At 41.0% G+C, this 72,089-nt stretch overlaps 3 protein-coding genes and 3 long non-coding RNA genes across 6 annotated transcripts in view; all 6 read left to right on the top strand.

Moving 5' to 3' along the window:
- LOC117482007 overlaps nucleotides 1-1,818 on the top strand; it is a 5,738-nt gene extending 3,920 nt beyond the window's left edge. Inside the window, exons 5-8 of the mRNA XM_034129952.1 lie at nucleotides 59-231; nucleotides 586-646; nucleotides 1,335-1,510; nucleotides 1,619-1,818. Of these exons, the coding sequence (XP_033985843.1) occupies nucleotides 59-231; nucleotides 586-646; nucleotides 1,335-1,510; nucleotides 1,619-1,685 (477 nt within the window). The 3' untranslated portion in view covers nucleotides 1,686-1,818. The remainder of the gene's footprint in view (nucleotides 1-58; nucleotides 232-585; nucleotides 647-1,334; nucleotides 1,511-1,618) is intronic.
- Nucleotides 1,819-25,881: 24,063 nt separating this feature from the next.
- Nucleotides 25,882-26,392, top strand: LOC117482116. The gene is made up of 3 exons (XR_004555828.1): nucleotides 25,882-26,018; nucleotides 26,193-26,280; nucleotides 26,379-26,392. It is a non-coding gene; the product is annotated as an uncharacterized LOC117482116 (long non-coding RNA).
- Nucleotides 26,393-36,075: 9,683 nt separating this feature from the next.
- Nucleotides 36,076-37,269, top strand: LOC117482112. Its single transcript, XR_004555824.1, has 3 exons — nucleotides 36,076-36,160; nucleotides 36,238-36,317; nucleotides 37,244-37,269. It is a non-coding gene; the product is annotated as an uncharacterized LOC117482112 (long non-coding RNA).
- A 2,494-nt stretch (nucleotides 37,270-39,763) lies between these two features.
- LOC117482008 lies at nucleotides 39,764-41,442 on the top strand. The gene is made up of 4 exons (XM_034129953.1): nucleotides 39,764-39,785; nucleotides 40,268-40,787; nucleotides 40,886-40,940; nucleotides 41,181-41,442. Exons 1-4 carry the CDS (start codon nucleotides 39,764-39,766, stop codon nucleotides 41,262-41,264), a joined length of 681 nt encoding a protein of 226 aa, XP_033985844.1. The 3' UTR covers nucleotides 41,265-41,442.
- A 22,474-nt stretch (nucleotides 41,443-63,916) lies between these two features.
- On the top strand, nucleotides 63,917-64,799 carry LOC117482113. Its single transcript, XR_004555825.1, has 4 exons — nucleotides 63,917-64,048; nucleotides 64,224-64,311; nucleotides 64,410-64,464; nucleotides 64,705-64,799. It is a non-coding gene; the product is annotated as an uncharacterized LOC117482113 (long non-coding RNA).
- A 5,590-nt stretch (nucleotides 64,800-70,389) lies between these two features.
- Nucleotides 70,390-72,089, top strand: part of LOC117482071 (B-cell receptor CD22-like) — a 1,109,798-nt gene continuing 1,108,098 nt past the window's right edge. Inside the window, exon 1 of the mRNA XM_034130069.1 lies at nucleotides 70,390-70,547. The gene's annotated coding sequence lies outside the window, so the exon portion shown is untranslated. The remainder of the gene's footprint in view (nucleotides 70,548-72,089) is intronic.

A 72,089-nucleotide genomic window follows, 5' to 3' on the forward strand; every position in this document is an offset into this window, starting at 1 on the left:
TAAAAACTATAGGCATTATACAGTATATATTCGGAAAAATCCCATGTGCCCTCCGCAGTACTCCACAGTACCCCTAGGAGTACTGATAGACCCATTTGAGAATCACTGCTGTATTACCTGTCTGTTCTCTGTTGATCACTGTTTCTCAGGATCATGGAAGCTACCAGCTGCTGTATCAATCTCCGTTGTTCTCCTGGCTGTCATTTCTCTCTCTGTCTTCCTGTGGATCAGGTGAGCAGATCTGTTCATCTTAATCATTGTTTGTTAAATCATTAAAAGTCTGTTTGTTTGATCCTATCCAATCCAATCCAACTTTATTCATATAGTGAATTGAAAAACACAGAGTTGACCAAAGTGCTGTACATCAATAAATATATAAAAAGCAGCATAAATACATCAAAACTGATAGGACAAAAAACAAATGTTAAAACACAAGACAATAAAACCATACTTATAGCCATAGACTGAAAAACAATAATACACGACGTAAAAACAATAAAAAACACGTGAAAAAAAGGAAAGAAAAAAAAACATTCAATGTTCAACCAATTGATCTTGTTTTTCTTTATAAACTTTCCTAACCAGAAGAAAGAGGGCTTCTAGAGACTCGTCTGAGCCTGAAGAGAGAGCGGACAACAGGGAAGAGGTGAGAGTCTCATTGTCTTTAAAGGTAGGGTAGGTAAGTTTGAGAAACCGGCTCGAGATACACTTTTTGTTATATTCCATGGAATGCTCTTAACATCCCGATAGCAATGAATATCTTAAGTGCTGTGACAAAAAATCCATAAAGAAATGTCATCTGTGGAAGCCGTGGCGCTGTAAAAAACACGACCAATCATTTTAGTCGGCCCGGCTAAAATAACTGGATGGCCTACCTGCCTGTCAGCCTTCCATCTGTGCACAAACTTATCTCGTGCCCTCATTGGTCATGTGCGCGTTCGTGTGTGTTGGAGGAGGGGCTCTGTAAGGAAGTGGCAGATTTTTTCCGGCTGTGTATTTTCAAATTCTAGCGATCTCGAGCCGGTTTCTCAAACTTACCTACCCCACCTTTAAGTGCTGCTATTTTACATCCTTTACAAAAGTTAATTTCTGTCACAATCTCTTTGATTCTCCTCTTAGACATGAGTACATTTAAAGTACATCCAGAAGTTTTCCTACCTTTTGTCCTTTAATCTTTTCTGTCATACAGCATCAAATTGATGAAGCAGGGATATGTTTCCATCATTACCACAGCTGCTGTTGCTTTGGCCTTTTCTGTCCTGGCTGCCATCTTTTTATATGAAAATACTTATTAATGTAAAAATGTGTAGCTGAAAGTGTTTTCCTCCCTGCAGTGTGTACCTGATCAGCCGGAGCAGCAGGATGACCTTCAGTATGCCACCGTTCACTTCTCCAACAACCGGGCAGACCCTCTTTACTCCAACATGAGAGCAGCTCAGCCCCTCAGACACACAGAGCAACAGGAAGTCCCGGAGTACGCTCCTGTCAAGTTCAGCAGTGCTGCCCCGAGGTGAGCAGATCCTCACACAGGAACATAACCCTCATAACAATGACTTTCAATACATTCATCACTTTAGCATGAATATTATTATTAATAAATACATTATGTATTTCCCAGGCCCAGAGGGCAGGACTCTGGAGAGGATCCAGCTGCATTGTACAGCACGGTCAACAAATCCCGATAAATACAGCAGGCAAATAATTTCCATAGTTTTTTGAGTACATTTCTCTCCATTCTTCATACAAATAGATCTTCACCATGTTCCTCTTCTTGTCCCGACTGAAATAACTCAACACCTACTCGGTTGATTGCTGTAGCATTTTGTCAACCCAGTATCACGGCAAGACGTGAACATGTGACGATCTACCATGCTGGGAGACGTGAATATGTCACGGTTTCGTCCCTTCAAACGTGACAGTTACACGGTATTGTTAACATGGCCCAACCAGTGGAGAAATACCCGGAAGTGCCAAGCAAATGGTCTACCGCGCCTATTGGTCGGTTTTTATTGTCAAAATGAGATGTTTTTAATTTATTTTTTAATCGTCACACTTGATTTCGCCGATTTTCTTGTTGCCCTAGCTGGTCGACACCTCTTTTAGCAGAAACAAAGGCTACATTAATGTATTAAATCGATGTTAATCCATGTGTGTGGATCATAGACTGGTGTGGATGTGGAATTAACGGACGTGACGTTGTGCGATTGCGTTGCCAGGCAACGCAATTTACAAACTCTTCAACTACAACCCTAATTATATTTTAAAACATTTTAGAAGGCCTCACGAAATACTTTAATGTAAATTAAAATGTAAATGTGAAGGGATGTGTGTAATGTGGTGATTGACATTATTCACCCACGGATCTATGGGTTGGGGTTATTGTTCCGCACGGACATTTTAGTGAACCGGACTTACTGTTGATGTGAAATCCGAAAACATTTTTTTAAATAAAATAATACTTTATTCCGAGTTTGCTTACTTTTCTGTTTGGAGGTCATCACATAACGGCATTGTAATACACGGTTCGGCTGCATTAAATATTACATATCTGCCGTAGTTCTGTATTTATAGAGCCCTGATGAGAAGACTTCTGGACAAACAGGAAGCACTGCCGCCAAAACTGAAAACGTGACGTGGATCATAAATATATCAGCAATTAAACAACATCTTACATTTCTTTTCACACAATACGTCTCCTTGCAGTATCAATACTAATTCGGCTGACTTTTATATTTGATCCAATTGGTAGATAGGCTGTATTTACACCATAACGGTGCACAGCTGATAGAAAGGCACATCTAGTGGTTAAAGCACGTTATTGAATTGTATTATTTTATTATTTTTCACAAAAATGAAACCATCAATAGCAGAAACAGTATTAACTGTAAAACACCCAAAAGAAAAGATCATTAGTGGTTTTGTTTTATATATATTTTAAGGATAATAATAGCAATGTAACACTGTCTATGACACTTACTGTATAACACTGATTTGAAAAACATACAGAAAAAACTAATTCACTGCCCTTAATAAAGTATTTAAATATACATTTCAGGTGTGCTGTTTTGTTTAGATCATTGACATCTGGAGCTCTTTTAATGTCCTTTTTGATTATTGTTACACCAGGTCTTGTCAAAACCTTTATTCCATATTCAATATCCATTACTAAACAAAACAGCAATTCTACTCCACTACAATTCAGAGGTTAACCTGGTATTTTTACTCCACTACATTTATTTTAGTTACTTTGCAGATTCTGATTAATGATGTGAAATATAAACAACCCTTAAATCAGGCTTTAGTTACACCTGAGTAAAATTCAGGGAAAGGTGATTGTCAAGTGCCAACAATCAGGAGAGATATTTGATAGTTGCTGCTTGAGAAGACTAAACATTTATCTGCAGATCCCTATAAAGTATATTCATTAGTCGTTATTCTCTACTAATAGTTAATTAAAGACTGTATATAATGGCTATTTTGCATATCCCTTTCAAGATTTCAAGATTTTCTAAGGTTCATTGACATATCATATACACAACTAATTCAATAACGTGCTTTAACCACTAGGCGGTGCACACAAGGTACACACAGCCATAATAACTTTGTATTATTAATGTAGGACACTTGTGTATGTATAACATCTGAAGATGTGTAGTTTTATTCATGTTTTCACATAATTGTACAGGATATTGCTATATTATTTCACATGTTTTACTTATAATATCTGATTTGTAAAACATCACAGACAGAAAGGTATATCCGTCATTTAACAGTAAGCTATTGAAATTCTGAATCCATAGATGTGTCTCCCATCACCCAAATCCCCTGACTATTCTCTCAACTCAGTATTTACATTCTTATATTCAAAGAAAATCAGTAATATCTTTAAAAACGACAAGTCCTTTTATATCAGCTGTGCATCAGTTATGGTGTATAACGTATTTTTTTTTTCGGATTTCACATCAACAGTAAGTCCGGTTAACTAAAATGTCCGTGCAGAACAATACCCCCAACCCATAGATCCGTGGGTGAATAATGTCAATCACCACATTACACACATCCCTTCACATTTACATTTTAATTTACATTAAAGTATTTCGTGAGGCCTTCTAAAATGTTTTAAAATATAATTAGGGTTTAGTTGAAGAGTTTGTAAATTGCGTTGCCTGGCAACGCAATCGCACAACGTCACGTCCGTTAATTCCACATCCACACCAGTCTATGATCCACACACATGGATTAACATCGATTTAATACATTAATATAGCCTTTGTTTCTGCTAAAAGAGGTGTCGACCAGCTAGGGCAACAAGAAAATCGGCGAAATCAAGTGTGACGATTAAAAAATAAATTAAAAACATCTCATTTTGACAATAAAAACCGACCAATAGGCGCGGTAGACCATTTGCTTGGCACTTCCGGGTATTTCTCCACTGGTTGGGCCATGTTAACAATACCGTGTAACTGTCACGTTTGAAGGGACGAAACCGTGACATATTCACGTCTCCCAGCATGGTAGATCGTCACATGTTCACGTCTTGCCGTGATACCGGGTTGCATTTTGTTCATGTACATATAATGTCTTACAATGTCTTTGGAGAATAATTCATTCTTTGCATTTTTGGATCATTTTTAATATTGTTATTATAATATTCTTTAATTAAGTACAACTATACATGTTTGCTATTGAAAAGGACATTGGTATTGCATAGGAACATCTGTTAGCTTATCTAGTTGCAGTTTCATCCTGCTGCCACTAGGTTTCAGTAAAGAGCCGTATTTCACTGATAAAAAACATTTCCAAGAGCCTGTCAGGTGCATTTCCCTTTGTGTGGGTACGGTCATTTCCCCTACGTTCTTTGTCTTTCTTTTGACCAGTTCCATTGTTCACATGTTATCGAGTTACATTTAGTTGTTTTGTAGGTATATAACCATCACAGCTCATTACAATTGTGTATCATGCTTCCTTTTTTATAACTTTTATAATGACCCTTTTCTTGTGTGCTGTCTAACATGTGTTTACATTTTCCGTGTGCTGGTCTGTATTGATTTGCATTAATAAAAAAGATGTCCATACTAGTGCCATTACCTGTGATGTAAAAATAAAACAATCGCATGTGTCTGCTTGAAATAAAAACGCTGGAAACAGTAAAAAGAAAAAAACCTGCAGTGATGAAAGTGTCACACTGAGTGAGGAAAGTGTGTGACCACAGCACAGCCACAGTCTTGCTCTTCACTGCACATTGTGGTGTTGCAGCTACATGCATTAGCGGATCTAGTTGCAGTTTCCCGCTGCTGCCACTAGGTTAAAGTAAAGAGCCATATTTCACTGATAGAAAACTATTTCCAAGAGCCTGTGAGTATGAGTATACGTTGTGTGTAGACCATAGACTGTATTTATAAAGGTGTAGAAACTCCTTCTTCCCACGTGCTTTGTCTGCCATGATTTTCTTTAATTTACCTTTCCATCTTAAAGGTTTTACACCTGTTATTATGACTCTTCTGGATTTCATGTGTTTACATTTGTCTTATTCTGTTCTGTATTATTTTGCTTTAATAAAAAAGGTTAAAGGTGGGGTAGGTAAGTTTGAGAAACCGGCTCGAGATCGCTAGAATTTGAAAATACACAACCGGAGAAAATCTGCCACTTCCTTATAGAGCCCCTCCTCCAACACACACGAACGCGCACATGACCAATGAGGGTGTTATGGCAGAATGTTTAATACAGCGTATTTATGATATTCATTAATGATCACATGGTATTCCATATGATGTGTGTTACTGAGTTGGGTCACACACAGTTAGAGAGACAATGGTCGTTCTGAATTATCAATAGATGTATTCATTTTAAGTGAGCTGACACCGAGGGTATAGGAAGTTCAGAGAAGGCCTCGGGTTATAAAAACAGTTAACCTTTGTTAGTTAACTAATCCTAAAGATGTCATGAGATGATGACGTTTAAACATATACAGGTATAGCTTTCAGAGAGAAAAACATGTGACATTTGTGTGGTTGGCTGCATGATACAATGTGTGTGTTAAACATGTTTGGGGAACATGTTCGTGTGTCATTTAGAAAAGTATATATAGCCCTGTGTTTCTTCTGTTTTGGGGGGCATTTCCACGATTGGCTGCTGTGGCAGCAGGTGATGTACTTCCCATTATTGTTTGTTTGTTGCAACAACTAAATAATAATTACTTATCAGCTATATCTGTGTTTGTGTTTTATTGATTCCTCTCTGTTTCATTCTTTCCTGTTGTGTTATGCTGGATCTCCACAACATTTTGGAGGTTCTACCGAGATTGCCAATGCTGGAGGTTGCTGTGTTCCTTCTCTGGGGGTCTCAACTCACCCTGATCAGGCAGCTACATAGAAAGCTGTGGTAAAATCTCAAGGAATTGAGAAACCAGACTTGAGACTTCCACAGAAGAAATGCCGACTCACAGTAAGCAGAACGTATTTGGAATGAAATTGACTTTTGAAGTTGTATTGGTTATTTTTCCAAATTTAAGAAAAAAAGCAGAGGAGTGGAGTTAAGGCACAGCTATGGCTGAGATATGTTTGTTGATTGTTCTGTCTGCTGGTTGTCATTGTTGTATTCGTAAAGGTCTTGTTTTATGTTGATAAATGTTTATACTGGAGAGATCACTGTATTCTGCTCGTAGTCTGCCTGAGAAGCTAAAGGTTTGACTGAGGGGATATGCTCTTTGCTAGCCGTAAGGACATGTTATGCTGGAGGAATCACTGTATCTGACCTCGTAGTCGTGAATTCTGCCTGAAAAGATCCTAATGATTGTCTTAAGGTTCAGATATTCATTTGGCTGAGGGGATATGATTTGCTTTGCGAGCCAAGTGCACATCCGGTCCGTTCGGTAATTAAGAGATTAATAAGCCCGATCTGAGTTCAGGGAGTTAAAAGTATAAAACTTGCCTGGCGACTCTGTGAATTCACTACATACAAAAGTGGAGTTTTCCATGTTTTGTCAGGCCGTAATATAATGTAGAGCCTGTGATAAAGCGCTAAATGTTTTTGGTATACCATAGTTTGTTGTTAATTGTTCAAAGAAGCCCCCTTCTCCTGAAAAGGCTGAGAGCTCCAGCCGGGGTGTGTCTGTATTTGTCTGTGAAAGTATTTCCCTCTTTCCGATTCTGTAAAAGAGGAGACCCTTTGTTGTATCAGCCGTGAGAGCAGCAGTGTGTCTGTTTGCTCTTTTCTCTGATGCCTGAAAAAGGAGTGAGTTTAAAAAAGGAGTGAAAGATCAATGAGTGATCTGAAGTTGGAGTGAATACATTGAAAATTAATAGATCAATGTGTGATTTGATGTAGTACATATATTGAAATAAATAAGAAACAATAATTTGTTGTTTTTAGCATAGTTTTTGTAGGATACAGTTACGTCACATTGTGGTTTTTATGAGAAGTTTTGAGAACTGATTGTTACCATTGCATTGCATTGTGAATTTCATGGTATTTGTCATTAACTAAGAATTGTACTTAATTATATTTCATACAGTAACATTAAGGGAAAGTAAAAAGAGATTTACTGAGTATATGAAGTAGCTATATTGAAATAAAAAGATTTAGTTTTATTTTCACCTAGAATTAAGATGTTTTGAAAAGTCTAGAGAGAGTAAAAGTTATATAAAGTTAACTACTATTCTGGAAAATGTTCCTATGGTTTACTGTTTTATGAGTAACATAAAATAAAAATAAATATATTTACTAGATATAAGAACAACATGCTTATCTAGGTTAACAGAAAGTTGCTATTAACCAGTTTCAGCTGCAACTATCCTATCTTTGTTCTAAAGAGAACATAAGTTGAATTTACAATTAATATTAAGAAAGTTCACAATGTATACCATTAAAGACCGTTTTGGATTAATAGGGCGTGTCTGTCATAAACATTCGTGCTTAGATGGAATAAAGTGTTGAGATGTTCTCAAAGTGGGAATTTTCACAATGCCTTCTTTGTTTTTATTGAAACAATTAAGTGATAAGGAAAGAAAGCTGTTCCGTGATGATTTCTTTAGGTTTTAGCTTTAGCAATGAAGATTACATTTTGTGAGGAAACTTTTCCACCAAGAATTCCTTTAAGTGTTCCAAAAAATATATTCATTAACTGTAATTAGATTACTTGTTTTTCAAATATAGCGCGGTCTGAATACAGTTAGTTTTGTATTCTGTTACAAACCTAACCATGCTTGTAACACAACTTAGATAAACAATTAGAAAATGAATAGAATAAGCAAGTAGATAAAAGATGAGTCTATAGTGGTTAAGGAGCGTTTCTTTGTTTTGCTCATCTGACTTAGAACTGAAGTAAAGAAGAATAGTGTTTAATGAGAACTGTCATTCTTCATAGGTTTTTAAAGATAAATCATCAGTTTGTATGGACTTTGATGTAGAAATGGATCATGGTGGAGAATGAAGACCTTTTTGGTTTCGAATTTAAGAAGATTTTAAAGATGATGTTTATGTTATTTTCCTGACTAGAATTTAAAAGCAGGACGTCAACTAGAGAAAAGAGATTTTACAATTTAGTTTTACTACTTTTAACGAAGTAAGGAATCTGGGTAAACTACCACCATTGTTAGTTTGTTTTAACATTCACATGTTTCAGCATTCCTGACCATACTCAGCCATTTTGTAACCCGTTGGGGGAGAGATTTAAATTGAGTTTTTCTCTAGTAGCTGATTGGCTGTGATTACAGCAGCACTGGATAGTTGTGCGCCACCTTTGGGTTGTACTCTGAATCAGTGTGTTGGTGAAATGTTGCTCACTACAGAAACAGAAGAAGTGTGCAAAGAACGCATCTCTGAGGAGGTTTTGACATTTTGCTTGTGCCTCGTTGTCAAGGCAACAGTGGTGTGAAGAGGAACTGCAGTTTTTGGGGATTTCTACTGTGCAGAGGACAACGTGTGTCTGCTGATTGTACCACATTGATCCAAGAGTTTCCTTCCCTCCAGATGCCAGAGAGAGTTTCCTTGAGCCCACTGACCAGGGCCGTTTCTAGCTTTTTGGGGGCCCTGCCACTGACTACAGCTGCAGAGGACAACAAATCACTGACTGTTCTCATTATGACAAGATCTTGAGACAGGCTTGTCTCAGACTGGTCAGACTCTGAAGAAATTATGCAATGATTTTATAGCATAACTGTGCAAGAGTTTTCCAGAGGGTGGTGTAGAACATTATGTTTAGTGTTTAAGAAAAGAGGCTGCTTGTTTAACGATGGTCTGGAATACTGAAAAGATTAAAGTTTAATATCCTTGTTTAGCATACAAGACATCTGATTATTTTATCACACAGAATAATCTTGACATATAAACTAGCTATGGGTAAAACGTGTGGTAGTTATACCATTGTTATCATGAACTAAAAATAAATAGGGAAATAGTATCTGGTTAAAGAAGAACGGATTTGATATACTAGAGAGGGTTAGTTATATTGTGAATACTTCACAAAGTATTTACTAATGTATTTTGAAGAACAAATAACAAAAACACAAGTCCAATTTTGTTTTGTTTTTAGATTAAATTGTCCATTACCAAAACTGTTCACCTTAGGTCTAGCTTTAGACTTTGATAGTAAAGGAGTATTTAGGCTTATTTTTATATATCTGACATTTTTTAAACATGTTGGCTATTTCCTAGATGGAGAGATGGCATTACTCTCCATTTATTAAGAACATTTCTGAAGATTTAATATTTGTTCCATTTCTAATATTCCTATTTCAAACGTAATTTTAGAGTAACAAAGGCTGATGCTGAACTTGGAAAACATGTGTTTGCAAGTCGTAAACAAAGAGGCTTTGTTTGTTCAATCACCAGTTAAATCTCATACAGTAATAATGATTGATTTGGCTAAAGCTTAGTTTAACATCCTGGTGAAACATTATGAGATATGTTCACTTCTAAGGGTAAACAAATTGATTAAAATGGATTATTGTTATTATTATTGATTAATTTGGAATATTAATTAAAAAGGCCGTTATCTGCAGGTTCACTTAGGAATGCCTTGCATGAACATTTGTCAGGCTTTGTGTTTCCTAGGGGCAGTACATTAATGAAGTTTATTGATCATTTGTTTATTTAACATCTGAAGAAAATTGTGCTGCGAACACGGGAAAAACTTTGTTGCATTGTTTGACATCAACACAATGATGTCACTGATTAAAAACTCCAGCTGGTAGAATATCAAAGTGCACTATTATAGGACATGAGATCTCGAGACTGACTTAGCCTTTGCAAAGACTGAATGAATGTGAATTGATTTGTGAAATTCCTGACTGTTACAGTAACACTGACCCACCGACAAAAGGTGATTTTATTTTGGGATGCACACAATGCTTTTGGCAATGGTTTTCTGACTATGCCATTGTTGAACCATTGTGAGACATGACGCATGCATTTTGTTTGACTCTGCATGATCCCTGCATGGCTTGATGACTATGTAGCTTGATTTTTAACATTGCTGATTCTTTTTGACAGGAGAAAGTTTTTTTTTTTTTCCTTTGTTTTAGGTGTTCCTGATGATGAGTCATAGGACTTTGAAATAACATTGTATGTGAAGATGGGTACTCTGAAGTGTCTTATTTGGGAAACATGGTCTCTATGGGTTGGAGGACAATGTTTCCAGGAGGGGTATAATGGGTTTATTGTTCAATTTAGTAATTTAATTTTAAGATGTATTTGATAATATTTTGTTTCCATCCCAGTTGAAATCTTTCATTATTTCTTCTGTGACACATTGGTTTCAGATTTCTTTGAATTCTTGTCACGTGAATCTTTTAACCCTCACATGATCCAGAGGGCAAACTTGTCGCCTAAAAAAACTTTTTCCCACATGGTCAAGCTCTCGATTGGGTTCTGCTAAAGACAGGTATGATTAAATGTATTGTTCAAGGTTGGGATCTGATTGGTTTCAGCACCGTGGCTGAACAATGTTGCAGGAGATGTTTGTTGTGTGTTTAGGAAATTGTGGGTAAGTATAAAACACAACACAAACAACATTTCATGGTTTCAAGAAGTTTAAAAATGATAGATAAGACTCTAAGACCTAGTGGTCGACTGTAGGCTGTTAACCCAGAATGCAAGTGCTATTTTCTACCCAGGTCAAAGCTGTTTTTCCCCTTGCAATCTTGAGGCAGACTGGAGTATCAATGAAGGCAGCTGGATGACTTCCAGCTATTCTTCTACTGCTATTGTCTTATGGGTTTGGGTCAACACGAAGAATAAAACCCAAAACCTCTGAGATAATTTACAGCCAAGTATATTATGCCGCGTTTCCACTACACAGCCTCGCTCGGCCCCGCTCGGCCTCCTTTGGCCGCGCCCGGCCTCGTTAGGACCAGCTCACTTTGTGGCGCGTTCCCATTACAGTTTAGGAACCGGGTCAGTATCTATAGTAACACAGTGTAGGCGGAGCGACGCTGCTTAAAACTGCCGTGACGTCATCTTCAATGCGACACAACAATGGAGATGTGAAAGCGATCGTTTGCTTGTTTTTTGCTGTGTGGTTTATTATCACAAGAAATAGACAAGAGTTGTTTCGAAAGAGGCGACGTATAGCAAGACGAGGTATAGAAGAAGCTGACGCGAGAGTTCGGGCAGTCCTCCTACGCCGCAGAGACTACAGGACGACTCGAATCACTACTAACTACAATGCTACTTGGTAAGCTAACGTTCGCTAACTAGCAATGTGTTTAGGCTCACGCTCCCTATACGACCAAAGTATTTCAAGTATTTAATTAATTGTAGCTACCACTTTTACGTATTAAAATATGTATGCTTTTGTTTGTGTATTTCAGAAGTTACCGACCGAGCTACCGAGTGGTGGAATGTGATTGTTCCATCTTTCACACACTCAGTGGGTGGAGAACTTCAGGATGCCTGAGGAAAACCTACGTGTAATACCTAAATATTCATTGTATTGTATTGAACATAAATACATCTTTTCTTTTTCACATACATGTGTTTGTCAAATTATTTAAACCAAAAAAATGTTATCAGAATTGACTATTTAGTAAATATTTGAATTTCAAGCACCAGTACTGCCCCCATAATAATAATCTAATAAATTAAGCAAATATCAAAGCAAACTATAAACATAAATACAAAAGTGTAAAACACAACAGAACTATATTCATAAATGCAAGTGTAAAAAATTGTTAACATGGATGGAGGCTAAAGTATCCACAGCATAAAATAATATGATTATGATGGTTTGTCTGAAAGACACAGCCTCAAGGTTCAAGGTTTTTTATTTTGTCATACGAACATAGCTAGTGTAGTTATGACAATGAACATCTTAGGTCACAGGCTCCTCCAACAGTGCAACACAATAATCCAGATCAACAGAAATATAGTGCAAGTAAATATTAAGCGCTGTGCACCGCTCTCTTTGTATAGGTGTTTTCTTTTGTTCTCTTCTCTTTGAAATATATAAGCAATGTGTTTGAGTCTAGCACAACGAGGGTATTACAATTGAGTAATTTTCCTACATGTATTTATCATGTATTCTTAATACCATTACAAAATATGTAATGTTATGTTTTAGAGGAGGACCTCAAGCTAGCAAACTCAATTTCAAACAGTATGCAGAGTTGTCCTGCTAAAGAGTTAAAATGTATTATTTAACCAAGTATTTATTCTCTTATTTGCTTTAATTGCAACAGATGATAAAGGTTTCACTGTGATAAGTATTCTCTTAAATCCATAAACCCCTGTACAGTGCTTTGTGGACGATGGTGTTTATGATATTTCTGACTGCAGAGGGACGCCTAGATGATGCCATCTTTTTGTGCGATCGCTGGTGGGTGCAATTATTTATCAACAAGCAATAAGATAAGACATGGCATTGATTCTGCTGGGCCAGTTGCCGTTCCTGCAGGGCCAGATCCTCTCCTCCTCGGTTTGTGCTGTTGATGCAGAGGACGTTGTTCGGAACTGTTCCTCCTCGCTAGTCCCAATGTAATCATCTAGAACAGAAACATGACTTGTAAATTCCACAAACTACTGCAGCACAATACTATAAATAGCAACAACAACTATAGAAAAGACAAACTGAACGTAAACAATGGCACATATGGTGTTAGCAAACAATAGCTCTCGCTAATGCTATCTGCCTAGCTAGCCTTCGGGGCTCCATCGGGGTTGTCAAACATAAATGTAAGGATAAAATAGACTTATTTGTTAGAAGTGAGCTTTAAAACAGATAGGGACACAAAGCAGGGACACAAAGCTTTCAAGCAAATAACAGCGTTAGCAAAAACGTACCATGCAGACTCCAGTAACGCCGTTGGAGAGTCCAGTGTCTGTGTAGAGACCTCCTGAAAGACTTTGATATTGCGAGTTGTCCCGTCGAGCACCCGCTGGACCTTATCATCTGCAATATAATGGACGTCGTCACTTCCTCGACCGACCATGGTGTGCTTTTCTTTGCCATTGTTGTAGCTCCTCTGTTAACAAAAATGCTGTTTGTAAAAATGGATTATCTCGCGCGCAGATTGTGACGATTCTCTCCGACCAATCAGCAGCCGAGAGCGTTGACGTCACAAACTCAGCCCGGTTCTCTCGGCCCTGGCCCCACGATTTTATGAGGCCAGAAAAACTGAGAATTAGGACCAGCCGGCCGGTACTAGGCCAAGTGGAAACGCAACCACAAACGGGCCGCTGACGTCACAGCCCTCTTAAACCGGGCTGCGCGCTGTAGTGGAAACGCGGCATTAGTAATCTCAACACTCCAAAGAACATATAGAAGATCCACCGTTAACTGTTCTTTTACTGAAGTCTCAGTTTTTCTGACTACAGTTCCGTCCAATTCAAATGGTAATGATGTTGCTTCAGATGTCATCAAGGGATTTTGCTATGAGATGGGACATTACAGCATGAAGGCTAAGATAGATATTCCATCTAAAGGCTACGCATGGAGATCGGAACGTGCGCACCCTGAAGAAGTGTTTACTGGACAATATAACAGAAGTAGAAAGAGTGGACGCCAGTTACATCTTGCTATAAATGTTTTGGAAGATTTTTCATTATGTATGTAAGTTTGTTAAACTTGAATGGGACAAATAGATGTTTTCCTCTGAAGCATACTGAGGTTTTTAAATGATTTTCCATTTAAGTAGAGTAGGATTAGCGCAATTGTCTTTTCTTCCACTTTTTGTGTTATAATCAAAAAGGTGGTTTTTTGGCTATTGTGAGTAGGTACAGTACAGGTGACCTGTGACTTCTGCCTTGAGTAAAATGATTACCCATTGATAAATATTTTTCAGAAAGTCATTTTGGGCTTTCGAGGGCGGAACTCAGTAGGTTACTTGTAATAATAACCTTTTTTGATTAAGTGATCTTAATTAATAAAAGGAGGGAGTGTTATGGCAGAATGTTTAATACAGCGTATTTATGATATTCATTAATGATCACATGGTATTCCATATGATGTGTGTTACTGAGTTGGGTCACACACAGTTAGAGAGACAATGGTCGTTCTGAATTATCAATAGATGTATTCATTTTAAGTGAGCTGACACCGAGGGTATAGGAGGTTCAGAGAAGGCCTCGGGTTATAAAAACAGTTAACCTTTGTTAGTTAACTAATCCTAAAGATGTCATGAGATGATGACGTTTAAACATATACAGGTATAGCTTTCAGAGAGAAAAACATGTGACATTTGTGTGGTTGGCTGCATGATACAATGTGTGTGTGTTAAACATATTTGGGGAACATGTTCGTGTGTCATTTAGAAAAGTATATATAGCCCTGTGTTTCTTCTGTTCTGGGGGGCATTTCCACGATTGGCTGCTGTGGCAGCAGGTGATGTACTTCCCATTATTGTTTGTTTGTTGCAACAACTAAATAATAATTACTTATCAGCTATATCTGTGTTTGTGTTTTATTGATTCCTCTCTGTTTCATTCTTTCCTGTTGTGTTATGCTGGATCTCCACAACAAGGGCACGAGATAAGTTTGTGCACAGATGGAAGGCTGACAGGCAGGTAGGCCATCCAGTTACTTTAGCCGGGCCGGCTAAAATGATTGGTCGTGCTTTTTACAGTACCACGGCTTCCACAGATGACATTTTTTTATGGATTTTTTGTCAAAGCACTTAAGATATTCATTGCTATCGGGATGTTAAGAACATTCCATGGAATATAACAAAAAGTGTATCTCGAGCCGGTTTCTCAAACTTACCTACCCCACCTTTAAGATTGCCATAACTCATGTACATAGCTTTTCCATAACCTGTGATTTCAAAATAGATCAACACTATCAACACTGAAAACAGTAAATAAATGAAAAGCTGCAGTGATGAAAGTCAGTGTCAGGATACATTAGAAGGGGAACACAGTGAAGGCAGACTGTCCCACTGAGTCTTCACTGACGGAAACACTGATCGCTAAGTTTCAGTTTGTGCTGCAGATTGTACTTTGGTTGGGTTTTACGTATATGGATTTTTTAAACAGTGACTTTATGAAATTAACTTTCTCCTTGAATTTGTATTTAACAGCCCATATCATTATCATTATGGAATGTAAAACTTTAATTATTCCTTAATGATAAAGAGTTTTGATATGCCTTTTTGCAGACAGTATTCATGCATGCATTTTTCGAGTCATGGAGTGAAGGCAGTTTTATTGAAGTGTAAAGTTATGTTCCATTTTCCCTTTGGGATTTTAGTTAATTTGTGCATTGTTGAGATTAAATTAGTTCATGTGTGCATTGTTGAGATTAATTGACAGAACATTGTTGTAGATCTTGAATTGTGGCTGCTGTTTAAAAAAGGAAGAATTGAGAAATAATCTTCTCTTGTTAGTCTGGGCCGGTGGTCTGTTGTTGATGATACACGTTCACCACATAACTGGTGTCTTTCTACAAAACAACAAACTTCTTAAACTAATACTGTGAAGAGGAAGGAAGTGGTGTTTTTACCCACCTGATCTGCATCGCTGTTCTACTTTCGAGCCCAGAGAGGGACATTAAGGTTCAAGATACATTTGATGTAAAGGTGTTTTTTTGTGGAGATCGATCGTCTTCTTTGTTTCTTTGTCATTGACGCCACACGGAGAGGAGAGAAGTAGTTATGAGTTTAAAAGCGAGTGGATTTGTTTTCTTCCTTCTCTCTATGCCAGGTAATGTATATCCACATTTACATTTTAGGACAATCTACCAAACTTATTCAGAGCGGCTTTAAATAAGATTTGGTGAGGGATATGAAAAACACCTGATTCAATGATATTCTCCAGTTAGTCAAGAGTTAGATAGAGGCATGATGAGGAACTTTTTAGACAATGACTTCTGCTATTTGGGGATCTTATAGCTTGTTCTCCAAATTATATTGGTAGTATGATACTTTTCTCATGAAACTGATTCTTTACTTAGTCATTCATTTTGATTGATGTTCTGTGTCACAGTGGTTCAGGGTCAGGATGGCTGGGCAGTGATGTACACTCCTACTGAGATCTGTGCATTTAAAGGATCAACAGTGGAAATCAACTGCACCTACACGTACCCAGCCATATGGAAATACCAGGTTATCACAGTTAAGAAAACATTCTGGTTCACTCATTTGAAGGATGATGTATTTGTGGATCTGAATACAGACCCAGAGTATACAGGTCGTGTAGTGGATCAATGTGAAAACAACATCTGCACTCTGAGAGTCTCAGACCTGAGAGAGAGCGACTCAGCTGAGTACGTGTTCAGGATTTAAACCAACCATCAAACTGCAAGATGGGCTGGTTTACCTGGAGTCCCTCTGTCTGTGCCAGGTAACAATTTAATTCAAGTTATTATTAGTTTGTATAAAGTAAAATCCTGTTATAAATATGTTTATAGGCATTTATCTTGAGAGTTTGGTCCAACACAACATTCCTGTTTCTTCATTTCAAATCCAGATCTTCAGGTGAACGTGCGCAGATCTGATGAGACCTGGTCAGAGCTGAGGTGTCAGAGCAGTTGTCAAATTCCTGGTTATCCTTGCTACATCTGGTACAAGAATGGAGAGAAAATTCAGACAGGAACATTTTCTTTTGCAGTTGACTATGATCCTGCAGACAGCTATTCCTGTACTGTAAACGGACATGAGAATCACCGTTCTCCTCCAGTGTGTAAGTTAACTCTAACTAAAACAAAATGCAACATGTGACAAAGGCATGTTAACATTTAAAACATACGCAACTATCTTATGTTAAACTCATGGGTCTCTTTGAATCTGCAGATGCTCCAAAGCTCCCCTCTGTGTCAGTGAGTCCCTCTGCTGAGATAGAGGAGGGCAGTTCAGTGACTCTGACCTGTAGCAGTGATGCTAACCCAGCAGCTAACTACACCTGGTACAAGAAGGATCCACATGCACATCTTCCTTCTTCAAATGAAGGACCACGTCTTGTCCTCAGCTCCATCCTGTCCTCTGACTCTGGACAGTATAACTGTACAGCTGAGAACACGCTAGGGAAGTCATCTACAAACATCTTTATTGATGTGAAATGTGAGTTAAACATTGTGTTAGAGCTTTAATCTGTCCTCTCTTTGCTGGAGAAGATTTCACCGCTCATACTTTCTTCAGCTCTTCTTGCTTCACATTCAGACTCTGCTGTAATTCTCTGAACAGACTTCAAACAATTTTAGGAGTTTTAAAAAGTGTTAGGACCCATAATCAAAAATCTATTTCAAACATGGGCGTAGGAAGCATCCTGCATGTGGGGGGGACATTTTTATCGGGGGTGTGGGGGCGAAAAAAAATATAGATTTCCTGTATTCTGGTGCATTTTAACAGGTGGTTTGATACTTTTATGTGGCTATACTAGCATGAGGAAAATGATGGGTACATTTTGTAATTTCAGTAGTAAAGAAAGGAAACATATTTGATTATTAATTCAGAGCTGTCTTTGAATTAATAAAAAGCAGTTTAAATGCCCATTTTTTGTACATTTATATACAACAATAAATATTTGTAAGTGCATTGAGAGATATTGTTGTGGAGAGTCATTTATATATAAATCGCAAAATACATTTGTGAATCCTTCTGTGAGCATTTATTAATATTGAGACTGATCTGACTCCATACGGATGTTAAGTTCACCTAGGATTGGTATCATTGACTTAAATGTTCAAATAAATGTTGCTCTTCTGTCTATATTGGTCATATGATGCCCCTTGACTGAAATGTTTCCTGTTCAATATCCCCACTGATTTCCTTAAAATCCTGGGATGAGAGTCCACATCACAATTTACTCTCAACTGTCATTTCCCTTTCATCACTCACCTCAGCAATGGACCTCTCTCCACTGTCCCTGTATTCTGCCTCTGACTCACTCTCAAGTGCCTAGATGTCAAGAGAGGTGGTGAAGTGATAATAAATACTGATAAATACTAGTAACCTGGCATTTCGATGCCTTTTCTCATCTAAACTATTCAGTATTTGTATCTCTCTATCATGACATAAAGACGAAACTCCTCTCCAGAAGTGAGACACCGCCATCACTGTTAACTGATTAACTGCTACCAGCTGATGACTTACTTTCCTCTTCTTTGAAAAAAATGTTCTTATGTCCATGTTGTCTGGGGGAGAAAACGTCGGGTTACGTATTGTAACCCTTGTTATATAAACACAGGCGGAGCCCTCTACTGGACTCTATGGGTACTACCTTATCATGCAAGCATTCACCTACTGAGATTTCCATAGACGTAGCCGGCCCCGGGGCGGGCTTACCTGAATGCGTGCGCATCTCACTTCCGTATAAAAGGAGGCCTCGCCTCCTGACCACTATCCTACACCACTCTTCAGTGAGCGGTATAGGACAGACAGTGCCCCCAAGGTAGAGGGCTCCGCCTGTGTTTATATAACAAGGGTTACAATACGTAACCCGACGTTATATCTCTCACAGGCTCCGCCCTCTACTGGACTCTATGGGTACAGTGGGCGGAGCCCCGATGTATGCACGCACTGTCGTCCAGCACACCGTTCCACCTCACTGTCCCTGACCGGCTTTAGCAGCCACTGCGCCTCACTCACCTCTCCCTCGGTTGTAACCGTGGAGAAGTCCGGGCTGCGGCCGATAGAGCACACCCTGACGCGCTTGCCTCGCAAAAAAGTGTGCTCAAAAATAGTGCTGAGGACTCCCCTACATCTGCCCATAGGCAGACAGGGAAAGTCTGCAGCCCTGTATGGGTTCACTATGCACTCTCCCTCCTGAGTCCCTAAAGAGCACGGGGAGAACGCAAGTGCCCCCTATGTCCCCCCACTCCGCCACTGACCCTGTGCAGAGTGTGTAGGGACAATAATATGGAGGGCTCTCCCCCTCCTGCCCCCAGGCAGGTGAGGGGAGCCCTACAGCCCTGTAAGGGCCCAGAGCGCATTACATCACCCCGCGACCCTCCAGGGGTCCGGAGAAATGTAAGCGCATTTACGTCCGGGGAGGGGGTCAGATGCCCACTGACCCACAGCCCCCCCCCTCCTCACCAGTCCTGTGTTGCCGCAGCAAGTACAGACGATGAGAAAGAGCCAGACATATCCAAGAGATAAAACTTTATGAAGGGGCCTGGCGTTGACCAAGACGCCGCCGTGCATATATCCTCCACACTCACACCGCTGAATAAGGCTGTTGATGCAGCCACAGCTCGTGTGGAGTGCGCATGGACCCCCCTGGGACAGGCTCTCCCTGCCTGCTTGTAGGCGTGTGCAATGGTTTCACAAAGCCAGCCTGCCAGGCGTTTCTTGGACAGAGCTTTTCCAGTCACCCCGCCCCCGAAGCACACAAACAGCTGTTCAGTGCGTCTCAGGGTAGCTGTGCGCTCTACATAATATGCTAATGCGCGCACCGGGCAGAGGAGGTGTAATTTAGCTTCTCTAGCCCCCCCATGGGGTGGAAGACTAAAACCCCCCAACTGAATAGCCCTCGACCTGAACTCACTCCTTAGGCTCTTGGGCACAAAGGAGGGGTTCGGTCTGAGTGTCGCCCCACTCTGGTCACCCCGAATCAATAAACAGCTCGGGGTGCACCGACAGAGCGGTTAACTCGGACACTCTTTTGGCTGACGTTAAGGCAAGTAGCAACGCTGTCTTCCAGGACAGTGCTTTCAGGGAGGAGAGCTCAAGAGGCTCAAATGGCCCCATGACCAAGGCCTCGAGCACCAGCGGCAGGTCCCACTGTGGGGCGGAGGCGTGCACCACCGGGCGCAGCCTCCTGACCCCCTGTAAAAACCGCAACATCAGTGGATTAGAGAAGGCTGACCTGCCGTTGAACCCCTCATGACAGGACGAGATGGCTGCTGCATACACCTTCACTGTGGAATGAGCAAGCCCTCTGTCCACCAGTAACTGTAAGAAGGATAAAATAGAGCCCAACTCACAAGATAGGGGCTCTATTCCCCGCTCCTCACACCAATGCTGGAATCTCAACCACTTCGGCCTGTAACAGGCTGTGGTGGATTCTGCTCTAGCTGCCTGGATAGACTGAATAACGCTGTCAGACAATCCACCCTGTCTCAGCCTGTCCCTCTCAGGAGCCAAGCCTGAAGAGGACGGCCCAGAGTGGGTAACGCCCCGATTGCACCTGCCTCTTGAGACATTGCCCCCCAGAACTGGGGGATCGCCCAGGGGCTGGCCCACCTTCATCTGTGTCATTTCTGAGTACCACGGAGCCCCGACGCGATCCGGTGCCACCAGAATGACTGCCAGACGTTCTCGCCTCACTCTCCCCAGGAGAGGGAGAATGAGACGCAGCGGTGGAAAGGCGTATAGCAGCTTTTTGGCCATGGCTCGTGTGCAAACGCGTCCACCCCCAAAGGCGGGTCGTCGCTCAGGGCCATGGAAAAACCACAGGGCACAGTGGCTGTTGCGCCGGCTGGCGAACAGGTCCACTTCCGCTCTCCCGAACTGGGCCCAGATCTGCTTCACCACCTCCGGGTGAAGCGTCCATTCGCCTGGCAGGGGGCCGCCCCTCGACATGAGGTCGGCCCCCCTGTTCTCCAGTCCCGGGATATGGAGGGCTCTCAGAGATAATACCACCTCTGATGCCCATAACCACAGCCTCTCCGCTGTGGCCAACAAGGCGGCGGAGCGGACTCCGCCCTGCCTGTTGATATAAGCCACTGTGGTGCTGTTGTCGCTCCTGACCAATACATGTCTCCCTTGAATTAGGGGCATGAAATGCTGGAGGACTAACACTACCGCCCGTAGCTCTAGGAGGTTGCTGTGTCGTGTTTCTGTTAGAGACCAGCGCCCACCTATAGCCCTCTTCAGGCAGGTCCCTCCCCATCCTGTTCTGGATGCGTCCGTGAACACTGTGATGTAGGAGGTTACCCGCCCCAGTGGAGACCCCCTCCGGAGGCGCCCGGGAGACCCCCAGAACCGGAGGTTGCCCTCCACTGAGGGGGGGATGGTCACCAGCTGCCGTTTGTGCCTCTTGGGATCCAAACGCAGACTGGAAAACCACCTCTGCAGGCGGCGCATATGCAATAACCCCAACGGGACCACAACGTGAGCAGCCGCCATGAGACCCAGAGTCTGCATGACAGCTAAAGCTGTCACTGTTGCCCCCTGTTGCAGCCTGTGCACCGCCCTGAGAAGGGACGTACGCCTGTTCTCTGACAGGGTGGCACGCAGCGCGCCTGCATCGAGCCCCACTCCCAAATACAACGCCTGTTGGTGAGGTATGGGGGTGCTCTTTCGCCAATTGATTGCAAAGCCTAATTTGGTTAGGTGTGTGATCAATTGTGCTGTGCAACACATTGCCTGTTCCCGGGACCCAGCCATGACTATGAGGTCGTCTATATAAAAGAAAACTCTCATGCCCTGGGCGCGCAGCGGTTGAAGCGCTGTGGCCACACATTTGCTGAATGTGCGTGGGGATAGGGAGTAGCCGAACGGGAGTCTGTTGTACTCGTAGGCTATCCCTTGAAAGGCAAAACGCAGATATTTCCTGTGCTCTGGCACAATCTCCACATGAAAATATGCGTCTTTCAGGTCGATGGTGGTGAACCAATCGCCCGGCTGCACTAGCCCCATTAACTGTTTGATAGTTAACATGCGAAATTTCCTGCGGCAAATGTGAAGATTCAGGCTGCGCAAATCTAGAATAGGTCTGAATTCCCCTGTCTTCTTGGAAACCAGGAAGTACATGGAATAAAAACCCCTTTCTTTTTGCTGAGGATGCACCACAGACACTGCCTGTTTCTGCACCAAAGCCTGAATCTCTGTTGAGAGGAAACCCATCTCCTCTTGGGATGATAAAATTACCTCTCGCATGCCTCTGAATGGAGGTGGGACGCTGCAAAACTGGAGTGAATAACCCCGTTTCAGCGTCCTGTCCATCCACTCTGACAGTACACAGCTGAGTTTCCATTCCCAATAATATTGAGTTAATGGACAAGCCCTTAGCTGTGGGGCCGCAGCTATAAAGCTGTGATACTCTCTGGTGACCCGTTCCGCCGCAAAATCCCCCGTGAAAGGAAGATTTGCCCATGGAGGGTCGACACAGAAAGGGCCGATTTTTTATTGAGGTCCCTGAACACACCGTCGCGCGCTCTTGTGTGAGCGCGCGCTCCACCCTAACGCTGTTCTCATTACCATGGTAACCAGCATTAACCGGAGTTTTTGTTGACGTATTGTGTTCACCTGAGGTCCCTGAACACACCATGGGCTCTTGAGAGAGCGCGAGCTCCGCCATAATGCAGCTCTTACCACTACGGTAAACTGTATTATTAGGAGCCTTTATTCTAGGTGTAGTGTGTTCCCTAACCATAATGCGCCGACTAGCAAGTCCCTGCACCCGCATAGCGCTACTATAGCACTTCCTGCGGTTTATCTCTCTCATCTGCGCATGCCCACTAGCTATCTCCTTTACAGGAGAAATAACCGGGGTAGCGAGTGGGGAATATGTACAGTCAACAATGTGTGTGAGTGCAGGATTGTGAAAACACATGACACTCAGACTTGGATACAGATCACCCTTTTCTTTATTAGTTTTCCTAATACAAGGGACCTGGGCATTGAACAGGGAGGAGGTGGGATTCACCCTAGCGTCCTGGGTGGAGAGACCCGATGAGACGCTTCCTCCCTCCGCCAGTCAGCTGCGTTTTGGCGGAGCTCCCCACCCGGCGGTTCTCTGCTGCTGCTGAGACTGCCGTGGCCGGGCAGCCCGCCCCCGTGAGTGCCGGTACGCTGGCCCCACGGGGCTGGTTGAAGAAGCGGAGGGTGCTACCGGCACGGGACTTTCGTACCGGCGTCTCTCCCTCCGTCTCACCGTTGCACTGCGCTCCGCCGCCCGCGGAGGACGCTGTGACACCTGGGGAGAAGCTAGCGGCAACATGCGGCTAAGCTGCAGCCTCTCTTCCTCCAGACGGCTGAAACGCTGGGTGACCGAGGCTATAGACCCAAAGAGCCCTTCCGTGGAAACGGGGGCTCCAAGGAGATCTGCTCGGTCCTTTTTGGGCAGCGCGGTGAGTCCCAGCCACACATGACGAGACGCCACTGTGGCTAAGGACATCACTCGCCCGGCTGCGGTGGCCACTCCATGGATCAGATTATTCATCTGACCTATGCAGCGGTCCGGATAATCCTCCCCGTCCTGAGACGGGAGAGCGGGGGCGTCTGCTCGAGGAGTAATCAAGGAGACGCCCAACACACCCAGATTATTCGCCGCAGCCGCCATCTGTGAACCGAGCCTGAATATTTTATCCAAATATTCTAAGGCTTCCCGGTCCCGCGGCAGCGGGGGCAGAGGTTTCTTCCCCTCCGCCCAACTAGCTGATCGTGGCAACAGATGGGCCGCCAGGCTCTCGTCGAGGGGGGGCACGCCAGCACACACCGTGTCTGATCGGCCCTGCACCCTGATAATGCCCGACATGGATGCTATGGCGGCCTTCGTCCTCAATGGACGCCGCCATGTCGCCTCCACACACTGCCAGATGTCTGGCAACGGGGGCGAGACGAAAGCCGGCTGCGCCGGAAGCACCGGGCCGTAAAACCCCTGCCTAAGGCGGTTTACAGGCCTCGGTGGCAGCGGTGGGGGGAGCGGTAAGCCTACACGCTCCGCTGCCTGGGTCATCACCGCTGGGAAGTCCAGTCGCGCAGACCTGAGTGCTGGGCCCTCCTGGCTGTCGGACCCGGGGGTGTCGGACAAGGAGATGTCGTCATCCTCCGTGAAGTCGACCATGCAGTCCCTCGGAAGGACGAACTCAAACGGCACGTCCTCCAGGTCGTCCATTTCCACCACCTCGAGGTCCACATCCTCTTCCTCTCCGTGCACCTGCGGGCCGAACTTCCTCGAGAAGTACTCCGCACGATGCCGGCGGTTTAGCATCGGGATCGAGCAGCAGGAAACACAGGCCGGTGTCTGGCCTGCTCCCTGCTCAGCGTGATCCTGTCCCAGGCACTGAAAACATTGGCGATGCGGGTCTGCTCCCGCAATCAGTCCAGGGCACGACGGGCAACTGCGATGCTCCAGGAGTGGCTCCATTTTCAACAATATCTCTCTCTACTTCCTTTCTCCCACTTGTACGTCTCGGACTCAGTGCTAGGTTACCACCTCCGCTCGCTGAAGAGTAAAGGATAGTGGTCAGGAGGCGAGGCCTCCTTTTATACGGAAGTGAGATGCGCACGCATTCAGGTAAGCCCGCCCCGGGGCCGGCTACGTCTATAGAAATCTCAGTAGGTGAATGCTTGCATGATAAGGTAGTACCCATAGAGTCCAGTAGAGGGCGGAGCCTGTGAGAGATATAACATATCAAACCAAGAGATCGTCAGCTTTGATTTTCGCTGTATTAACCATTTCCTGAACATTTGGTGTGTGTGCCTTACCTCCGCTACCGGCATCGCTTCATACAACAGATCTGAGCTGTCCAACTATGACATCACTCCTTGAACATGCGCGCGCTATGTGAGAATCTGCCTTGGTACAAAGTAGCAGTGAAAACATGGAACGGAGTTTCATTGATTTGGGCATTCTCTCAATAAGCAAGTGGAATGGATTTCATTTGATAGTGAAGCACTGACACAGCGCTCGACAAAGTGCAGCGAGTGGATAGACCGATTCACGGACTTTCCGCATAGTAAAAGTGGGGGGGTCTAAACTAATCATTTGAAAAAGTGGGGGGGACTTGTCCCACCCTCATATAATGGCTGCGACGCCCATGATTTCAAAGCAAACCTACAATTATCATTAATACATCTCAGGCCCGGTTCCAGAACAAAATGACTCAGGGTGCATCTGAGATTAGAGAGGGTGCAGTGGTAAAGTGCTATTTTTTTTAGTGGGGAGTGGACCTAACACCCTCTAGGCGGGTCCTCACCTCCTCTAGGGGGGTCCTCACCTCCTCTAAGGGGGTCCGGGGGCATGCACCCCCGGGAAGATTTTTTTTTAAATATTGAAGTTAAAACCATCAATCTGGTGCACTTTGAGAGCAAAATGACGAGATCTATGGAAACATCTCAACATCCATATGAAACAGAACTGTAAACAGATGTACTTTTTCTTTATGGATATTTTACAAATCACTCCCCTTTTAAGACCGAAATGTCTACATGCATAGCAGAAGACGAACGCGCAGCGGCACAGGTCACGCGCACCTGACATAATAACGTTACTTACCGTTTAAATTGACCAAATAAATGCAGCAGACAATGTTATTTAACCACAATTACACATTTTTTATTTCAACTATATTCTTCTTCTTCTTCTTATTATTACTACTATTATTATTATTATTATTATTATTATTATTATTATTATTATTATTATTATTATTATTATTGTTATTATATATGTAATATCTTTCACTTTTTTTTTATAGAAATAGATAGAGGAGGGCAGTTCAGTGAATCTGACCTGTAGCAGTGATGCTAACCCAGCAGCTAACTACACCTGGTACAGGGAGGATGAAGACTCTCCAAAAGCTTCAGGACAGATCTTCAACATCACTGACTTCAGAGCTGAACACAGTGGGAGTTATTCCTGTGGAGCCCAGAACAAGTTAGGACGTAGTAACTCCACCTTTCATCTGAGTGTTGTGGCAGGTAAGTTCTCTACATTAACCAGAATTGATTCGGCCCTGATATGAAACAACCCAAGCATATTCAAAATGTCAGTGTTCAGGGAGGAACCTCCATGGTGTCAGAGGTGGATCACACTGACAATGTGATTTATCAATCTAGCAGTTAGAAGTATTACATATGTGTTCATGTTTCTAGGGAGTTCAACAATGATAGTGAATATCATCAGGACGACTCTGGGGGTCTTGATCCTGATTCCTGTGTTTCTCCTGAGTATCTGGACGAGGTACAACAATAGAAATTCATCAGTTGAAACATCTTTCTTACGTGTTGTAGTTTACTGTAATGAAATAAAATCTGTATTTGTTGTTGCCCTTAATCCAGGAAGAAGAAAGCTCTGCGCTCCACCACTGAAGCACATGAACCTGAAGAGATAGAGGTGAGAGAGAGCGGACCTATTGACAACATTTCCCCTTCGTCAAAGCTATACTGTGGCTCATAAATGCAATGTGAAGAGAACTTGTGTTTAAAAACAACTTCCTGAGTTGAAACCGGCAACAAATTTAGCCAAGAAATAATTAGCATCAACTTTAAAATATGAAAAATGTTTTATAAAATCTTAAAGTATATGCGGGTTTCATGAATGAGGGTCTAATTTTGTCTTCTCTCTCTTCATCAGTTGGACTCTGTTCCTGAGTATGAGAACGACTCACACACTGCAGCACAGACAGAAGACACAGAGGAGCAGGAAGCCATGGTGTGAAGTCCAGTCAGGTTAGAGCCTCCTGCATCAGATCAAACAGGCCCACTCCACATTTATGGCGCGTTTCCACTACAGCGCGGAGCATGGTTTAAGAGGGCTGTGACGTCAGCGGCCCGTCTTTGGTTGCGTTTCCACTTGGCCTAGTACCGGCCGGCGGGTCCTAATTCACAGTTTTTCTGGCCTCATAAAATCGTGGGTCTAGGGCCAGAGACAACGAGGCTGAGTCGGGCTGAGTATGCTAAACTAGAGAGAGAATCGCTGGCAAGGGGGCTACAACTACAACAAGATGGACATATTTGACCGTGATTTAATTTTAATACACATTTCAAAATGATGCCGAAGTAACAACATACTGATACCGGTTAGTAAAAACCATGAATTAATGCTTTGACAAGTCTGCAGACAGACGGCAGGCGAAAAACCTTTTAAAATGCGTGTTTTCTAGATGGAGATTGGCTAAGCTAACGCAGTATATGCTCCGACCGTCCACACTCACAACAACGGCCTATACAGACATAAATAAAGCAGCGACTGTATTCGCCATGACACAGGCAGTCTGTGGTTTGTACTTGTTTCACTTTTGTCTGGTTTCTGAACAGATATGAGGAGCTGTGAGCTCTGAGTGCTAACAGCTAACGGCTGTGTTGTTTTTCTGGGGTTCTCATTGAAGATGACGTCACGGCTCCGCCTACACTGCGTTACTATAGATACTACCCCAGTTCCTAAACTGTAATGGAAATGCGCCATAAAGTGAGCCAGTCCTAACGAGGCCTAGCCATACAGAGCGAGGCCGAGCGAGGCCGTGTAGTGGAAACGCGCCATTAGAGTCACAGTTCCAGCTGTAACTTTACACAAAGTTTCTGTGATTTTCTTTAGACGCTCACCTGATGGAAACAAAGAAGAAGGACGTTGAAATGTCCCTGTGGAGAGCGAGGCTGTGCAGGATGTGTGCGGAGTGGATATATTCACGTTCAACTCTTAAAGCTTGTATTGTCAGTTTTCAGTAGCAGCAGCTTGTAGGTTTAGAAGAATGAGCTGCTGGCAGCTTGAAGTGAATCATGTCGAGGTGTCAAACATGATTTATCGTTAAGACCAGCCGATGGTCAGGTGCTCTATATTACTGCTTCAACTATGTGTACATGCTTATTTGTTATATGCAGTGTTGTTGATATTAAAAAAAGTCTACTGAAATAGTTTTTTTAAATTCCACATAATAAATAACTTTGAAAAATCCTCATCAGTGTCTTGGTTAATAACTATCCTGCTGACAGAGCCAATTAAGTCTATTTAAAACAGAGAGAGCCTAAAAACATCACATTTCACAGTTTAGATTTTCACAAAATGAAACATAAGCTCAATAGTAGAAGACCTTGTTAGATATTACTCTGAAAGATTCAAATCAGAATAAATCGACAGCCAGCTCTACAACAAGTGAAGGACCATCGGACGAGTGTTTGGAAAAGATTACCTTCAAAAATCTCTAGATTTCAGATTTTCTCTTTCACTTTTCAATAATTTGCGGTATATAATGTTTAATTATTAGCTAGCAATACAAAAAGAAAAGTCTAATACATGTTGCTTTTGTATATCTCCCATATTGTCACTATGTGGTGATGTGTTACTATAGGAAGGAAAGGAGCCACAGTTTTCATAATGATCTGGGATGTTTCTGATATGAAAATCCACATACAGAGTTTTCAACTGAGAATCAATTTAAATTATTTGCCTTTGGAGAAAATGAAGCTCAGCGCAAGTTCAACCAGGAAGACTGTCTTTACTGATTCATTTACTATTTCTATGTTACTACTCTCTCTCCGATCAATAAGTGGTCGGGGGCGCAAACCCCAGCTTAACCAATCACTTTGCTCTATTCTCACAAGCCTATCATAGCGCTCTGCTAAACCTTTTAATTCTGCTCTCCCCCCCTCTGACAGCTGTCATTTCAGGTGACTCAACGCAACCCTCCTCCACCCCTTTTCACCTCCTGTCCCTCTGAATCCAAGGTCAAGCTAAGCCACTCTCCTTCAGACCGAACCCAACTATCCATTCACCACCACCAGTGTCTAGACCCCGGGGGGTTTCATCGGATCGGTTCTCCCCTCCCGAATGATACTCCCGCACAACGGGGCCTAATCGCCAAAACTCCATTACATTCATTTGTGTATTCCTGGCAATAAATATGTATTCTTACATCAACACCGTCTTTCCTGATTGAAATGCAGATAGTCATATTTTACAAACCACCCTCCCTTTCCCTTCCCTCACCGACCCTTTACCCCTCAATCCTTCTACCCCATAACCATTCATCCTTTCATCCCTTGACCTTTCATTCGTTAATTCTTCACTCCTCTATTCATACATCACGCAGTTTCTCTTTGTGTCTCCCCTCATCTATTTCAAATGATATGTACTTTCTGGGCGCTACTTTATTCAGACCAGACAGAAAAACGCTTGAAACTAAATTCCCATACACTAATGGGGCAATTCCACCATGGCGCGGAGCGCGGTTTAAGCATGCCGTGTCGTGCTGGGCCCGTTTTTGGTTGCGCTTCCACTAGGCCTAGTTCCGGCCCGGGGCTACTTTTTCACCTCTTTTCTGGCCCGACAAAATCGTGGTTCTATCGGGGCCAACAAACAGGGCTGAGTCGGGCTGAGTTTGCTAAACTAGAGAGAGAATCGCTGGCAAGGGGGCTACAACTACAACAAGATGAACATATTTGACCGTGATTTAATTGTAATACACATTTCAAAATGATGCCGAAGTAACAACATACTGATACCGGTTAGTAAAAACCATGAATTAATGCTTTGACAAGTCTGCAGACAAACGGCAGGCGAAAAACCTTTTAAAATGCGTGTTTTCCAGATGGAGATTGGCTAAGCTAACGCAATATATGCTCCGACCGTCCACACTCACAACAACGGCCTATACAGACATAAATAAAGCAGCGACTGTATTCGCCATGACACAGACAGTCTGTGGTTTGTACTTGTTTAACTTTTGTCTAGTTTCTGAACAGATATGAGGAGCTGTGAGCTTGAGTGCTAACAGCTAACGGCTGTGTTGTTTTTCTGGGGTTCTCATTGAAGATGACGTCACGGCTCCGCCTACACTGCGTTACTATAGTTACTGCCCCAGTTCCTAAACTGTAATGGAAGCGCAGCATGAAGTGAGCCGGCCCTAACAAGGCCCAACGCGGCCTAGCAGTACCGAGCGAGGCCGAGGCCGACCGTGTGGTGGAAATGCGCCATAAGAGACCAAGCACTCTCCTGGCTGGCTCTCCATTTAATGTTGGAGATGTTTAAATCCATGTTTGGTCCATAATATGAACACGGACCTCCTCACCAACATTGTTATCTTTACAGTCTGTACAGGGTCAAAAAAGTGTCCTGGAAACGGAGTTCACAGTTTGATGCATAGAGGTCTGGAAGTGTTGAAGGTCCTGCCACTCCTTTTCATCTACTAAATATGGGCAGTACCCCTGTAACTTGACCACAGGTGCAGTCAAGTTGGAGTCATATGTGTCTCATTGGTAGCCAACAATAAGGTGAGAATATAGTAGAGAATATACAGAGCACTTCTATAAGGAAAGTTCACTACTAAAGCCACCACTCCTATATCCTGCATGGATTACAGTAGGTCCTCCAGACCAGCCTTACCCCTTCCTCTTACATTTCCTCAGTGCTCAATGAACAAAAATACCTGTAATAAAAGTTGAAGTGACATATTGTTGAGGAGTGGTCCATGCTGGAGAAAAGTCCATTTTGAAAAGCTTGTGCAACGCCCTGATTATGAGTCGTTATTCAAGTAAAACATGTTTTATAGAGTTGCTTTCCAATATGTCAAAGATGTTGGTCCTCGGTGTGAAGTGTAAACCTACAGATGTAGTACTCCAGATAGGACTCCAGCTTACAGCTTCCTGCCTAAGACCTGCCTAAAACCAGCATCTGGGAATGTTAAGCCCTCCCACTATTTTCCAAGAGGGGCGTTGCCAGATTTTCAATTTCAGGATTTAACCAGGAGATGGCGCTTCATTCACAAATACAGAAAGACAACTTTTCATGGACTTTCAGTTGTGTTTTGAAGAGCATTTGAACACATCAATATTTTAGATAAAATAAAGTATATCTAATCTTGTAATTCAATAATATATAGTCTTTATATATTAAATAATCATAATAATAATAGAAATGTTTACATTACACTTCTTTATTTGTCATGCTCATAACTTTTACCTTTACAATCGTTTGCTTTAATATGCAATATATTTTTTGTATATTTTTGTGTTTGCTTCCTCCTGCTCCCTTTCGGACACATACTGTATGATTTATTATTATTATTAATATGAAGATATTATTAAGATAAGATAAGATGTTACTTTATTGATTGAACATTTAGTTTAGTTTAGTTTAATTCAGAAGGCTCACAGGTCACATTCCGACCATTATTTAAAACAATAGGTGCTTTCACACCGTCTACAGTTTGATTTGTATAGAGCTGTGGCTGAATGGCCGGCGATTAGGTGTGGCGCATTTATCATTAGGTGATCAGGGGCCTCATTTATAACGCCTTGCGTAGGATTGACGTAGGAAGGTTGCTTACGTAGTACAAAGCACAAAAATAGGTACATACATTTTCCGCCATTTTCCGATTCACAAAACATTGCGTACCGGCGAGAGAAGTGCGTACGGCACTCCCTACGCCTGTTTCCCTTGATAAATCACAATCGACTCGTAACGCCCATATTTGCCTATACATAGTCAAAGAAACGCCCATTCATTCATTCATTCTGACTGACTGCATGAAGAAGATCGCAGGAAATGACGACCGAACAGCTAAAAAAGACTTCTCACACCGTGTCAGATTTTGGTTATTGTGGGGAGGTGGAGATAAATCATATTGTTTGGTGGATGCAGTTTGAACCAGAGTAGCAGCATGGAGGTCGGATCGTCACCAAAATAAATAAATAAGTGGTCCAAAAAAAATTAATGACAAAACAAATACACATAACCTTCCTCAGGCAGTGTGTTTGTCCCGGGGACAGGAGACCCCCCCTTGATGAGAAACTGTAAGAAATGATCGGGGAATCCCTCCGGAGTGGAGTCATGACGACTGGATCTGAATTATCTTTTTGTATTTGGTGGTTTGTGTTCCAGCTTTCGATCAGCAACTATATATCCATAATCCACCAGTTAAAGGAAATACAACTAATGGATTGTGTTATATTAGCTGTACAATTTACCACATATGGTGTTCTTAGTTTCCATACCTCCTGTGTTTTACGAGCCACTTATCAAGTCTTGGCAAACGGCATAAAACACGATTAAACGTGATAGTATATAAAACCATGCTCGTATCTACAACCTATAGAAATGCAAAACGGCGTCAGTTTAGACGTAATTCTGTCCTCCTGCTTACCGCATCATTTATGAGAAAACATTTCATAACATTAACACAACATATTCGAGGTGGTTTTAAATAACATATCCGTATTTATTTATTTCTCCAAGTTATGTGTTTGTGTGCACTGAGGAGTCGCAAACAGGCGTTTGTTTAATCATTTAAAGATTGGCTTTAATCAATGTTTGAAAATGAATTCTTCATATTTGATAAATGAGAGGTAACATTTTATTTATGGTATTATTTCCACATATTTCTCTCCATTCTTCCTTCTGCCAACGGTGTCGCAGTTTCTCGTCTCTCCCGTTGTTGTGCTTAGTGCGTACGCATGGGTTAGAGTTTGAGACAAGAGAGAGTCAAGTTAGTATTTTATAAATCGCAAACATTGCGTAGAAACTGGCGTACGCCATTTTTTGAGCGTATATCCCTTTATAAATGAGGCCCCAGAGCTGCCTGCCTGCCGTCAGATTTCATTTAAAAAACAGGTCTGATTTTAAGACTATTTCTGCGCTCATAAAGAATGATAAGAATAAGAATAATGCGTATTGAACTGGTTTCATTAATTAGTGAGTTTATTTAAGGTAATTAGGTAGAAGCCCTTTTTTATCAGTAACGAATTTAGCAGTTGAACATAAAAGTCAACTAACTGAGTGTCACTTGCAATGACAGTGTTGTGTTTTTATTTTATGAACCTTTTACATTAAAAATGGTTGTTGAATATATAAATATTATTATGAATATGGATAAATACTAGGCTATTTATTATAAACGTTAGTCCTTAACATCTATCACTGTGTATATCACCATTATTTAATTAAATGTTTGATAAGTGCATGCAGATACAGTACAGTAAAACACGTACACACAGATACATTATTTTGTATTTTTATTAAATTTGACAATGTCAATTTCACTTTCCACTATGTCCACCTTTATTTTGTACAACCAATGGCAGAACTTTATTGAGGCCTGTAATTAGTCGACTGCAGGTATCTTGGGTCAGTCTTGTCTTCCAAAAATCAGGAAGTAAAGTCCCCTGGTTTGTGACAAGATGTGAAGTCAACAGATAGTCACTCAGAGGGGGGTACTATTTATTTTCAAATGTATATAGGCTATGCCACCCATTTACATGTAGGCTACACTGCTCTTCCCGTCAATAATTTGAATTTGAATGGGATGGGGAGACGTGTGTGATTAAAAATGGCTTGGCCACGGGAACGCATACGGCAAAACGCATAGGATTAACGCAATCGCAATCGCAAAAAAGCTTCCGTCCACACGCAATATACACCGGATAGTGTCTGTTCACACGAGACAGCTCCGTTTAGCTCCAACCGCTGGAAAAAGCTGCAGTACATATGCCGAGCCTGTACGTGGCGCTGTAACTTCCTCCACAAAAGCAGCGAAGAAGCATGGTCGTCATGGTTGCCCTTCTGTTTATTCTCCATGGTGGGGGCCGAGGGAACCGGGCAGAGTTTTTCGCCGGTCAACGTGTGTTAAAGTTTAAATCTTCCGGACAAAATTATAAAAGTGCCGGTCAAAGGTCTTCTTTGTTATTTATTGAGCTTTAAAACAAATGAATAACGACTATATATAATAATAAAATACACAGAGCCTGGCCTCTCTTTTTCCTCCCTCTCTTCTGACAGCGTCAGTGTCTGTCTCATGCAGCAGCTGATCCAGTAATGAGTGACCCGGCCGACAGTAAAAATAAACATTTATAACTAGTTTAGGTAGTTTGAGAAGTAATTCAAATAGCTAAGGGTGATGATCTGACTTGAAGTGTGTGTTTTGCTCCTCCCGCTGCATCACAGCATATACTGTGTATAAAACAACATTATTTTGTTAAATAACAACATGGTGATGTTTTGTAAATGATTACATGTCTCTTATTTAGCACAGACTATGATCCTATCCGTGACATATGGATCTTAACAAAGATCCGCTATACAGTAGTACCAGACATACTGTACATCCAGCGTAATGTATCAGACTATATTTCACAATAGCTCCAGTGTGGAACCCCACTGCACCCCCTGGTGGATCAATGATCCATTGCAGCTGGCTTCATTATAATTACATTTATTTATCACGGGGCGGTCTCAAGTCAAGCTGGAGGTTTTCCCTTGATCGAGGGCAGACCCCGTGCCGACCACGGCCCTCGCGTTTCAAACTGTCCTAAATTAGGTGCTACATCTGTAATATACAGTAAATTACCTCTAATGTTAAAAGACTAAAATGGCAATAGGTTTCACTCATTTGATCTTTAAAATCAAAATATGCATTTACATTTGCATGTAAATGCGTTGCATCCTGTTTCCCCGGTAGCAGTTCTCTTCCCTCCCTTCAATCTAACCCTTCCCTTCCCCCCATCCTAACCCTAACCACTCCCTACCTTTTTACCTAATCCTAATCTTCCTTCCTCCCTCCCAAACCTAAACCTCTCCTACTGTAAGAAATTAAAATCAATGTTGATATGACATAATTTAAATGAAATACAGGGTTTTAATTTAAAGCAGTTTTATTCTGAAAAAAAACGGAAGTTCACACTAACTATTAAAGGTGGGGTAGGTAAATTTGAGGAACCGGCTCGAGATACACTTTTTGTTATATTCCATGGAATGCTCTTAACATCCCGATAGCAATGAATATCTAAAGTGCTTTGACAAAAAATCCATAAAAAAATATCATCTGTGGAAGCCGTAGTGCTGTAAAAAGTACGACCAATCATTTTAGCCGGCCCGGCTAAAATAACTGGATGGCCTACCTGCCTGTCAGCCTTCCATCTGTGCACAAACTTATCTCGTGCCCTCATTGGTCATGTGCGCGTTCGTGTGTGTTGGAGGAGGGGCTCTGTAAGGAAGTGGCAGATTTTCTCCGGTTGTGTATTTTCAAATTCTAGCGATCTCGAGCCGGTTTCTCAAACTTACATACCCCACCTTTAACTTAACACTTTTATTCTGAAAGGTCTTCATTTCCGGTTAGCATTAGCATGTGGCTAACGTTGTGAAAACTGTGAATTGAAGGTGAAATGACATGTGATGTTGTACACTAAACACACTGGGATTAACACTCATTTATTGACGCTGAAATAACGTTTATCAGGGAATGTTTAAATAATCACAGACATCAGAATTATATATATATATTAATAATATAAGATATAATATGTTACTTTTGTGACTGGGTAAGTACACAACACGGGAGTTGGGACGTGACGTGCCTCAAAGGTTGAGCTGCCGCCCACATTGAGCTCATTGAGGCATTGCGCACTGCATTGAGGGGTACTTCCCCTCCACCGTCTGCTTTAAGTCAGTTCACCCAAACTAAAACACTTATTTCCCCCTTTGTGACGGTCTGTCTGTTTTCCTGTTTTATCTTCAAAAGTGTTCACCCCATGTCTTATGTCTGTGTCTGCTTCCTGTCTCTGTGTTTTCCCTCCTTTTTGATTTTTGATTCTGTTCACCGGGTACCATTGTGTTTTTCCTGCTCTGCCTAGCTCTGTCTTGTCCTTTGATTTGTTATGCATGTATTCAAGTTCTGTTTGTTTTGTGGGTTCTTTGAGATTACAAAGGAGTGAGTTCTGGTTGGTACGCTGTATATCAAGACAGCCTTCAAAAAAGGTAATTTTCTGTGTCGAGACCTTCTCTGCCTCTGCCTTACCCTCGGGTCATCCACCTCCCTGAGTCAGTAGTATATAAGCAGTTAGTAGTATATAAGCAGTCAGTAGTATATAAGCAGTCAGTGGTATATAAGCAGCAGTCAGTAGTATATAATCAGCAAAACGGGTCTTTAACCATAGTTTATTTTATTTCAGAAAAGTTTATATTTTGTTAAAAAACATTACTTTATTGTGTAATGGCTGTTACTGGCATTTGGCTCATCATGCATATTAATAATCTAAAGAGGAAGTAAATCTAGTCTCTTAACAGCCTGATATCCGTCTTCTGCTCATTGACGACAGAGGAAAGGCATCTCTCAACACATGGTTCCTCCTTCACTGTGAGTAGAAACAGTTTATTGATGTAATGATTCTGTATACCTCCTGTGAACATTATTTAATCTGACATGTTTTATAGTCTCACAGAGATGAGAGGAGCAGCTATGAGTTTAACTGCAGCAGCGAGTGGATTAGTTGTCTTCCTGCTCTCTGTGTCAGGTACTGTACATCTACACTTACATTCATCACATGAACAGAGGGCATTCTGGGAAAATGTGGGACTTGTAAAACCAGGTCACATGTGGGAATAAGTGGGATGGATTTGTGTAAAAGGCAAACCTAGCAGAAACATTTTAAATGTATTTGTGTAGAATTGTAGAAACTCAAAGACGTTACTAGTTTTTTTGATGGATTTTCTGAAGATCTTGTCGTGCGTTGCCACTGTCCTTTGCTCCAATCATCTGCATACAATATCTGTTTGATTATCACTTTTACAAGCGTTAAAATGAGAATATAGTGTATGCATAACTGTTCCATCCTCTCTCTCTGAAAACATTTTGCTTTGTTTTTTTGCTTAAGACGACTTCAAGAATCGCCAGCTCCGTTTTTATTAAGTTTAAGATATTCTTATTCTAAGTCATAACATATTCTGGCCTCACTACACTGGCTTCCAGTTCGGTTCAGAATTGATTTTAAAATCCTTTTATTTGTTTTTTGGCTCGACCAAAAATCGCTTTTAAATGTGCTTTATAAATAAAACCTGATTTGATTTGATTTGATTGACTCAACTCTTATCGATCATACCTCTGCACCAAACCCTTCTAGTTTCTTCTCTCCTCTCTGACCTCAGTGTTATATTCCCACGCTCTGAGTTAAAAGCATTTTCCAATCTCGTGTCAAACTGACCATACCCTTTTTGCGTAGACTTCTGTTCTACCTGGTTTGATTAAGAAACAACAAAGTCAAAGAGTATCATTGGTTTTAAAGTGCCTAAGAAGGAATTCACATGTGTTTTTCTGCTCTATCCCAGTAAAGTTTGTAAAATGTTTATTTTTACATTCTTTGTTGAAAGTATTGATCAGGAAATTTCTCAACAATTTATAGATTACCTTTGATTATAGTTTCCGATGTGCTCTGTGTTTCAGTGGTTCAGGGTCAGGATGGCCGCGGAGTGACTTCTTCAGTGTGTGAGTTTACTCAAAGTCTTCCACTAACATAATAACAGAAACATACAGTATAACATATATCATCATTTGTTACGTTCCCTCCTAAACTAGGGGTACAAAGGGAAGTAACAAAACACAAAAACAACCGGGGGAGAGAAAGAGGAGAGGAAACTGACTGCTGAAGCCACAAAGTGAGGTTTTAATCAATAAAAAAGTAAAGAGGCTCACCAGCCAATTTGCAAAAACAAACTTAAATAACTAAGAACAACTTCCTTCTAAAAGAAAGTGACTAAATTAAACAATACACAAAAAGGGCCACTGCAGCCTTCCTCAGGTCCTTTAAGGAGGCCCTGATTGGGGATTGGGAGCACCTGAGGGAGAGGCTGCACCTGGAGACAATCAGGGAGAGAGAGAGACACACACAAAAGCACACACTACGGCACGTAACACCCCCCTCCCCCCCCCCCCATAATACACACGTTATACTGCTCACAAGCCAACACCGGAGCAACACATGGAATACACACATCACTCATTTATCTACCAGAGGTCGCCAGCAGACATGGCAGTGTCCAAAGACACTGAACCAGGGCTCGAGGTTCTCTGTTTGATTTTAAAATAGGTCAAATATACTCTTGCTACGAAGGATGCTACTAGAAAGAAGAATAAACGAGAATTATGAAGGAATCTTCTTCCATGACATAAAGATTAACACTTTCCCTCAAAGTGTTTAGATTTCTGATAAAGGATGGAATCAAGTTAACCACCCACTCTGTTTTTTATTAAACTATTGCTCATTAAAATATCTTCCACCGTGGAATTAAATGTGAAATGTGTTCATGTTATCTCCTCCAGATGCTCCAAGTTTTAAAATGTTTTGGTTTGTGTTTGTGAAAAAGGTTTCCTGCTTTGTGTCTCATTTGCAAGTTGCCATTATATCTACCCTTCCATGTTAATAACTTTAAACACATCTCCTCCAGATGCTCCAAAGCTCCCCTCTGTGTCAGTGAGTCCCTCTGCTGAGATAGAGGAGGGCAGTTCAGTGACTCTGACCTGTAGCAGTGATGCTAACCCAGCAGCTAACTACATCTGGAAGAATGGAAATGCAAACTCTCGTCCACTCAGTGAAGGAACACAATTTGTCCTCAGCTCCATCCAGTCCTCTGACTCTGGACAGTATTTCTGTACAGCTGAGAACTCGCTGGGGAGTAGCACATCTGCAAACATCCTTATTGACGTAAAATGTGAGTAAGACAGTTTATTTAAAGATAACAAGCTTATATCTGTCTAGTTGTTTCAAGAGAAGATGTTACTTATCATCACTACTTTCTTCAGCTCAGCTTGCTTTACATTACATGGGATCCAGGGAACAAGTGGGTAACGAAAAGTGAACTGGCAGTAACTTCTAATCACATGTTGTAGAGTTGCTAATGATGACATAATTGAGAAACGATTGTTAAATATTGTTATATTTAACTAATAATTACTGTTATTAACTGTACAAGGCTATCTCTAAATCCTTAAATTCCATGACTCACTTCATAGTTGTGACTTGATTAAGTGATACACTAAACGGCATTTAACCAATGACAAATCATTACTTTATTATGACTCATAACAATTCAGAAATACCCATGAACAATTATGTACAGTATATATTAATTCATTTACATAATATCTAACGGTTGTTTCTCTAAAATATATTCATTAGCTACAGTGAAAAAACTGAAACGTTGACTTTAATTAAATGTGTTATGTCAACAAATTACACATAATTGTATTATGTTGGTTGAAAGCAATAATATACATTTTAAATGAAAAATATTAGGTTCAACTTAATATTATTGCTTTCAACTCACCTAATGCAAAAAAAAATGAATTTATTGACATAATACATTTAATTAAAGTCAATGTTTTAGTGTTTTCAGTGTACTCTACAAAATGTGATTAGTAAATACTCAACAACTGTCCTTCAAGTTAGGGTTATTTTGGAATGAGTTCCTCATGCAATGCTCTATAATGACTCGAAATGCCGATATTCAGCGTTCAATAAGGTAGATACCCTTTGAGCTAATGCAGTGAGAAACACATTCTGAATATTTACTGTTAACACATCTCCTCCAGATGCTCCGAGGCGCCTTTCTTTGTCAAGACCCTCTGAGATAAAGGAGGGCCGTTCAGTAACTCTGACCTGTCGCAGTGATGCTAACCCAGCAGCTAACTACACCTGGTACAAGGAGAATGGAAATGCAAACTCTCCTCCTCTCAGTGAAGGACCACTTCTTGTCTTCAGATCCATCCACTCCTCTGACTCTGCAGAGTATTTCTGTTCAGCTACAAATGATCTGGGGAGTAGCACATCTGTAAACATCTTTATTGACGTAAAATGTGAGTAAGACAGTTTATTTAAAGATAACAAGCTTATATCTGTCTAGTTGTTTCAAGAGAAGATGTTACTTATCATCACTACTTTCTTCAGCTCAGCTTGCTTTACATTACATGGGATCCAGGGAACAAGTGGGTAATGAAAAGTGAACTGGCAGTAACTTCTAATCACATTTTATAGAGTTGCTAATGATGACATCATTGAGAAACGACGTTAAATATTGTTATATTTAACTAATATTTACTGTTATTAACTGCACAAGGCTATCTCTAAATCCTTAAATTCCATGACTCAATTCATAGTTGTGACTTGATTAAGTGATACACTAAACGGCATTTAACCAATGACAAATCATTACTTTATTATGACCAATAACAATTCAGAAATACTCATGAACAATTATTTACAGTACATATTAATTAATTAACATAATACAACTTAAATTATATTCACCTTTTGGACAAAGATTCAATCCGTCCAACAAGCATTTTGTCAAACCATGTTCAAAGTCCTAAATGCAGCTACAGTTCATTCAGCGTTCAATAATGTAGATACCCTTTGAGCTAATGCAGTGAGAAACACATTCTTAATATTTACTGTTCACACATCTCCTCCAGATGCTCCGAGGATTCCTTCCTTGTCAACACTCTCTGCTGAGATAGAGGAGGGCAGTTCAGTTACTCTGACCTGTAGCAGTGATGCTAACCCAGCAGCTAACTACATCTGGTACAAGGAGGATGAAGACTCTCCAAAAGCTTCAGGACAGATCTTCACCATCACTGACTTCAGAGCTGAACACAGTGGGAGTTATTCCTGTGGAGCCCAGAACAAGTTAGGACGTAGCAACTCCACTTTACATCTGAGTGTTGGAACAGGTAAGTTCTCCACATTCACCAGACCTGATTCACTTTGTAATATGAAACAACCCAAGCATATTCAAAATGTCAGTGTTCAGGGAGGAACCTCCATGGTGTCAGAGGTGGATCACACTGACAATGTGATTTATCAATCTGTAGTTAGAAGTATCACATTTGTATTTATGTTTCTAGGGAGTTCAACAATGATAGTGAATATCATCAGGACGACTCTGGGGGTCTTGATACTGATTCCTGTGTTTCTCCTGAGTCTGTGGATGAGGTACAACAATATAAATTCATCAGTTTAAACATCCTTCTTACATGTTGTAGTTTACTGTTATGAAATAAAATCTGTATTTGTTGTTGCCCTTAATCCAGGAAGAAGAAAGCTCTGCGCTCCACCACTGAAGCACCTGAACCTGAAGAGATAGAGGTGAGAGAGAGCGGACCTATTGACAACATTTCCCCTTCGTCAAAGCTATACTGTGGCTCATAAATGCAATGTGAAGAGAACTTGTGATTAAAGACAACTTCCTGAGTTGAAACCAGAAATGAATTTAGCCAAGAAATAATTAGCATCAACTTTAAAATATGAAAAATGTTTTATAAAATCTTAAAGTATATGGTGGTTTCATGAATGAGGGTCTAATTGTGTCTTCTCTCTCTTCATCAGTTGGACTCTGTTCCTGAGTATGAGAACGACTCAGACACTGCAGTACAGACAGAAGACACAGAGGAGCAGGAAGACCTGGTGTGAAGTCCAGTCAGGTTAGAGCCTCCTGCATCAGATCAAACAGGCCCACTCCACATTTAGAGTCACAGTTCCAGCTGTAACTTTACACAAAGTTTCTGTGATTTTCTTCAGACGCTCACCTGATGGAAACAAAGAAGAAGGACGTTGAAATGTCCCTGTGGAGAGCGAGGCTGTGCAGGATGTGTGCGAAGTGGATATATTCACGTTCAACTCTTAAAGTTATTAGAGGAGAGGACGCTGGCGTTGACTGTTCGCCGCTTCTCCGCCTCTGTTACCCTCTGTTCTTCCAAAAAACTTCCGAATTGGACTACTGCCCTGCACTGCACTGCACTGCACATTGTTTTTAACATTTTTAACTTACTTTACCTTCTGCCTCCGTTGCTGCCTGTAGCCGGCTGCCCTCACTCAGCCATCAAAGTGCCGGGTGGCTACTGCTACCTGCTACATCGCCTATTTGTCTGTCTCCACCCCACGCAACAACCGTGGAGTCTCTCTGCCTCCTGCCTTCATCTCTGGGGTGCATCTGTCCTGTCCCGCTGTTCACATCCTCCTGCCATGCCGTGGATCTTCCTCGTCTCCACAACAATCCTCCTCCTCTGTGCACCTAGCCTGCTAGCCGCTATCGCTGCTAACACACTGCTCCCAGCCTTTCCACCTGTCATCATGCTGAAATACTCCATCTCACAGCTTCTGTCACTCAACATCTCCTCCACCCCGTCTTCCATCTCAGTCATCAGACTTCTTGGACTCCTTCGTCGACCCCGCTACATTCACCGAAGCACCCGCCGCAGTTTTGTTTACTTTCAGCACGGACAATCCATACCATCCATCTGCTCTACCCAACGCACTGTCGCACACCTGACGCGTCATCAGAATGCAACTCCTACTGCTCCTCTTACACTCTCCCCCGCTCACCTACACTCCCAGCTGCATGAAATACCCGGAGCGGATCCCACTCCCCTCCGCCACCCAAAACATATAATAAGCCATTTCTCCCCACCATCAAGCCCCCCTCCTCTGCCCCACTGCCTCCCCTCTCGTGCCCACACCCGAGCTGCTAACCCAGACAACCTCATACCTATCCAGCCTGCCACCACCCCTCCAACCCCCCACTTGACTAATCTTGCCCTCCTCAATATCCGGTCACTCAACCATAAAGCCACATCCTCCACGAAATAATTCTGGACAAATCCATCGACTTCCTTCTGCTCACTGAAACCTGGCAACAACCCAATGACTTCTTCTCCCTCAATCAAACATCCCCCCCTGGTTTTAATTACATCACTAAACCCCGCCCCTCACGCCGTGGTGGTGGGCTGGCTGTCATCTACAACCAGAACATCCGGACTACAGAACTCACCCTCCCCTCAGTATCATCCTTCGAATTCCTCGCCTTCAAAACCACTCCCTCACTGACAGTTATCCTCATTTACCGCCCTCCCAAACCACACCCCTCCTTCCTCTCTGATCTCACTGAACTCCTCACCATTGCTTCATCCCTCTCCCCACATATGTTACTCCTCGGCGACCTCAACATCCACATGGACTCCCCCACCTGCAAACTCGCTTCTGAATTCTCCTCCCTTCTGGACAATTTCTCATTTACCCAACATGTCACCTTCCCCACCCATGATAAAGGACACATCCTTGACCTTGTCTGCTCCACCAACCTCCCAGTACTCGACCTCCACCCCTGCCCCTTTCCCCTCTCTGACCACAAACTCATACAGTTCATCATCGCATCCCCCGTCCGCCACCCCCCCCCCCACCCAGGAACATCATCTTCCGTAATTTACGCTCTGTCGATCCCCAGCACCTCTCCGACCTGCTATCCTCTACTCTCCCCCTGGACTCGAACCTCAGCTCACCCGATGAACAACTCAACCACCTTAACTCCACCCTACTCGCCTCCCTCAACAGCCTGGCCCCCCTCAAAAGGAAAAACGTCACTTTCAAAACCTCCTCACCCTGGTTCACCCCTGCACTCCGAAAATTGAAGCAAACCGGCCGCCAGCTTGAACGCCTATCCATGAAATCATCCCTCACAGTTCACCATGAATCATACAAACTCCATCTCACTACCTACAGAGACGCCCTCACTGCCGCAAAATCTGCCTACTTCTCCACCATCTTTACCGACCCCTCCCGTAACTCCAGGACCCTCTTCTCCACCGTCAACAAGCTCCTCAAACCCCGTGCTGACACCCTCTCTTCATCCACTTCCACCTTATGCAGTTCATTCCTCCAGTTTTTCTCTGACAAAATCACTGCCATTAATCTCTCCCTATCCACTGCTTCTCACACACAAACATCTCCCCCAACACCCACCGCCACAATTTCTCCCTCCATCTCCCTGGACCTCCCGAGCGCCCCTCCCCACGGCCGCCTCTCCCAGTTCACTCTGGTTACCCCCCCTGAAATACTCAAACTGATCAGCTCCTCCAAACCCACAACCTGCTCGCTTGACCCCTTACCCACCCCTCTACTGAAGTCCTGCCTCCCCGTCCTCTGCCCTTACCTTGTCAACCTTTTCAACTCCTCCCTGTCCCAAGGAACCGTTCCCTCTGCCTTCAAAACTGCTGCTGTCACTCCCATCCTCAAGAAACCCGGTCTGGATCCCTCCTCCCTCAGTAATTACCGCCCCATCTCCAACCTCCCCTTTCTCTCAAAAACAATAGAACGTATCATCTCCAAACAACTCCACCGCCATCTCCAAACAAATCACCTTTTTGAACTCCTTCAGTCTGGTTTTCGTCCCCACCACAGCACAGAAACGGCACTCACCAAAGTCCTCAATGACCTCCTCACCTCTGCTGACACCGGTTCACTTAACATCCTCATCCTCCTCGACCTGAGTGCAGCCTTCGACACCGTGAGCCACACCATCCTGCTCACCCGACTCCAGGACATCGGTATCGAAGGTACTGCACTCAGGTGGCTCCAGTCCTACCTCACTGATCGATCCCACTTCATCTCCCTCAACAACCACTCCTCTGCCACAGCTTCAGTCACCCAAGGTGTTCCCCAAGGTTCAGTACTCGGCCCCCTCCTCTTCATTATCTACATCCTCCCCCTTGGTCAGATTCTACACCACTACAACCTGGACTTTCACTGCTACGCTGATGACACACAGATTTACCTCAGCACCAAATCCCCCCACAACCCCCCCCCTCACCCACATCGAATCCTGTCTGACTGCTATAAAATCCTGGATGGCACACAACTTCCTCAAACTCAACAGCAATAAAACTGAACTCCTCCTCATCGGCTCCAAATCCACCCTCAGCAAAACCCCCAACCTGACACTCACCATCGATGGCACCCCTGTTTCCCCCTCCACCCAGGCACGCAACCTTGGCGTGATATTTGACCCCACCCTCTCCCTCGAGCCCCACATCCGCCAAGTTGTAAAAACCTCATTTTTCCACCTCCGCAATATCGCCAAACTCCGTCCCTCTCTCACCCGCCCTGCAGCTGAGCGACTCATTCACGCCTTCATCTCCTCCCGCCTGGACTATTGCAACGCACTCCTCTACGGCATCAGCACTACATCCCTCAATAGACTTCAGCGTGTCCAGAACGCAGCCGCCAGACTCCTCACCCACACCACATCATGGCATCATATCACCCCGGTCCTCAAAGAACTTCACTGGCTCCCGTTTCACACCGCATCCAACACAAACTCCTGGTACTCACCTACAAAGCCCTCCACCACCTGGCCCCCCCCTACCTCACTGACCTCCTCATCCTCTACCAACCACCCCGGTCCCTCAGATCCACCTCAGCCGGTTTGCTTTCCATCCCCAAGGCCAAACTCCAGAGCTTTGGGGACAGAGCATTCTCTGTGGCAGCCCCGAAGCTCTGGAACTCCCTCCCCCAAGACCTCCGTGAGTCCGAGTCCCTCACCCTGTTCCAGTCCCGCCTCAAAACCCATCTCTTCAAATCTGTATACCCATAAGCCCCCCCCCCCACCACCCCCCACTTCCTCCTGACTGCTTTCTGTTTTTTTGTTTTGTTTTTCTCTGTTTTGTTTTTGTTTTGTTGTTGTCTTGTTGCCTGTCCTTGTCTGTCTACCCTTCCCCAAATGTAAAGCGTCTTTGGGTCTTAGAAAAGCGCTATAGAAATAGAATTTATTATTATTATTATTATTGTCAGTTTTCAGTAGCAGCAGCTTGTAGGTTTAGAAGAACGAGCTGCTGGCAGCTTGAAGTGAATCATGTCGAGGTGTCAAACATGATTTATCATTAAGACCAGCCGATGGTCAGGTGCTCTATATTACTGCTTCAATATGTATACATGCTTATTTGTTTTATGCAGAGTTGTTGATATTACAAAAGTCTCGTCAAATTGTTTTTTTAAATTCCACATAATAAATAACTTTAAAAATCCTCATCAGTGTCTTGGTTAATAACTATCCTGCTGACAGAGACAATGAAGTCTATTTAAAACAGAGAGAGCCAAAAAACATCACATTTCACTCCATGTACAGTTTACATTTTCACAAACTGAAACATAAGATCAATAGTGGAAGACCTCAAATAAAAATATAATATTACAATAATAGATAAAAGGCACACATAAGAAAAGATAAAAGGATAAAAGGCACACATAAGAATTAATACACGGTACATAAAGGCTATGGACAATAAAAGCATACAAATCGATAAAACAGCTCCGACTGACTCGAAAGCGAGGGAAAAGAGGTGGGTCTTTAGGCGGGACATAAAAGTTTGGACAGACTCAGTACTGTGAAGCGCTTAAAAACCGGACAGAAAAATATCAAAAATATTGTGTGCATGTATAAAAGACTGCAGCTGTAAGAGTCCGGTTTTCTCCAATATGTTTGAGATAAAAGGAAGCTTAGAGATGGGTCTGTAATTTGAGAAGACAGAATTGTCCAGATTTGTTTTTTTTATCAGGGGTGCCACAACCGCTTGTTTGAAATAAACTGGCACAGAACCGGACTCTAGGCTGCTATTTATAATTGTAAGGACATTAGGTCCAATAGTGTCCCATATCTCTTTAAAAAGTCGAGGAGGGACTGGGTCTGTGGGACAAGATGAGGGTTTTAATTCAGCAACAATGTCACTGAGAGATGACAACGACACAGGTCCAAACTTCTGGAAGACAGCAGTGCATGTGATGTCAATGGAGGGGTCAAAAGAGGGTGGTGAGATACAGGCTCTAATAGTGGAGATCTTGTCTATAAAATAGCAGAGACATTTTTCACATACCTCAGTTGAAGCTTCAATACAAGTGGATAAAGGAGAGTTTAACATAGCATCAATGGTTTTAAAAAGAACACAAGGTTTGTTTAAGTTACTAGAAATAATATCAGAAAGATAACTAATCTTTTCAGCCTTTACAATGCTCTGATACTTTCTCCAACTCTCTTTTAAAATGTCATGAGTTACATGAAGCTTGTCCTTCTTCCACCTGCGCTCAGCCTGCCGGCACTCACGCCTGGCAGCACGAGTGACGTCATTGAGCCAGGGTTCAGATTTAGCTCTGGGGCGCATGAGTTTCAGGGGAGCAACTATGTCAAGAGCTCCAGTGCAGGTAGAGAGAAAGGCTGAGGTTAATTGCTCAGTGTCCAGGGAGTCAGAGGACATAGTATCAGACTGGACTACATGGACGTGCACAGACATTTTGGGGGGCGGGTGCTCAAGTGAGAAAAAGGGCACTTCCCATAATCATTTATAAAAAAGTGTTTTAAAACAAAAAGTTAAATATAGTTGCACATCTCTGACTTACTGACCAATGTATTTTAATCAACCTGGTCTCACCAGAATGCGTGACTCCACCACGACTCCTTAACACCGCAGTGCATGGTGGAGTCACGCGCTCTGCTACATTTACGTGTCTGCACCACACAAACAACCCCAATTTAAAGTGAATGAGGCTCCTTTGTCGTGGTGCACACACGCATTTCTACAACGTCCCGCAGTGAGCTTTTATTCTATAAAACGTTTTTAAAATCTACTTTATAGCTTGTAGTAACTCACAGGAGGCTTCTTTTATTTTATTTGTATTCATAATAATTTTTATTTTTCGTCAGAATGTATTATGGTGCATTATTTACCAATTTTTGTTCTCAAAAAACAGTGCCTTGTGTGTAATACAACTGTGATTTTTATTAAATTAGTTCGTTTTTAAGGAAGGCCAGAGCTTCAGCTGTGTCAAATAGATTGTTCCCTTTAGTTAACGTTATTTAAAAGATAATTATATTCCTATTTGATCATGTCCCCTTTATTGTATTACGGACCCAAAGAGCTGAGCGTCCATTCCCATTGGATAACGGAGGATTTTACACCCGGAAGTAAGTGATACAGTGATATCTGCACTACTCATCAACGCAAAAACACCAGATTATCCTTGTTAATTACACAACATTGATTGGTTTAAATTGTGTGCAATGCTTTTGTATTTTCCCCTTTCGATTCGGAGAAACAAATATTTTTTCTGAGTTTTTGGATGGCAGAAGACACTACACTACCCAGAATCCTCAGCTATGGGACTACACCATGTGCTTAGAACGTGTCCTATCCCCCCCCCCCCCCCCCCCCCCCCCAGGTCACAGGCTCCTCCAACAGTGCAACACAATAAAACAGATACACAGAAAAAATAGTGCAAGTGAATACAAAAAGAAAAATAGTAAAAAGTTAAATAGTGCAATAAGAGTCTATATACAAGTGATTGGAATATGATATATTAGATAAATAATTTCTAAGTAGCAGCCAGATGAATGTTATGGATGTTGTTTCTAAATTCAGGTGTTTAATAGTCTTATGGCCTGTGGGATGAAGCTGTCCCTGAGTCTGGTGGTTTTAGTCCGGATGCTGCGGTACCGCCTGCCAGACGGCAGCAGAGAGAACAGTTTGTGGCTGGGGTGATGGGGGTCTTTTATAATCCTGAGGTCTTTCTTTAAGGTTAACCTGGTATTTTTACTCCACTACATTTATTTTAGTTATTTTACAGATTTGGATTAATGATGTGAAATATAAATAACCCTTAAATCAGACTTTAGTTACACCTGAGTAAAATTCAGTGAAGGTGATTGTCAAGTGCCAACAATCAGAAGAGATATTAGTTGGTGCTTGAGAAGACTAAACATTTATCTGCAGATCCCTATAAAGTATATTCATTACTCGTTATTCTCTACTAATAGTTAATTAAAAACTGTATATAATGGCTATTTTGTACATCCCTTTCAAGATTTCAAGATTTTCTAAGGTTTATTGACATATATTATACACAACTACGGTGTAGTTATGCAATGAATGAAAAACTTGGGTCACAGGTTCCTCAACAGTGCATTACAAGACATCTATCGATATCTGTGTACCTCCACCATTAAACATATTCTGCACATTTCTTATACTATCTACAATCATCTTATAAGAGTATAATTAATATGTATAATATCAGTTAAAATAAGTGCTTCAACATAGTTAACATTGCAGGAAAGTTGTTTGTGTAGTTTATTGAGTCAGCAATGTAATAATGGCCACTTCTTGCTAAATTTACGATGAGATGAAAAACCGGACTTGACCAAACAAATCACGGAGCTCTCAGCAGAGGACAGCCGGGGACGCTCCCGCCGATATCAGAGATGTCCCTGCTATGTGTGGGAGGTAAGAGAGGACATTTAAGGGCTATGTTTGATGTCTTTAATTATCACCTGCTGGTGCTTAGCTGCTGTCCTGTGCCTTAAATCGTTTGTTTACGTCCCTCACTTCCGTTTCGCTTCTCATTTGCTAGCTGAACAGCTGATCAGAGTGGTTTCTTGGCCCGATAGCTTGTGTCGACCGTGAAAGGCCAAATAAGGCGTGTCACGGCCGAGGGTTCGGGACACACCAAATTGACTTTGGGCGACAAGGAACGCGTTGTCGCCAGACAACCCAAGACGGCCGATATCGGCGTGGTGTGTAAGGGCCTTTACAATGCATTCATGTGATGACTTTCAAAGAGTAAAGCAAGCACTGCTGAATAAAGTATGATTTTATCTTTTACGAAACGTTTTTTTTTCATATGGAATGCAGTTGGAGGTCAACCAATCACAGAGCTTGAGGCAAAGTGGAACAATAGCTGAGGATTCTGGGTAGTGTAGTGTCTTTGGCCATCCTAAACTCTGAACAAATATTTGTTTCTCCGAATCGAAGGGGAAAATTACAAAAGCATTGTACACAATTTAAACCAATCAATGTTGTGTAATTAACAAGGATAATCTGGTGTTTTTGAGTTGATGAGTAGTGCAGATATCACTGTAAAATCAATGGACAGTAAGGAGAATACTTACTTCCGGGTGTAAAATCCTCCGTTATCCAATGGGAATGGACGCTCACATTGCTCTCTGCGTCCGTAATACAATAAAGGGGACATGATCAAATAGGAATATAATTATCTTTTAAATAACGTTAACTAAAGGGAACAATCTATTTGACACAGCTGAAGCTCTGGCCTTCCTTAAAAACTAACTAATTTAATAAAAATCACAGTTGTATTACACACAAGGCACTGTTTTTTGAGAACAAAAGTTCGTAACTAATGCACCATAATACATTCTGACAAAAAATAAAAATTATTATGAATACAAATAAATTAAAAGAAGCCTCCCGTGAGTTACTACAAGCTATAAAGTAGATTTTAAAAACGTTTTATAGAATAAAAGCTCACTGCTGGACGTTGTAGAAATGCGTGTGTGCACCACGACAAAGGAGCCTCATTCACTTTACATTGGGGTTGTTGTAGCAAAGTTTGTGACTCCACCACGCACTGCAGTGTTAAGGAGTCGTGGTGGAGTCACGCATTCTGGTGAGACCAGGTTGATTTTAATACCCTCACACTCACGCAATTGTTTAATACTCAACACAATTCTACAAAATAATCAGCTAACACAGAGACAATGGTCTTCTTTAGTATTCACTACGCACAAGAGCAGACAACAAACTAGTAGTGATGGGAATTATGGCTCTTTGAAGGGAGCCGGATCTTATGGCTCCGTTCCTTTCAAAGAGCCGTTCAAAAGAGCCGTTCAAAAGAGCCGTTTTTTTAAGGTTACTAGGTTTATCTGCAAAATAATCACCAGGATAATGATTGACTGTATTGCCAGACCTAATGTCAATAATCGGCATTGTAAACATGACACAAGGTGGCGCCATATCCATGTCATCATGTCAGTGAATGTACTTTGAATTTACCCTCTGTATGTGTTAAGTAAATAAAGTTGCCTTGCCTTGAATGAAATTCATGCAACTCTTAATATTAGATACTGTGTTTTTAAGTGGCGATGGAGATTATTTGTTGATCCTGCTTTAAAGGATATTTTGCCTTTACAAATGGTGCGCTTTATCACTGCCTGGGTTTTGGTTGAAGTGAATCCAAATGCTGCTGCGTTTTCGCGTTTGGCTCATTTACCATCCGAAAAACACGTTGTCTACCTGTCCTGTACCACTTGTTATGACTTCTCTCTCTCGCGTATTCCGTTAAGACCCACCCCATCTCACTCCTCGTGCTGAAACCTACCAAACAGAGTAGGGGCGGATCTTCACAGAATACGTTTGGGGAACAAAATCAAGCTTTTTAAAAGGCGAGTGGATTTTGGCAGGCAGTGAGTGCGGACCAACGATTGAACGATAACAAGAACGGCTCTCACAAAGTAGGACTCGGTTCCCCTCGTTCGTACCAAAGAGCCGTTCAAAAGAATCGGCTCGTTCGCGACCGACACATCACTACAAACTAGTACAATTAATAGTTATTAAATGAGCAGCCAACAATCTAAATTATGAAGTTACTGTTTAAGGACATTACAGGCAAAAAGATCGTTTTTTCATGTACTTGTTATTTTGGTCTATTTTGCTTCCATGTTTTCTTTCACTCTAATGGAAATAAAACTTCCAAAAAACACATATAATGGTGTTTGTTTTACTAACATGTCTGAATTCATCTATAGATTTAAAGCTAATCTGCATATTTAAACATAACATTTCAGGGGAAAATACTGACTTGACGTAAGTAACTATCTGGGGAAGTTGTGAGGTGATGTGTTTTTTTAGTTTTATCCTTTTCACCTGCAATGCCTTGGTAACTGCATGCAAATTAGCGCATTTTAATTAGGATTAGTTAACGCCTAATTTGCATATCAATGTGGCGATTGTGACGACGTTATTAGATACACATTTTACTGTATTCACCTTAAGTGTCTCCCCTTAAGTACAGTACATTAGCCTGTATGCCCATGATAAATTGCCTTAGCTAAACCTTGAGCTAACTTATCCATTAGCTAGTAGCCTACCTTAGTTAACTATATTTGTTATTGTCTTTTAGTTAATTAGCTGTAATCTCGAGGCACTGGCAGTTTAGTAATTTGTTCATCACCACTCACCTTCAAAATAAACCAAGAAAAGCCGGCATAACATGGGACAGTAAAGTGGGAGGTGCTTACACCTGTCTGTCAAAAGGGACTGCCGATGACTGTCCGCACCGCTGTGCGCGAGACGTGGAGGGAGGGACTGAGGGTAGAGAGAGCATCGGAACTTCACAGTCTAATCTCCCGAACTGATATTTTAATTTTGTATTCAATCAATATATTTTTGGAAAGGGAAACTGTGTGCAAACAGCAGTAGATATATATTCATTCATAAAAAGAAAAGAAAAGGGGGAAAAAAGGGAACTTTCTCTGGAGGAAGAAAAAGGGCAGGGGCTCAAGCCCACGTTGATGTCTATTAGTGCACGTGCCTGCTGGGCTAGGTTTACAAATGTCATCTACTAAACATGGTCAGTTTAACTTGACCACAGGTGTAGTCAAGTTGGAGTCATATGTGTCTCATTGGTAGCCAAAAATAAGGTGAGAATATAGTATAGAATATACAGAGCACTTCTATAAGGAAAGTTCACTACTAAACCCAGCACTCCTATATCCTGCATGGATTACAGTAGGTCCTCCAGACCAGCCTTACCCCTTCCTCTTACATTTCCTCAGTGCTCAATGAACAACAATACCTGTACTAAAAGTTGAAGTGACATATTGTTGAGGAGTGGTCCATGCTGGAGAAAAGTGAATTTGGAAAAGCTTTGATTATGAGTTGTTATTCAAGTAAACACGTTTTAAAGAGTTGCTTTCCAATATGTCAAAGATGTTGGTCCTCGTGTGAAGTGTAAGTCTACTATACAGTAAATGACCTCTAATGCTAAAAGACTAAAATGGCAATAGGTTTCACTCATTTGATCTTTAAAATCAAAATATGCATTTACATTTGTCAAAACAGTCACTGATGGATGTTAGAATGTGTCTCAGGGTGCTGATTCAGTATCTGATGTTTCACTGTCCTCTAGTGGAGGATCTTAGGTGAGACACATTCAAGCTTCATCACTCAGAGAGCTCCCTCCACCGTCTGCTTTAAAGGGTCAGTTCACCCAAACTAAAACACTTATTTCCCCCTTTGTGACGGTCTGTCTGTTTTCCTGTTTTATTTTCAAAAGTGTTCACCCCCTGTCTTATGTCTGTGTCTGCTTCCTGTCTCTGTGTTTTCCCTCCTTTTTGATTTTTGATTCTGTTCACCAGGTACCATTGTGTTTTTCCTGCCCTGCCTAGCTCTGTCTTGTCCTTTGATTCGTTATGCATGTATTTAAGTTCTGTTTTTTCTGTTTGTTTTGTGGATTCTTTGAGATTACTAAGGAGTGAGTTCTGGTTTGTACGCTGTATATCAAGACGACCTTCAATAAAGATCATTTTCTGTTTCGAGACCTTCTCTGCCTCTGCCTTACCCTCGGGTCATCCACCTCCCTGAGTCAGTAGTATATAAGCAGTCAGTAGTATATAAGCAGTCAGTAGTATATAAGCAGTCAGTAGCATATAAGCAGTCAGTAGTATATAAGCAGCAAAACGGGTCTTTAAACATAGTTTATTTTATTTCAGAAAAGTTTATATTTTGTTAAAAAACATTACTTTATTGTGTAATGGCTGTTACTGGCATTTGGCTCATCATGCATATAAATAATCTAAAGAGGAAGGAAATCTAGTCTTTAAACAGCCTGATATCCGTCTTCTGCTTATTTGCGACAGAGGAAAGTTATCTTTAAACACATGGTTCCTCCTTCACTGTGAGTAGAAACAGTTTATTGATGTAATGATTCTGTATACCTCCTGTGAACATTATTTAATCTGACATGTTTTATAGTCTCACAGAGATGAGAGGAGCAGCTATGAGTTTAACTGCAGCAGCGAGTGGATTAGTTGTCTTCCTGCTCTCTGTGTCAGGTACTGTACATCTACACTTACATTCATCACATGAACAGAGGGGATTCTGGGAAAATGTGGGACTTGTGAAATCAGGTCTCATGTGTGAATAAGTGGGATGGATTTGTGTAAAAGGCAAAGCAGAAACATTTTAAATGTAATTGTGTAGAATTGTAGAAACTCAAAGACGTTACTAGTTTTTTTGATGGATATTCTGAAGATCTTGTCGTGCGTTGCCACTGTCCTTTGCTCCAATCATCTGCATACAATATCAGTTTGCTTATCACTTTTACAAGCGTTAAAAAGAGAACATAGTGTATGCATAACTGTTCCATCCTCTCTCTGTGAAAACATTTTGCTTTGTTTTTTTCTTAAGACGACTTCAAGAATCTCCAGCTCTGTTTTTGTTAAGTTTAAGTGATTTAGAGAGATATTCTTATTCTAAGTCATAACATATTGACTCAACTCTTATCGATCATACCTCTGCACCAAACCCTTCTAGTTCCTTCTCTCCTCTCTGACCTCAGTGTTATATTCCCACACCCTGAGTTAAAAGCAGTCTTCTTCTTTTTCTTATCTGTATATCAGACAGAAGCTGCTCACACCTCAGTGTTCTGCATTTATTGTTCTTGTTCACACTTACCTCAGCAGCAACCTGACCACAGAGCGAACAGAGAGGGAACTGTTCAGAGAATCTCACACTATTCTAATTAATATGATCGCTAATCATTCACTGTTCATTTATATGAAGGCATTTTCCAATCTTGTGTCAAACTGAACATATACTTTTTGTGTAGACTTCTGTTCTGCCTGGTTTGATTAAGAAATAAGAAAGTATCATTGGTACCAGTTTAAAAGTTCCTTAGAAAGAGTTCACGTGTTTTTCTGCTCTATCCCAGTAAATTTGTAAAATGTTTATTTTGAAATTGTTTGTTGACAATATTGTTTAACAATTTATAGATTAACTTTGATTCTAGTTTCTGATGTGCTCTGTGTTTCAGTGGTTCAGGGTCAGGATGACTGGGGAGTGGCTTACTCTTCTACTAAGATCTGTGCAGTGAAAGGATCAACAGTGGAGATAAGATGCAGCTACACATACCCATCTAGATGGAGAGGCAGAGTTAACACAGTAAAGAAAATATTCTGGTTCACTAAACAGAAAGATGGTGAACCTGTAGATCTGAAAACAGACTCAGAGTATTCAGGTCGTGTAGAGAATCTCTGTGAAAACAACATCTGCACTCTGAGAATCAGAAACCTGAGAGAGAGCGACTCAGCTGAGTACTGGTTCAGGTTTGAAACAAACCAAGCAGGAGGAAGATATAGTGGTTCCACTGGAGTCACTTTGTCTCTCACAGGTAACACCAATCACACAGTTCAGTTCCAAATGTTCAACTTTAAGAAAACAATAATATAAATGTGATGTGTTTTTAAATACATGAATTTTGAGAGTTTATTCTTAAATAACCTTCCTGTTCCTTCTTCACAAATACAGATCTCTTGGTGCAGGTGGAAAGCAAAGATTCTAGCAGGGCAAACCTGAAGTGTCAGAGCAGTTGTGATTTACCTGATAATGATTACGTCTGGTACAAGAACGGAGGAAACACTCTGTCAGGAACATCTTCTCTTCAGGTCGACTTTAATTATCTAGACAGCTATTCCTGTGCCTTGAAAGGATATGAGGACTCTCCCTCCCCTTCAGTGTGTGAGTTCACTTCACTACCTTATTCTAACATAACACCATCTAGTGGAAGCCATAGCTATGGGTATGTGACTTCTCATCAACTCTGGTAAAACAATGGTTTACCATTTATTTTTATGTTTCAGGTGTCACTGGTCGAGACAGCAACATGGTGACTTACACTGAAGGAAGTATCTGCGCCCCCAAAGGATCATCAGTGGACATTTCCTGCACGTACAGCAGTAATGAATGTATTACATCAAAGATCTGGTTTATTCCTGAGCGTAGTCATCAGGGACAGAATCCCTCTCAACCTGAGGACCTCAGTGAAGACCCCCAGTATACAGGTCGTGTTCAGATCACTGACACAGAGAGAGGACGCTCCACTCTGAGGATCTCTGACCTGAGAGACTCAGATTCAGCTCAGTATCTCTTCAAATTCAAAACACCAAGCTTTGAATGGAGGAGTGATTTACCTGGAACAACTCTGACTGTCACAGGTACTGATCAACACTCACTGATGTATTCTGTATACACCAACACAGTACAATGAAAACATACTGGAAGTTGAGTTTTTGTAATTACTGTTGGATGAGTTATCATATTTGTTCACCTACTTTAGACTGTTGTGTTAATGGGTATGTACATTTATCATCAGTTTCATTTTAGACCGAGTGATATAATATTGTTTATTTTTCTCATATCCAGCTCTGCAGGTGCAGGTGATCAGAACAACTTACCAGCAGTCTAATACCTATGCAGAGCTGAAGTGTCACAGCAGCTGCAGTCCAGCTGGTGTTTCCTACGTCTGGTTCAACAACAGAAAGAAAATCACGACAACATCGATATCTTCCTATAAAGGCCGGATTCAACTCACAGACACTATCTCTTGTGCTCTGGAAGGTCATGAAGCCTTCTCTTCTCCTATAGTGTGTGAGTTCACTCATACACAAACACTGACATTTCAATACATTGACCATTTCAGATAGAAACCTAACAATAGTCTTCTGATTCTTAATGCAGACGCAGCAGTATTATTTATAGAAACAAAAAGCTTTCTAGGTCAACAACATACAGATGAAATAGATTTTGGTAGAGACATCATTTACAACATATCAGAGGTAAAAATACAAAATATCAACAATAACAGAAAATCCGGTAGGCAGCAAGAAACATCACAAAATATCTATCATAAATAAGGTTAGCTTTATATTGTTCTTCATGTTATTCCAAGTTACAGGAGCAAGATGAAAAAACTGGATTCTCACTAAAAACCTCAGTCGGCAGCTGCAACAGAATTTAATCATGATGTGGGCCCACTTTAAAATAAACATTAAGGAGGTGAAAAAACAGTATTATAAATAAAAAAACAGTTTATATCATACAGAGAGATGTACAGCTCAATATGACGTGTATTATCCTAATCTCCAAGAATACTTAGTGCACAGTGATTAACATCACAGTCTTCATGCAGGGTTAGAGTTAGTCTGCTAGCAAGATGAAGATGTTAAGGTTTAAACCATGACCCATCCATCTGGACAGTATTTCTGTACAGCTACAAATGATCTGGGGAGTAGCACATCTGAAAACATCCTTATTGATGTGAAATGTGAGAAAGACAGTTTATTGAAAGATAACAAGCTTATATCTGTCTAGTTGTTTCAAGAGAAGATGTTACTTATCATCACTACTTTCTTCAGCTCAGCTTGCTTTACATTACATGGGATCCAGGGAACAAGCGGGTAACAAAAAGTGAACTGGCAGTAACTTCTAATCACATTTTATAGAGTTGCTAATGATGACATCATCGAGAAACGACTGTTCAATATTGTTATATTTAACTAATATTTACTGGTATTAACTTTACAAGGCTATCTCTAAATCCTTAAATTCCATGACTCAATTCATAGTTGTGACTTGATTAAGTGATACACTAAACGGCATTCAACCAATGACAAATCATTACTTTATTATGACCAATAACAATTCAGAAATACCCATGAACAATTATGTACAGTACATATTACTTCATTTACATAATACAACTTAAATTATATTCACCTTTTGGATAAAGATTCAATCCGTCCAACATGCATTTTGTCAAACCATGTTCAAAGTCCAAAATGCAGCGACAGTTCATTCAGCGTTCAATAATGTAGATACCCTTTGAGCTAATCTAGTGAGCAACACATTCTTAATATGTACTGTTCACACATCTCCACCAGATGCTCCAAAGCTCCCCTCTGTGTCAGTGAGTCCCTCTGCTGAGATAGAGGAGGGCAGTTCAGTGACTCTGACCTGTACAGATGGAGCCTCTTATTTTGGACCCCAGCATACAGCTTCCTGCCGACTGCCAGCCAGTTGCCAGCCAGTTGCCTGCCAAAGACCAGTATTCAGGAATGTTAGGCCCTCCCACTATTCTCCAATTTCAGGGTTTAACCAGGAGATGGCGCTATATATTAAATAACTAAGACTTAGTTTTTCACAATAGAAAATGCAGATATTATATAAAAAACTAAAGTTAAAATCTTGTTTTTAATGCCCCAAGAGCAATAACATCTTGTCACAAGCTTTTTGGAAGAAAAAGACTGACTCAAGAGACCTGTAGTTGACTAATTACAGGCCTCAATAAAGTTCTGCCATTGGTTGTGAAAAACAACGGTGGACATAGTGGAAAGTGAAATTGACATTGTCGAATTTAATAAAAATACAAAATAATGTATCTGTGTACGTGTTTTACTATGTGATCTGCACTTATCAAACATCTAATTAAGGCGAGACACCCCAGGTGAATAGGGTATTTTTAACTTAAAGATATCAGCTAAATATTTCTCCAGTTAATTACTTACAATAAGGCAATTGTTTTTTGTATTACAAGTTTTCTGAAATAGCATGTTTAAATATCCAAATGAACCATTATCTCATGAAATATGCGCATATTTTAACACATTTCAGGAACCGAAATCTGAACTTTGGATAAAGCCAGGATCAAAATTATTGTTTCATTTTGTAGTCATATTAGTATCTAAGGCTTTTACAGAAGGGATTTTGGATATCTCTTTGTATCACTCCATAAATCAGAAAATACTGTCAACAGCCCTAAAATATCAATTTTCACCATGTTTTTAGGTATAAAATGTTATATAATTCAGGCTATGAATTATATATGACCAAACCCTTCTGTAAAAGCCTTCATAATATTGATAGGAATATAACTGGAAGGTTTGGTGTATGTAACTGCTGAGTGATTCTACAATTTAGGGTACATTCCATGTCCATTGATGTCCATTGATGATAATTATAATTATTCTAACTATTTTCTTCAAAAATATCATATTTTGCCTATTATTGGAAAGCATGTTATAATATCACACAAACATTATGTGCATCCTATGCTTTATTTAGCTTGAAATGTGTCATGATGTTCTTAAATTGTCAGTTTTTGCTATGTTTGTTTTTCAGTTGAGGGTGTCTTGGATTCAAAATAATGAATAAAAACCATTAAAGTAAATTTAAAAAATGATTCATTTATTTCAAAAGTCTAAATACTAAAGAATAATAACATATTTTTAATTGATTTCCCCCTTTAAATAATTTAAATATCTTAATATATGAATGTCCGCAAAAGTTCTGTCAACTATGTTACTAACAGAACTTCCCCCTTTAACTCAACAATTGTTTGTCCCAATACCATATCACCAGCATCACATGATGCCATGTTCCTCTTTGGCAGACATTTTGAACACACTGTGGTGATTGTCCTCTACATTTTTACAATATTTTATGTATAATAGCACATGGTCAATTAATATACTCATTGACAATCAACAATGTTACGTACATTGTTATGGTTTACAATTGTTTAATGATTTTAATTCAATTATATGTGCAAATGTGATGTTAACCTGTTCAAGAAAATGACATGTGGTCATCCAGGCAAGGCCTACCATTGAAATGATGGGTCAAAATAGGGAAATTGTCAACTAGGTTACCTGTCAACTGAGTTACCCAGTACTGTAATAACTGTAGTAACTTAGTTGACAGGTAACCTAGTTGACAATTTGTACGACATGTAGACGTCATTACACATCATTATCAATGGAATTTTGCACTTCTGCCTTGAAATTAACATAGTGCTGATGGTTAATAATGTGTCCAGTCAACTATGTTATTTGCGTCAAATGTTTGACTTTCATTGTCAACTATGTTGCACCTCATTTTTTCAAATTTAAAATATCTAAAATAGTGCTTCTGATATCCTTTATAGTATAATGTATATCTACACAGGTTGGAGTTTTACATGACATCTCTTAAAACTATCAAAATGACCTGTATGGTAGTTTTATAATACAAAATATCCCTAAACTTAATGACAGTGCTGAACATATCACATGAAAAAACAAAACTTTAATACAATTATTTTTTAAACTTTAAAAAATCTTTGGATATATGGTAGAATAGACTCAAGAGCCTTTCAAATTTGATTTTACTTGAAGTGCAGGACTTAATCAAATGATTGTAATGACATCAAGTTTGTCCGTAACATAGTTGACAAACTGAGTAGTGAAAACATCCTTTCCCTTAAAATAAAAAAATATATAAAAATGTTTAAGCTTTGCAACTAGTGGATATGTTACACTGAGGAATATACTAACTTGAACCACTGATTGTTCTATCTATACATTTTATTTGGCATTAGTAAATAATTATGCACATTTACAGATATTTTACATGATATGAGTGATAACACGTGTTATAAGGGCTATTTCGCACAATAGGTGTGCCTTGAGATTTTTACTTGTCCTTTGGTGTGCCTTGGGCACAAAAAGTTTGGGAACCACTGCTGTAGAGAAATGTAAACGTTCACCATCCCCCACCCGCCTACTGTATGTTGCTTTTTGACATGTAAATGGGTAACTACCCCCCTCTGAGTGAATACCTGTTGTACCTGTCCGGGGCTAAGCCCATAGGACGATGCTCTGATGTCATCACCCTCGCACATTGGTCATATGTTTACAAAAAACGATGTTAACACTTTCTCGTTCTTAATATATGCTATATTTAGGGTCGATATGTGTTGAATTTACTTTAAAATAGCAGATCACTGTGATTCACTTCTCCGCGGCTCCTCCGTGCAGAGAGGCCCCCCCCCCGTTGACAATTCACGAGCGTCTAACTCTCTCCCCCCTGTGAAGAGATATCACAGGGGGGGGTTGGGACACACACATTCCGATGGCCAATTCGTTTTAAACAAAGAGTGGGGTGGGGACTGGTGAACGGTATGGTCAATGTTTGTAAACACTGTGACATTTTGACTTTATTTGATCATTTCAGTTAAAAACTAACGTTCATATTTCATATTACTGTTTTGCCTGGCTGGACCTGTAATTTACAGGAAAGGAGTGCACGCTACTAAAGAGACACGCTACCATGGAAACCAAACAATGGTGTTGCTGTATTGAAGTCCGAGTGGAAACAGTCATATTTGGAGCGTTATGTTAGAATGAAACAGCGAGGTCGTGACTCACAAAAAAAAAGTGTTACTTCACTAACTGTAAGCTTGTCACTCAGAGTAACCTACAGTTAACTTAACTGTTGGAAAAGAAAGATCAGAGTTAGGAGTGTGAACACACAGCTGAGAGCTGCCGTTTCATTCTGACTGTTTAAAAAACGGTAACAACGGACTATTTTTCTTAGCGGATGCATGTAAATTTAAATCAATACATAGAACTATGTTTTAAATCAATAAAAATATTTTCTAAATCCATAAAAGCATTTTAATTAATATTGGGAGTCATGTCGTTACTTTGTTGAGAATGTGGCCATGTAATAAGCGGGATAATTTGCAGCGACTTGGTCATTATGGGGGAAAATAACACCCAGGGATCAAGGGACCCAGGGATCCCTCCGCGTCGCGGAGGGATCAGTAATTTTTAGTGAATTACTGAGTTTAGGCACGTTAATAACATTTTAATGAAGTTGAATACAGTATATTCATATTTGTCAGTGATTTCATGTCAATTCGGCGAACATAAACGATTAAATTAGGATTAAAAATCGAGAGCCGGCTGCTGTTCGTTACGGTAACCCAACTAGGACACTTGACACAGTGGCTTTTGGCAAAGCACACAAAGAAAACAAAAAAAACCGAGAGAGATGAATTATTGTTATTACAACGTGACTTCACTATTATTTAACAACTATTTTTATTGGGTTCTTTTATTTGGGGTTAAGTACATTGTCAGAATAAGTGAGAAATGGATTTAACTTCTGTTAGACAGCTATCATACTGAATAAATATTTATGCAAAAATGTATGGCATTAATAATGTATATCTAATTACATTTAAAAATGTATGGCATTAATAATGTATATCTAATTACATTAACTGTGAATGTCTTTCATTTTATTTAAAATGAAATAAAATTACATAAAACATTTTCCATAAAAAAGTTGATTCAAGAACAAATCAGTACTTTTCTTATATGACTATTATTGCTAAATTTGAAAGGTCTTTACCAGCTTTGGAATTATATATATATATATATATATATAGCACCTTCTGCCATCCCATCTCTACTGACATATGGATCTTAACAAAGATCCGCTATACATTAGTACCAGATATACTGTACACGGACATTTTAGTGAACCAGACCAGCTGTTTCCGCCGGGTCTTCGCTTCCCGGGCATCACGTTGTTTACAAGTGTGTTCAGATGCTAAATGACAAGTGCAAGTGACAATTGTTGTCGTCTTCTCTGTGAACGTTTTTTTCTCCGTTATTTTGCCATTTTCAGATTTAAATTTCGAGCGGAAAGCTAACCAGGAAGTAATAATTACTTAAGCGGAGAACGGAGAAAGTAAACGTTACAGCAGGCATAACAACAGCCGGTGTTTATTTTATTATAATATTCAAGAACAAATCAGTACTTTTCTTATATGACTATTATTGCTAAATTTGAAAGGTCTTTACCAGCTTTGGAATTATATATATATATATAGCACCTTCTGCCATCCCATCTCTATATATAATATCTATCCGTGACATATGGATCTTAACAAAGATCCGCTATACATTAGTACCAGATATACTGTACACGGACATTTTAGTGAACCAGACCAGCTGTTTCCGCCGGGTCTTCGCTTCCCGGGCATCACGTTGTTTACAAGTGTGTTCAGATCGTTCAGATGCTAAATAAAAGTTTAGCTTGTACTTTTGATACCCCGCCTCTCGGCACCACAACATCCAGTTTACTGTATTTCACATGAGCGATGTCGAACATTGAAAAGTCCTTATAAAATCTCTGTTATTAGATCAGTACTTTTCTTATATGACTATTATTGACTTGAACACTGAGAATGTATTTATTAACTTCAGACATTTGAAATATTTGAAATCAGATGAAAACAAACTGTAACGGACCCTGCCGTGTTATCTATGATTACTATGCCTTACTGTACATTCATAATTTCAGCCGGAGGTAGGTGGTAGGCGTTGCGGAGGAGCAGATTGCGAGTGAGGTGCCTGTTCTAAACGAACTATTCCAGCTGTTATAAAGCATTAAATAAAAAGTAAGCAAGGAATACAGAATGTTTCGTTACGTAACTTTGTTGAGAATGTGGCCATGTACATGTAATACATGGGATCATTTGCAGCGACTTGGTCATTGTGGGGAAAAATAACACCCATCCTGATCGTTTCAATGAAGTTGAATACAGAATATTCATATTTGTCAGTGATTTCATGTCAATTCGGTGAACATAAACATCAATGATGATGATTAAATTAGGATTAAAAATCGGGAGAGCCGGCTCGTTCGTTTTTTTCCGACTAAACAACATCTATTATTTAGAAGTTGATTTCACATGACTCCAGTGTGGAACCCCACTGCACCCCCTGGTGGATCAATGATCCATTGCAGCTGGCTTCACAATAATTAAATGTATTTATCATGGGGGCGGTATCAAGTCTGACTGGGGGCCGGCCGGCCATCACGGAACGTGCATGAACCGATCACGACCCTCGCACTTTAAACTGTCCAAAATAAGACGCTTCATCTGTAGCGGTGATGCTAACCCAGCAGCTAACTACACCTGGTACAAGACGGATCAAAATGCACACCTTTCTTCTGTCAATGAAGGACCACTTCTCGTCCTCAGCTCCATCCAGTCCTCTGACTCTGGACAGTATTACTGTAGAGCTTTGAATAAGCTGGGGAGTAGACGATCTGATCCCTTCTCTATTGATGTGAAATGTGAGTAAAACCCAGATGATTTAAAAAGCATCATGCAACCAATGACAACTTTGTTCACAGTCTGCTGCTGTAGGTCAATGAGATGGAGAGCAGCTACAGTAGATGATGAAAAAGGCAGTTTTGTTGACAATTGGCTCCCAAATCAGGTCGTATGTCCAGGCTATTCAAGCCAGCAGTGAAACAGGAAACTAAATATATTTACACAACATAATTGTTGTTTTAAGCTCTATACCAGTCAAAAAACACTTCCATAATTCAGATGCTCCCACACAAATAACTATGTCTCATTTCAATACTCAATTCAACATGATGTATTTGTAATCTTTTGTTGATTTATTGTATTTCCTCCAGATGCTCCAAAGCTCCCCTCTGTGTCAGTGAGTCCCTCTGCTGAGATAGAGGAGGGCAGTTCAGTGACTCTGACCTGTAGCAGTGATGCTAACCCAGCAGCTAACTACATCTGGTACAAGGATAATGAAGACTCTCCAAAAGCTTCAGGACAGATCTTCACCATCACTGACTTCAGAGCTGAACACAGTGGGAGTTATTCCTGTGAAGCCCAGAACAAGTTAGGACGTAGTATCTCCACCTTTCATCTGAGTGTTGGAACAGGTAAGTTCTCTACATTCACCAGACCTGATTCACTTTGTAATCTGAAACAACCCAAGCATATTCAAAATGTCAGTGTTCAGGGAGGAACCTCCATGGTGTCAGAGGTGGATGACACTGACAATGTGATTTATCAATCTAGCAGTTAAAAGTATCACATATGTATTCATGTTTCTAGGGAGTTCAACAATGATAGTGAATATCATCAGGACGACTCTGGGGGTCTTGATTCTGATTCCTGTGTTTCTCCTGAGTCTGTGGATGAGGTACAACAATATAAATTCATCAGTTTAAACATCCTTCTTACATCTTTTAGTTCACTGTTATGAAATACAATCTGTATTTGTTGTTCCCCTTAATCCAGGAAGAAGATAGCTCTGCGCTCCACCACTGAAGCACATCTACCTGAAGAGATAGAGGTGAGAGAGAGCGAACCTATTGACAACATTTCCCCTTCGTCAAAGCTATACTGTGGCTCATAAATGCAATGTGAAGAGAACTTGTGTTTAAAGACAACTTCCTGAGTTGAAACCAGTAATGAATTTAGCCAAGAAATAATTGGCATCAACTTTAAAATATGAAAAATGTTTTATAAATTCTTAAAGTATATGCAGGTTTCATGAATGAGGGTCTAATTGTGTCTTCTCTCTCTTCATCAGTTGGACTCTGTTCCTGAGTATGAGAACGACTCACACACTGCAGCACAGACAGAAGACACAGAGGAGCAGGAAGACCTGGTGTGAAGTCCAGTCAGGTTAGAGCCTCCTGCATCAGATCAAACAGGCCCACTCCACATTTAGAGTCACAGTTCCAGCTGTAACTTTACACAAAGTTTCTGTGATTTTCTTCAGACGCTCACCTGATGGAAACAAAGAAGAAGGACGTTGAAATGTCCCTGTGGAGAGCGAGGCTGTGCAGGATGTGTGCAAAGTGGATATATTCACGTTCAACTCTTAAAGCTTGTATTGTCAGTTTTCAGTAGCAGCAGCTTGTAGGTTTAGAGAATGAGCTGCTGGCAGCTTGAAGTGAATCATGTCGAGGTGTCAAACATGATTTATTGTTAAGACCAGCCGATGGTCAGGTGCTCTATATTACTGCTTCAACTATGTGTACATGCTTATTTGTTATATGCAGAGTTGTTGATATTAACCTGTTAAGCCCTGAGCCTGTTTTTCAGGTCTCAGGCTCGAAAATGACATTCCCAGAACAAATGACCGTATCTTCACTTCTAAAAGGGTTAAATTAATAATCTTTTTTCTCAAAGTAATGATAAACCTGTGAGTTGGATGTAGAAAAGTCAGAATCAATATAAATGTTTTTTATTTTAAAGAAAATTCAGATTTTACATAGTAAAAAACTGTAAATTATAATGTCCGTCCAAAAATTATTTTTTACAGATAGTGAAAACTACCCTTGGATGATGGGTTAGTAGACTAAAAGCTTTAGGAATCCAAAGTACAACATATAATAAGTACCCTGTATCAAGATTGATGCAAAACAAGTGACATTTGACCTTTTTAGAGAGATTTAGCAAAAAGAAACCACTTCTGGGGTGATTTGGGTGGATTTTCCATATCTCTGGCCCCCCTTGCTCGATTTTGATGGTTGACACCTCTTTCTGACCGTTAGAGCCAATAGAATCGAAGGGGGAGTCCCCCACACACACTCATGGTGAAAAAAAAGGTGGGGGCTTTGCATTAGAGTGAAGCTACAGTCTAGCTCTGACATCTAGAAACGTAAAAGCATGGATTATCAGTCTCATTGCTCATGGATTATCAGAAATCATTTCAAAGGGACAGCAGCGTTTTTATTGTTTTAATGCCATTGAAGACCACTTTGGAGAGACTACAGAGCCAAGGTAAACTTGTTAGCATTCTTAGCTACCTAGCATCAAATGTTTTGATGTCCGTTTTTGCTTATAACGTCGCAAATACGTATAATTCAGTGATAATGAGGGTACCCATCGATTCTGTGTCACATCACGATGTGAAACGATGTCATGGATGTGAACAAAAGATAAATAATAAGGTTTTGTGAGTGATTTTCGGTGCAGTAATCTGTTAGCATTTTTCGCTCGTTGCTAATTCAGAGGCTCAGTGTTAGCATTGTGGGTTTTCTTTTAAAAAAAAAAAAAAAATGATCAGTTAGATGAGTTTCTTCCCGTTACATGGATATAAAACATTCATAGTTTATTAAATGAACATGCCCTCAGACACTATTTCCTGCAAGATGTTGCGGCAGTGCCCCGGTACCGGGGTCTCTCGGGCTTAACAGGTTAAAAAAGTCTAGTCAAATTGTTTTTTTTTTATTCCACAAAATAAATAACTTTTAAAAATCTTCGTCAGTGTCTTGATTAATATACTGCTGACAGAGCCAATGAAGTCTATTTAAAACAGAGAGAGCCTAAAAACATCAAATTTCACTCAATGTACAGTTTAGATTTTCACAAAATGAAACATAAGCGCACTAGTAGAAGGCCTTGTTAGATGTTACTGAGTAAGATTCATGGTCTTTAAGTGCTTATAGAACATTTATCTGACATAGAAGGACCTCTTGCTGCTCTTTTTACATCCTTCTATAAAAAGTTAATTTCTATCACAATCTCTTTGATTCTCCTTTTAGACATGAGTACATTTCAAGTACATCCAGAGGTTTTCCTACCTTTTATCCTTTTATCTTTTCTGTCATAAAGCATCAAGTTGATAAAGCAGGGATATTTTTCCATCATTACCACAGCTGCTGTTGCTTTGGCCTTTTCTGTCCTGGGTCCATTCCTCTGTAAATGAAATACTTATTAATGTGAAAATGTGTAGTTTAAAGTGTTTTTATCCCTGCGGTGTGTACCTGATCAGCCGGAGCAGCAGGATGACCTTCAGTATGCCAGCGTTCACTTCAACAACCGGGCAGACCCTCTTTACTCCAACATGAGAGCAGCTCAGCCCCTCAGACACACGGAGCAACAGGAAGTCCCGGAGTACGCTGCCGTCAAGTTCAGCAGTGCTGCCCCGAGGTGAGCAGATCCTCACACAGGAACATTGTTCACATATCATTTAATTCCCTTTGCATTATTATTACCACTAAGAAATACATCATTTATTTCTCAGGACCAGAGGTCAGGACTCTGAAGAGGATCCAGCTGCATTGTACAGCACGGTCAACAAATCCCACTGAACACAGCAGGCGTTGCATTTGAAGGATGATACTTCTGTTTTTTTACAATCACATTTCTATTTACACAGGGTAATGTGGAATTTTTAAATATATGTCTCAGGGTGGACCTCTCCAAGAATGAGGCGATAAGTTTTCAGCCTAGTTTTTATTAATCTGAATGGCTCAAATGTAAAGATTTTGTTAAGTATTTCACAGCTTAAAGGTGGGGTAGGTACATTTGAGAAACCGGCTCGAGATACACTTTTTGTTATATTCCATGGAATGCTCTTAACATCCCGAGAGCAATGAATATCTTAAGTGAATTGACAAAAAATCCATAAAAAAATGTCATCTGTGGAAGCCGTAATACTGTAAAAAGCACGACCAATCATCTGAGCCGGCCCGGCTAAAATAACTGGATGGCCTACCTGCCTGCTAGCCTTCCATCTGTGCACAAACTTATCTCGTGCCCTCATTGCTCATGTGCGCGTTCGTGGGTGTTGGAGGAGGGGCTCTATAAGGAAGTCTGAAGGAAGGGGCAGATTTTCTCCGGTTGTGTATTTTCAAATTCTAGCGATCTCGAGCCGGTTTCTCAAACTTACCTACCCTACCTTTAATGTACTGAATTATTAATATTTCTTGTGTAACATGATTTTTGCCAAATGTAGAGATGTTGCAACAAGAGATCTGATCTCTAACTGCTGGCTTGTTGGAAAATATAGATATTACTAAAGAGTTATAATTTACTGATAACAAACCAATTTCATTGTTTTGTAAGTACATTTATCTACTTTATTTTATATGTTTTTTTTCTTGTCTAGACTGAAATATCAACAACTACTTGTTTGTGTTATTTTGTATCCATTCCAAAATACATTTAGCTTTTGAAAAGCACATTGGGATATCAGAGAGGAACATGTGTTGCTGATGTAGTTGCAGTTTCATTCTGCTGCCACTAGGTGTCAGTAAAGAGCCGTATTTCACTGATGGAAAACCATTACCAAGAGCCTGTAAAGCACATTTATCTTTGGTGTGTGTACGGCCTTAATGTTCACACATTCTTATTCTGACATCTGTTTATGTAAATATAAAAGTTCCATTATCACCAATTTAAATAGTTAATTTCTTTGTTACTCTTTAAGTTCATAACCATCACAACTTGTTGCATTTATCTATTTTGCTTTGTTGTTACACCTGTTATTCTGACCCTAGTCTTTTGCTCTGTACTTCATGTGTTTACCTTTCTCTCGTTCTGTTCTGGTTTGAGTTCATCAATAAAGGTTGAAATGTTCATAACTCTTGTCCACACTAATGCTAATGATAGCATTAGTGACACTAATGCTAACATTAGTGTCACTAATCTGTCATTTAAAAATAGAATAATTGCACGTGTTCACTTGAAATAAAAACACTGGAAACAATATTAAACAAAACAAGCTGCAGTGATGAAAGTGCAGAGTTTGTGAGGAGACATCAGAAGGTATAAAGAACACAGTGAAGGCTGTCACACTGAGTGAGAGAAGTGTGTGAGTGAAGTGTGTGAGTGAGAGAAGTGTGTGAGTGAAGTGTGTGAGTGAGAGAAGTGTGTGTGTGTGTGTGTGTGTGTGTGTGTGTGTGTGTGAGTGAGAGAAGTGTGTGAGTGAGAGAAGAGTGTGAGTGAGTGAAGTGTGTGAGTGAGTGAAGTGTGTGAGTGAGTGAAGTGTGTGAGTTAGTGAAGTGTGTGAGTTCGTGAAGTGTGTGAGTGAAGTGTGTGAGTGAAGTGTGTGAGTGAGAGAAGTGTGTGTGTGTCTGTGTGTGTGTGTGTGTGTGTGAGTGAGAGAAGTGTGTGAGTGAGAGAAGAGTGTGAGTGAGTGAAGTGTGTGAGTGAGTGAAGTGTGTGAGTGAGTGAAGTGTGTGAGTTAGTGAAGTGTGTGAGTTCGTGAAGTGTGTGAGTGAGTGTGTGAGTGAAGTGTGTGAGTGAGAGAAGTGTGTGTGTGTCTGTGTGTGTGAGTGAGAGAAGTGTGTGAGTGAGAGAAGTGTGTGAGTGAGAGAAGGTTTCGTGAGTGGAGTGAAGTGTGGTGAGTGAGTGAAGTGTGTGAGTTAGTGAGTGTGTGAGTTCGTGAAGTGTGTGAGTGAAGTGTGTGAGTGAAGTGTGTGAGTGAGAGAAGTGTGTGTGTGTGTGTGTGTGTGAGTGAGAGAAGTGTGTGAGTGAGAGAAGTGTGTGAGTGAGAGAGTGTGTGAGTGAGAGAAGAGTGTGAGTGAGTGAAGTGTGTGAGTGAGTGAAGGTGTGTGAGTGAGTGAAGTGTGTGAGTTAGTGAAGTGTGTGAGTGAAGTGTGTGAGTGAGAGAAGTGTGTGTGTGTGTGTGTGTGTGAGTGAGTGAGTGAGTGAGTGAGTGAGAGAAGTGTGTGAGTGAGTGAAGTGTGTGAGTGAAGTGTGTGAGTCAGTGAAGTGTGAGTGAGTGAAGTGTGTGAGTGAGTGAAGTGTGTGAGTGAGTGAAGTGTGAGAGTTAGTGAAGTGTGTGAGTGAGTGAGTGTGTGAGTGAGTGAAGTGTGTGAGTTAGTGAAGTGTGTGAGTTAGTGAAGTGTGTGAGTGAAGTGTGTGAGTCAGTGAAGTGTGTGAGTGAGTGAAGTGTGTGAGTGAGTGAAGTGTGTGAGTGAGTGAAGTGTGAGAGTTAGTGAAGTGTGTGAGTGAGTGAAGTGTGTGAGTGAGTGAAGTGTGTGAGTCAGTGAAGTGTGTGAGTCAGTGAAGTGTGTGAGTGAGTGAAGTGTGTGAGTGAGTGAAGTGTGTGAGTCAGTGAAGTGTGTGAGTCAGTGAAGTGTGAGAGTTAGTGAAGTGTGTGAGTGAGTGAAGTGTGTGAGTGAGTGAAGTGTGTGAGTGAGTGAAGTGTGTGAGTGAGAGAAGTGTGTGAGTGAAGTGAGTGAGTGAGTGAAGTGTGTGAGTGAGTGAAGTGTGTGAGTGAGTGAAGTGTGCGAGTGAGTGAAGTGTGCGAGTGAGTGAAGTGTGTGAGTGAGTGTGTGGGTGTTTCTCAATGTCGAGGACGCTTGCTTGGTAGGACACGTCTTCCGAGTCCCTTGCTTCAGAAGCAAGAATCCTTCCTAGCCTCGGAAAACGAAGAATGGTGGAACAGGCTAACAGGTGTGCGTCATATGCGAGGCCCCGCCATTAGGATGTGTGTTCTCTTGTCAGTGAGGAGAGGTGGTCTGTTCACCACAAACTGGTCTCCTGAACTCCCTTTCTTTTAATGTAGAGGGTTTTCTTGTGGACATCAATCAACTTCTTTGTTATTTTGTCACTGAAGCCACACGGAGACGAGAGCAGCAGCTATGAGTTTAACAGCGAGTGGATTTGTTGTCTTCCTTCTCTCTATGCCAGGTAATGTACATCCACATGTTTTTTTATCCACATTATATTTAGCTTTTCTAAACACTTTGACACTTTATATAAATATTCCATTCAATTATACAGCAAACATACACAGGCATATATTAGTGACCAAACAAGATGCACGGAAATTCATTTGGAGAAAATACAGAGAGACAACAGAAAGAAGTGAGATTGGCAGGTGGTTAGTCAGCGGACGACCAGACCCAGGAGCAAAGACTGAACTGGCTTTTTCAAGTGTCAAAGGTATGATCCTCTTCTGCATCTTCTACATATGGACAGTGTTCTGTAACTTGACTTCATGTGTTGTCAGGCGCAGCCAACAATAAGGTCTACAGATCATAATACAGAGCACTTCTATATGGAAACTCACTACTACACCATCCATTCCTGCCTCCCTTTATCCTCTCGTGCATTCATTTGTCTTATTCCAGGTATTCTTGCTCATATTCTGATTTGGCAGAAACACACCTGAGTAGAAATGGTTAAACTCATAAAATGTTAATGTGGTGGCACGTGGTAGTGTTTGTTTGAACTCCTATTTAAGATCTACATTTAACCAAAAGCCAGACAACGCCACCTTGGGAATTGCACCCAAGGAAATAATTATTCAAAGTACCAATAAGGCATCAGGTTCGTAATACTGAGGGGCAGGAGAGGTGGTTCCAATTCATCACATGTTTGATTTCAAGTATTAAATACCATTAAAAAACACATTAAGATCATCATACACACTGAACATAAAGGGGGACATCTTAATTAAGGGATGCTGAGGCTTACCAGTGGATGGAGGTGACGAGGGGTGAGAGGGATCCCCACAAAGTAAATGAGGGCACCCGTGATCACTAAACACTCACACACGAAGGAACACCAACACCAGGGGGAGCCAACACACCTTTGGCTCTCAGCAACTAAAGAGGGGCCAACAAAACACATTACTGGGGGAAACAGTCAAAACTAATTAATACACAAACCAACACATAAGATCAGTATAAACACAATAAGAAATCAATAATACTAAGAGATATAACTAATATCGACTGAAATAAACAAAACATGTTTAGAACAGGGTCGAAAACAACTAAACAAAAGAAACGGAAATTAACCCAACAATCTACTTAATATTGAACTAAATAAACAAAACAAGCTTAACTCAACAGGGTAAATGAAATAACTAATCATAAAAAGAAATTCATCGAACAGTCCACTATAACAATGTTTAAAATGTGGTCATGTAGTGTAATGCACAGTGACACAAAGAGGCAATACAGACGATGCAGGCCAAGAGCAACACCCGCCAGGCAGCAGTGTAGCGGTGAAGCACAGACGTTGAGGCAAAACAGCCGTCTTTCTACAAACGGCAGCCAGCGCAAACTCACCGGTGCCAGCGGAGAAAGCACGTAAACGGAACCCGGAAGTGGCCTTCGTGCCAAAGAGCAAGAGGGAACAAGAGCGACACTGACCCCTCTTTAGAAAGGTTGCCCCGTGTTGATAGGGCTGAACAGTTTGTCCTGCTTCATTCAGATAACGACG

The sequence above is a fragment of the Trematomus bernacchii genome, unplaced genomic scaffold (assembly GCF_902827165.1).
Source record: "Trematomus bernacchii unplaced genomic scaffold, fTreBer1.1, whole genome shotgun sequence".
Classification (NCBI taxonomy): Eukaryota; Metazoa; Chordata; class Actinopteri; order Perciformes; family Nototheniidae; genus Trematomus; species Trematomus bernacchii.

Excerpts from the sequence above, each read along its gene's own strand:
- LOC117482008 (XM_034129953.1), top strand. The coding sequence starts at position 39,764 with ATGGGATCCAGGGAACAAGTGG. Across the intron at positions 39,786-40,267 it reads GGGATCCAGGGAACAAGTGG|ATGCTCCGAGGATTCCTTCC; the intron begins GTAATGAAAAGT and ends CATCTCCTCCAG. Across the intron at positions 40,788-40,885 it reads CTCCTGAGTCTGTGGATGAG|GAAGAAGAAAGCTCTGCGCT; the intron begins GTACAACAATAT and ends CCCTTAATCCAG.